This window comes from Rattus norvegicus, chromosome 8 (assembly GCF_021556685.1).
Source record: "Rattus norvegicus strain SHRSP/BbbUtx chromosome 8, alternate assembly SHRSP_T2T, whole genome shotgun sequence".
Lineage (NCBI taxonomy): Eukaryota > Metazoa > Chordata > Mammalia > Rodentia > Muridae > Rattus > Rattus norvegicus.
The window spans coordinates 41,940,573-42,012,661 of NC_141541.1; the positions used below are offsets into that span (position 1 = coordinate 41,940,573).

The following is a 72,089-nucleotide window of genomic DNA, read 5'->3' on the forward strand; positions in this document are numbered from 1 at the left end:
TTTCTAAATTTTTGGTAACATAGTTTGAAAAAGGAAGTTCAAGGGGAGAAAAAGGAGATATTGGGTATGTTCTGAGGACAGCATACAATATCAGGGACTGCCAACAGTAGGCTGGGATGGAGACATCTCATAATCCCATGGCAACTTTTACTAAAGAATGGAGGCATCTAGAACCATGAAAAGCAGGAGACACTCCCTCCAGGGGATATGTCTTTTGGAATAAGAGTCTGCATGCAATAGGTCATGATGGCAACAACTCAGTAGCCCACAGCAGCTCTCTGTAATAAAAGGTTGTTCCCATTTCTCCTAAACTTAGCCCTAGAGAACAGCTGTATAGATTTCATTTGTGAGTGACTGCTTTTCAGTTGGCTTTGGTGTGCATAATTATTCTATTATATTTGACTTTCCCACTTCAGTATCCTTCTGCTCTATTGAATACTTTAAAACTAGATGTTCCTTGATGTAATGATTCTTAAACAATTTGAAATTGAGGCATAGGGGCACAGCGTAGCACAGTCCTAAAGGCCGCAGTGCATTCTGTGTGTTCTCATCTTGGATATAATTTAATAACTGCACAATAGTAGTCCCAGATTAATACTTGACTAGCAAAGAAACTTTAAAGAAATTGTTAAAACATGAATTAGAGCCAAAATTAGGATCTCAAGAAAGTAAAATGTTACTGAATCTAGGAAATAAGTTTTACCGAATATTTAGAAGTGGTTTGTGGATAAGGGAGTATAGAATATATAAAATTATATACTAGTAGAACTAAGTCAAAATGGACTCTTACAAGAGTCATTGTGTGCAAGGAACAGAAAGCTAGCAGGACTACTGAGATAAGTGTTAACTTGATACTTTGTGACCACTGCATGGCAGCTTTGCCCATGTCTTTTATCATTAGAGCTTCACAGGAAATGCAAGTAGCTGATCTCAGAGGTTTGAGCTCTGAAATATAATAAGTCAAAAGTTAATGTTTAAATAATAATAACTTTACAATTATTATTATTATTATGAACATAGGCCTGGGAATATGGGAAGTTTGAAACTTTGGGGAACAATTGTAATACTTAATTTGTTGTGGGATGTCGTTATTCTTTTGAATTTGATTTGGAAATGATTATACAATGCCTTTTCTCTTCCTGCTTTTGGATTATCAATGAAAGCCTGGAGTAAGAGAAAGTCCAGAGAATAAACAAGCAAGCACAGAAGGGAGCAAATGTGAGAGCAATTCTGAGTGAATGTGAGAGGGGAATGTGAGAGTGAATGAGAGAGCATGAGGAGAGCATGTGAAGAGTGAGTGAAGAAAGAATGTGAGGTGTGTACTAAGTTTGTTTGTGTGAGTAAAATGAGAGTGCATGTGGTGTGTCTGTGATATATATGTGAGGTGTGAATGAAGAGTGTGTGTGAGAATGAAAGGGTAATTTAAAGAGGTTTGCATGAGTATGGGAGTTCCAGAAAAGAAAAGCACAATTAAAAGAGCAGAATGTGCAAGAGAATGCAGAGTGTATTTAGCCTCAAGATGCAAGCAAGCGATCAACAGAGAAAGAGAAAAGAAGAGAAAAGAAGAAGAAGAAGAAGAAGAAGAAGAAGAAGAAGAAGAAGAAGAAGAAGAAGAAGAAGAAGAAGAAGAAAGAAGAAGAAAAAAGAAGAAGAAGAAGAAGAAAGAAGAAGAAGAAGAAGAAAGAATAAGAAAAAAGAAGAAGAAGAAGAAGAAGAAGAAGAAGAAGAAGAAGAAGAAGAAGAAGAAGAAGAAGAAGAAGAAGAAGAAGAGGGAGAAGAAGGAGAGAGAGAGAAGAGAGAGAGCAAGAGAGAAGAGAAAGAGACAGAGACAGAGAGACAGAGAGAGAGACAGAGATATACAGAGAGGGAGAGACTTTAAGCCTTGAAATTGCCTGTCAGTTTTTATCCTAATTGTTTTCTGTGTATATTTATTATGTGCTGTGTAGATATCATTGCTTCCAGTTGAGAACTCTGATCCTGTGTTGACTCTGGAACTCAGCAGGTATGGGTTAGATCAAGATATGTTGTTTATATTTATAAAATTATCAAAGAATGAATAAAAGAGGTTTAAAAATAAAATAAAATACTTTGTTGCTATTCTTTAGACATTTCCCTAGTCAAATAACATACTAAGGTTTAGTGCCTCATCTTTCATCAACTATAAACCTTTTATAATTTTGTTTTTTTATATTTGTGTCAGTTGATTATGACTGTTCTTTAAGCTGGTTTTAGTTGTATTGAATGCTCAGAGTACAGAGCTTTAATTATCAGTTTTCTTGAGAGGACTACAATATCACTTACTGCACATAGAGTTATGAACTCCAATTTGAAAGTTGATAAAAATGCATAAAGTCATTGCAAGTACCTGTCTAACAAGGGATAGAAGGAGAGGTGAGCACGGTTCATGAACAGAATGAGCTCTCTCCAGATATATACTAGGTCCATGGAGAAGAATGCCACTGGTCACCCTTCCAACTCAGATTTACATACAAATGGGTCTTGTTGATGGGGGAACCTGTGTGCTCTATCTTGTTCTCTGATTCTAGATCTCACAGCACTGAGAAGCATTACCTCTAACCCCAACTGGACCTCTCTTTGTGGGTGGGTTTCCAAAAAAGTAAGATCCTTACATGTGGTAGGGTCTGGTACCTATGTCAGGCACTCTGGTCAGCACAGATGTGTGGACATTGTGGAGGTTAGGTTTGGTGGAAGGATCAAATTCTTTTAAAGATGCACTTTAAATCACTAATCCCCATGATCTCATAACCATTCGGGACTACATTTACCCTATAGCTTTCTTCTTCCATCTTTCTTTTTCTAATATTTCTAATCTCATCAGTGCTTAGTAAAAAAACATAGGGGGACTTGTCAGAGATTTCTGTGTCCACTGCAGTGTTTCACCCCTCTTCAGACCCTTTTGGTTGCCCTGCATTCTTTTACCCCTGCTGATGCACGTGGAAGCCTTTTGTTCCTAACAAAGAAATGCCTGGTTTTAACACACCTGGTAATATACCTGGGCGATGGTCAATTTGTTCCTGTCTTTTGTTCTCAGTCTTTGTCCCTAGGATTTAGTCTGGTCTTCCTGGATTTCTCCCTAGTAAATTTGGGGCACATATTCAGTCTTTCATTACTGAAGTCTTAAGTCAGGGTTTCCCACTGTGCTTCGTAGATTTTTCTACCTGGTCAACTTGTGGTATATATTCGGTGAATAAAGCTCCAGAATTGACATTGCTTCTTAACACAAATAACCCACAAATGTGTGTTTTTTAATCCCACAAGCTTATGCTCAGTTCTCAGTGCAGTATTGGTGTGGGGATCGACAAATGGAGGTCTCACCGAGATTGAGAAAGAGGTTTTCTGTCGGGGCATCCTGGGAAGCTGGCTGGCAAAGAAGGAGGGATGTATTGGGGTAAGATGTGCTAGAAAAGGCCTCAGTGCTTTGGCTAGCATGAGTAAAACTTTTAATAAAAAAGGTGGTGGTGGGGACAAGGTACAGGTAAAGCATTTTTGCCTATATGTTCTTTTTGACTTATGTTTTAGTCTTTTGACCCTGACTAGAGATAGTTTATGCCATATACATGAGAGAGAATAGGTTTGGAGAAAGCAGACCGCCCAGACTCCCTGCAGAAGCTTTGAAGAAAGAGAAGGAAAATGAGCTTAAGCTTCTTCAGAACTCTTCTAGGGACAGAAGGAAGGCAGCAGACAACCTGCCTCTTTGCTGGCTCCTATTGGAGAAATGCTTATTTCTGGTTCTGGGTTCCATAGGTAGGATAAATGGGTCCCTTTGGCGGGACACCATCTAGTTATGTCTATTATCTCTTCTAGGTGTGCCAAGCTGCCCATGTCTGTCAGTTTATGTCTGCTGTTTCTTGCTGCTTAAATGTTTAATGTTTCATGTTCAAAGAAAAGGTAAAATGATAAAAATGGTTAAAAAACTTTATCTGCTGGTTGTTCATGCCTTGATTTGGATTTAACTTGTTTCAAAAAAGGAACAAATAAATAAAAAGCAGTTTCCATTGTGCTTTGGAGTCCTGCACCTATAGCTGGGAGCCTAAGTCAGCTGGAGAAGCTCCCCAGGGGCTTAGAGTCTGCAGCAACTGATCTTAAAGGCACGAGAGTTTCTCAGCTTCTCAGCTGATGACTATTTCTCTTAGAAAAATCCCTGACTGTGATTATTGGACTTAGCATGTAAAAAGTTCCTTCTCTTAAAATTACAGCTAGAAAAAATAAAAATGGTGTTTACTCTAAATATTAAAGCTATGTGTAGCCACTTCCTTTTTGTTTCTGATTGGTTTTAGAGGTATAAATATGCTCTACATGACTTGGTTATAGACTATTGGATTTCAGTTAGTGGATATGGTTAAAAAACTGTAACATTGGTAAAAGAAAATTGGCTTAAAATTGGTAATTTTGATAGAGTCATTCTAGACAATATGTGTCATAAGACAACCCAGGGAAATAGGTCTAAATTGAGATAATATTTTCATGGAATTCTTATCCTCAAATCAAGGCTTATAAAAGAATTTAGGACTCTTTGTTGAGGTATTGAAGGCTGCACCATCATGCATTCACATACAGGAATTGTCAATCTTTATAGCATGAGGGATAGACTGTGTGTTTTGGAGATACTGGATTTTGGAGACCAGTTTATTCATTGGAGGTTGAGCTTTGCTTTAAGAAGTTGTGGTTGTGCTCTGGTGTGGCAAGGGGAACTTAAAGTTTGTGGTTAAGGATTGCCAGTGTTACATTGGCTAACTCACACTTATTTTTAATTAAGAAAAAATCAAACAGGTAGGGATTGTTATGGAACTTGCGAGAGCATTATAGCCTGTTTGTTTACTCCAACTGCCATTTCAAAATAGATATAGAGGATTATTTTGATGCCATTACTTTACATTCTGGTGATTGTGAAAGGGTTTCATTTCGTGAACTCGCCTATAATTTTGGAGAGCCCATAAAGTAATATCATTGAAGAGTTTTATAAAAGAAGGGCTAACAGGCCCATATATTAGTAATTTTGTCACTGCTTCAATATAAGAAGTTAGGATTTTGAATCTTTCAGTGTATGTGGAAATTTTTACTACAAACCTTTACTCTCACAATGAGCTTTAAATTTTGGGGAGTAGTTGTTGAGAAAAGATTCGATATTCCTATTCAATATTTGAAATTAATCTTAAGCTTCTAAGTTCCTCACCTTACCAGAGGACTTAAGCTTTTGTTTGATATCCTCAGGGGAGATAAAGCTGTTGTATTAATAGAGAATTGTAGGATAGAGTCATGGAAGTATTTTAAAAAGAAACCTTGTGAAACATGCCTTATTTCAAACAGCAACTAAATTGGTTATTACAAAATACTGATATTTGGCCTATTATATATACAAATTTTTCAGACAAAATTGATAATTTTACTCTATGCATGCTTTTGTATTTCCTGTTAATTTGTGCTTACAGCCCATAGAAAATGAGCTTACCTTATTTATAGATGGTTCATCTAATGAAAAGGCAACATGTATAATTGGATCACAAGTTTATTCTCCTGAGTTTCCCTTTGGTTCAGCACAGATTATTGAATTACATGCTTTAGCCACTGTTTTTTCATGTTGAAAAATCAAGCTTTCAATTTATATACTGATAGTCAATGTGTGGCTTATGGTTTACAATTAATTAATTTTTTTCCTTTTTCAGATATTGTGAACCCTCAAACTTTACAATTATTTATGCTATACAACTGATTGGAGGCAAGTTTTCTACACGAAATCAGTGAGTGATGATTTCAGCAAGAATGTCTGACAACTCGCTGTCCTTTCAGAGCTCTGGCTCAGGCAACTGACTGACAAAGCCATAGACTTACACCCATATCTTTGGAAATGGTAATGGAGTTGATAGTACACCCTCACAAAATGAGGAAGACTCCATTTGCTTACTCTCAACTCCCGGTCTCAAGCTGCCAGCTCGGATATTTCTATGTAAGGCTGAATCTGGACAATATTTACAGAATTAGGCATCTCTAATGTTTAATGTTTAGGTTAATAAAGCTTGTGTAGGAGCACTAACCACTCTTTCAGAGAATGTGCTGTATGTTTATAGGCCATTTAAGAACTCTAACTGCATTGCCCGGACCCCTCAGTGAGGGCAATGCCACAATAAATTTATTGCCAGGCAGATTATAGGCCTTCCATAGGAGCAATTAGCCAAGGAAGGGCAACTCTTTGGAACCAATCCTCACCTAAGACATGAAACTCTGAAACTGGCAGTTTTTCCAAGATGAGAAAGCGGTTGCCACCCCAAAATGACCTAAAACAAGCACTGCTTAATAAAAAATAAAATAGGGATGATTTCTAAATAAAAAATAACATAGGGGGACTTGTCAGAGCCTCCTGGATCTCCTTCAGGGTTTTACCTCTGCAGAGCCCTGCTGATGCTTGTGGAAGCCTTTTGTTCCTAACAAAGGAATGCACTGGCCTGGTCGCAACCACCTTGGAGATGGTCAGTTCATTCATGTCTTTTTTTCTCAGTCTTTATCCTGGGATTTAGGCTTGTTTTCCTGGATTTCTCCCCAGTAAATTTGGGGCATGTATTCAGTCTTTTGTTACTGGTCTAGAGCTGGGTTGTCCCACTGTGCTTCCTAGGTTTAGATCAATTTGGGGTATGTATTCAGTGAACAAAGCTACAGAATTCACATCCTTCATAACACAAATAACCTGCATATGTGTCTTTTATATCCCGCAGGCTTACTCCCAGTTCTCAGTGCCATGCAGGTGAGGGCATTGACACATCAGTGTATCATGATGATGGGTTGATGGTACGAAGACACTGAAATTTTGGGGACAGATGTACAGACATGGAGGGCCCAATCCTCTGCATGAGAACTTTGTGGTTCCTCCCACTACCTACTCTATATGTAGGATTTGGGATTGGGAATCATTTAAGCTCTCCTCAATTCTTGATTTTATGATTCCAATGTCTTGGCGCACCTCAGAGGGGTAAGACCTTCAGCAACATTCTTTTTTATTTATTTATCAGAGCCACTGTCCCAGTTCTTGTCTGATGCTTGAGCCTGCCCTCAAAGGAACCTCTCAAATTTGATTTTCCATTTTTATCTCTGATATGCTTCCAGTCCACTACATTCAGCTTCAACTGGACCGTTTCTGTGATACTAAAAATGAAGAAATGTGTTCCTTGTACCTTGAGGGCAGCTTCTTATGGAATGTGAGGCAGGAAGTCTCGAGATGATGGATTATACTTTCCCTCAAGTGCTTTGAACTTCTCTATCCCTGGGGAATAGGAGTGGAAACTTGGGGAATGTGCTTTCCTGTTAAAGGAGGAAAATTCTCTCTGTGTATCTACGGCAATCACTGACTCTTAGAGAAGCAAACCTCAAGGAGAAATTATACATTTGGTAAGTCCCTGAAGGGTTTGCAGAGGATTGCTAGGAAGACATAATCAGGTAGACGAAATTTGTTCCCTAAAACTCTACTTAGGAAATTTGGGATTGGTGTCCTGGCTGTAAGCAGATTATGGTATGAGGGATGATGTCTACAGATGTGATCTTAGTATTCTTTCTGACTATGACCAATCTCACTGGAGACTGACTCCTCATTTTCTGAGTCACTGAATTGACACACACACACACACACACACACACACACACACACACACACACATTTTGACCCTTGTCTTACTTCTTCACCAGGTGGCTTGATCCAGTATGTGTTCCAAGAATGTTCTCACATGTGCCTTAATGAAACATTGATCTTGGGAAATAAGACAAATTAAAGGAAAATTTGAAAGGACAAATTGTTCTGAAACAACTTTTATTAGCCTAGCTTATCTTTACCTATTCCAAGGACAGTCCTTAGCACTTCATCTTCCTCCTGTACCCTTACAACAATTCAGTCTCTATTCCAGCACTGCCCAAGTTTTAACAACACCTTGTACTCTGCATCTGGTGTGGGTAGTTGGACAGCTCAGCTGGGCATAGAGAAAAACTTTGTGTTCTACACCAACCTCTGTGCTCCTACCTTTTTGTAGATACTGATATTCTTCCTTCCTTCTATGCCCCCATGATTGACAGATTACATACACTTCTTACTCTGGGATTCATATTGACCATTTTTTTTCACAAATGCAAGAAGACTTAAATTGATACTGTAGTCAGATGATGGTTCTCCAACATTGACTATGGAAGAGCTGACACCTGTACTTGATGACTACTTCTATGATGCATTTTCCAATGATATTTCCATCAAATTACACCTCTAGCATATTCTTTCAGTCTTATTCCATGCATTTCACGTGATGTTGGTACTATTGTGGTGTGACATGAACAACATAATTGATAACAAGGCATGGTGATTCACAGCTTAAATCCCAGCTCATGAGAAGAAGAAGCTGATGGATTTCTGTGATTTTGAAAATAGATTGTTCTACTTAGTGGGATTAACTCCCAAAACAGTGGAAGAGATTTATTTTATACATTCTTTTTTTTCCAGAGCTGAGGACCGAACCCAGAGCCTTGAGCTTGCTAGGCAAGTGCTCTACCACTGAGCTAAATCCTCAACACTATTTTATACTTTCTTACATCTCCCTTAGCAGTACATTGACTTTACCATTTCCAAAAAACAACCTCTCCAATTTTTCCAGATTTATTCTTTGTATAACCTGGGTCCTACTATTCCCAATCTCTATCTCATTTAAGTTCATTGTTTATGTTGTTAATATTTTCCTTTAGTCATTAATCTTTTAGGTGTTCAATAATTTCTTCCCAAAACAACAGATACTAATTGTAATATCTTTCCTTCTTTCATTTTGTTGGTTGGATAAAACATTGTGATGGAAATTGACTTAGTGTTGAGACTGTTTATGTGACTTATGGACTACTGTTCACTTTCAGCTTCACTTATGAGTCTTATGAACCAGATGTGTGAATCACTGGTGTTGGATTGGAGGTAATAAAACTTGTATGTGAGGTTTTGGGGAGATCATTAGGTCATGAGAATAGAACTATTACAGATACGACTCATGTTTCTATTAAGGAAAAATACAAAGGGACTCCTGGTTTCTTCTCCTCTGTGTGAATACACAAAAGAGGGTCAATTAGGAATCAGAAAATGGCCTACCAGGCCATTGAATCTGCACCAACTTTATGCAATACTTCCTAAATTTCGGGTACATGAGAAAATTTTTCTTTTGTTCAAGTCAGAGGAAATTTCATAAAACAACAACAGACCAAAAGGGGTTATAGAGTCAAGTCACAACAGATATACCTACAAAAGAACCACCGGGCATAAGGATTTGGCATCTTGTAGGTGTAATTGAAAGAGGATAAGTGCCAGAGGATCCTGGAGTTTGCTATGAAATTGTGTGAGCTGTCAATGTCAGAACCTACACCCATGATGTCTTATCAACTTGACTGTTTACACATGTACTGAACAAGGACAACAGTAGCTATCGAATATGGATATGAGGAATGTATCTTCTAATTTTGTCCATTTTAAAATGATTTTGAAGGATTAAGTCTTTTGTTTTGCCATGGACATTTCAAATCATTTTCTTAATTTCTACTAAAAATTATTGAGAAAACTGTTTTTCAGTTTAAAGAAGGTAAGTAGATTAATGAGCACACATTTGAAAAGGCCTTCCTCAGGAATTCTTAGAAGTCGCTGGAAACTTTAATATATTATGAGGTAGAAATTTGCTTAGTTGTTAAGGTCATGTAACATTCTCTTAAAGGACATAATTTAGTTCACAACATCCACTTCAGAGAAATCACAACCACTGATAACTACAGATCGAGTGTATTTATGGTTAAGTACCTCTTTTCGGTTCAGAAGGCATCTAAATTTGCCTATTAAAAAGAGTAACAAGAGGATATGAATATATGTAAATATATAAATTAATAAATAAGTAAATGTAAAAAAAATATTATTAGATGAATTGGAAATTAAATTCATATATAAACACATATATGAATGTTATATACATATATATGAATGTATACATGTATATATACATATATGTATATTATGTACATGTACATATATATGAATGTGATATATATATATATATATATATATATATATGGCAACTTACTAAGATAAAGGAAAATAAATCTTTAATAAGATGTACAACCCACTGAGGGTTTTTGGTGTTTGTATATATAGGATTTGAGAGATGACCACTCTACATTGTACAACTGTATGTGAATTCATCTCTGGAAGATGCTAATTCTCCTGCTCTGAGTAGTAATACATATTTACAATTCTATTTCTAGGGATGAGACTCCATGAATTCACTTTCACTTTCCGAGACAGTTTTAATGTCCTTATGCTAATGTAGAACTCTGCATTTTAAATGTCAATGTCATGGTAAGCCTATTCTCCTCTTTTATTCATGTACATAATTAATTTTAACCTATATATAGACAGTATTAGTTTTAACACGATTTGTTAGTTTCTGCTTTTAAATGGAATATGCTACATTTCGATTTATATATCAATATTGTTTGATTAAAAGTTACCACTTTTCATCTTTTTCTAAGATTTAGACTCAACAGTTTAATTTTGAGCATCTGTCAATTTTTGAAAGCTAGAAACAGTCTATCAGAATGGGAAGGTCAGAGGCCTTATTGGGTGAGAATATTAATAGAATACATGTGCTATGAAGTAGGGGATAGAAGTGTAAGCACAGTAAGGAATGGTGATATATAAGGAAGTGTAGGGTTTGGATAACGAAAACAAAAAGATAAATAAATATCTATCATTTTCAGATCTAACTACTTTGCACACTAATTTAAGAATGTAGTAGTGGCTATTTAGAAGGTGGAGTGATTAAAGTAATGCAGTGCTCTTGTAGCATATGAAAGTTTTGTTTCCAGTACCCATGTGTGTGACCCAAAATTGTCTGTAACTCCAGCATCAAGGAATCTGATGCCTCTATACTCAGAGGGCACTTGAATCCTCATGCACTAAATACATGGACATGGACATTAAAATCAAATCAAATATTTTAAAAGTATAATTTATAAGAAAGAATACTTTAATGTCATGTACCATACATACATAGACAATGTTTCTCCCATAAGACAAGGGTTGTTAACTGAAAATCTCAGTGCCAAATGTGAGATATTTCCCTATGACTAAAGGAGGCTCCAGAGGGTCCTAACACAAAAAGAACATCTCCACTGCTCTTAGTTGTCTCCCTGAACCAAAGAGTATGACACTGTATCTGAAGACAAATATGATTCTGGCTGTAGCAAATGGAGAAATTATGTTGGAATTGACTTAGAAAATTTCCTTCCTGCTGGGTACTTTTCATTGTCTTTGGACCTGATGTGCAGCCTTCTGTGAAAGGAAAGTTATTGGTAGTTTTACCCAGCAAGTTATATTGAATGCTATAATGACTATTTGGCAGGCAAAATATGTCTACTGGTGTAATCATTGCACAAAAGTTCTTGGAGCAACCAATTCCCTTTATAATAGCTTTAAAGCTTGTACCACAAGAGAAAAGAATTCATGGCTGGAAATGTAAACTTGGTAAAAAAAATTGGCTGAGAAGCTGTTAGAGCCAAAGGTTTGGGAGTATCCAACTGCAGTTTGATTTTTTAAGGATATGCTATCAAACTGTTTTTTAAATATATATGTTTGTACATATACATTCGTGTTCTTCACTTTGCACATTAAAAACTTCTATGTGCAGAGGACATCAGAACATGCATGACTCATAACTTGTCCAAGTGCTCAGAATGAATGTTCAATGCTCATCCCTAAGTGAGGTATCTATAAATCCCTTTCAAGTTTCTGGTAAACTAGAGAAAAAGAGATTGAATGAATGAATTGAAATGAGTGCTAGAAGATGCTGTCTTCTGAACATGACATGGACAAGCTGATCATGAAATCAGAGAAGGTACATTGAACTTAGATAATGACTTGTTCAAAGTTCCCAGGTGAAGTGTGTGGGGAACTGGGGTAGGTAAGATCAAGAGAGATGGTACATGGTTAAAGAATAAGTTAATAATATTTATAAAAAAATAAATTCCACCACCTTTCTAAAACTTTGACATTTTCTACCCAATAATATAGGCGCTTTTAGTGTCTTATTTTTTATAAACGTTTATAAATTGTTTATAAATGATTCTTCGCTCTATTTCACTTCCACTACTGTGTCAACTAAATATACCTGTTTAACAAATTATATTTAAGTATACTTGGGGTTTACTGTATAACATTTTAAACTACTACAAATTTCCTTTAAGTATTACATGATTCATAGGGAATAAATGCTTAGGAAGCAAACATTTTGACTCATCCCCTCTATTATTTCTGCAACTAACATGTGTTTTACTTCTTGTGCAACAAATCCCTTATTATGTCCTCACTACTTTTTCTTATTTTAAAGGAATTTATCAGCTCGGCCAATTAAAATGAGGGAAAGAGTGTTCTCTGCATTCATTATCATTATCATCATATCTTGTTCTGTACATTTATATTTTAGGTTCAATTAACATCGGTTGTTACATTACATGTATCCTATATTTTGAATTCCTTTAACATTTTTTATAGTACTCAAAAACACTGAATTTATAATCTTTTTTTCTGATTCTTTAGAAAAATATATAACTTTACTTAACTACCTTTGTGAGCTATCAAATTTAGTCCTTGAAGGGGTGTGGTGGTGTTGGTGGTGGTTATGGTGTGTGTTTGTATTTGTGTGTGCTTGTGTGTTTGTATAATGCTCTTTTTTGTCAGCATTTGTAAGCTAGCATCTCAATATCTTTTGCACAGCATAGTTCCTAATAAACGTTAAATAAACAGTACAGTGCCCTATTTTCTTTATGCTGAGTTATTTTTCAGAAGGTCAAAGATGTTATACTTTTCATTATTTATGTTATTTGGCATTTGAAGATGTAATGGATGTCATATCTTTAAATATATTATATACAGCAGAATAATCATAAATATTTAAAGTGTTTGGCATTGTTCACAACTCTTGGAGGCAAAGTGATTTATTCATAAATTACCTCATGTAGGAAGATGCTGTGGGCCTCAAATTTTGTTCTAACAATTGTGTACTATAATGTCTCTGGCTCAACTTTAGCACAAGGCAACATACCCAGAGTATAAACACAATTCTCAATCTGCTGAGATATCCCCACAGACCTGAGGAATTCAGAAATGAATTTCAAAATTCTGCTATAAGTCATGAATTTTTTTGAAAATAAAAGTGTAGGCTAGTTAATTTCATGACACATTTCAGAAGTGAAATGTTAATGAACCTTTTTGAGAGACCAGGAATCAAGGAATAATACCACATACCTACAGTAAGTGAGTAGAAAGAGCAGGTGGAAACTACAATGTCCTCGATAGCTTCTTAGACATTGATCCTTGGGCAGAGAATATCTGCATTTGAGATTCCCATGGTTGGCAAAATCAGCTAGATAGTCTTTAGAAATAGAAAAGTCCAATTCAGAGGTATAGGTATTGTACTTGGAATGATATGTTGTTCTGGTACAAAGAAAAGACAATTAACTTGACAAGAATTTTCATAAGATTTAATAAAACATCTATATGTGGAAGAGCAGTGTGAGATAGAGAGGAGAGAAAGGGACCAGAGAAAGAGAAGGAGAGGCAGAGAGAAAGTGAGAGGGACAGTGACAGGGTGAGGAAGGAGAAAGGGGGGAGAGAGAGAGAGAGAGAGAGAGAGAGAGAGAGAGAGAGAGAGAGAGAGGGAAGAGAGAGAGAGAAGAGAGAGAGAGAGAGAGAGAATATGAATGAGTCATCCCATGAGAGTAAATGTGATCCTTCATTAACATTAAGGGAAAATTACTGTTCTTATGTAGATTGTCCTTTATGAGGGATGGTGATTTACTAGACATGAGTAGCTCATCACTTTCTTCTGTATTATATTTTATAGCATCATTCATCTTTCCCTGAGGTTGGCCATTTGTGATGAAACATCTGTCACCATGATGAGTTAGACCCTAGGTATTCAGAGAAAGTGTTAGAAGTCACAATGTCAGTCTCCAAGTATTCAGGATCTGTTATTAGAAGTCCAGAAGTCCTCAGTAGTCATTAACTGATGCTGCTGGCAATGCCTGATATCCACAAGAGAACACCATAAAGAGGTTAAGTAACTTATTTGCCTGAGTCCAGCTACAGTGTGGCTCACGGCCAACAGAGGAGGTTTGGAGTCAGTGAAAGAAGAAAACTGACATGATCTGAGGGTGAATCATGATCGTTGGGAGTTTATTTAAAAATCTAAACATTTGTATTCTATATTTGTACAATTAGCCATAGGTATTATGGAAGGAAGACTTAATGGTTTCATGAAGACTACTATCGTTCCACATACTGCTCTTAATCAATTTTAGCCCCAGTTGTCAACATGCAGAATGTAGGAGGCAATCAAATCTGTTTTAGTATTTTTCTTTAAAGGAAAAGCAATAAGTTGAGCCAGCATCTAATTTCAAATTGTTCTCAAAGGTTCAATAAACCTGTAAAGTGCCCCTTTACCCTTCCTCCTACAAGTTCTGCACCACTGTGGTCAGTCTCTGTGCTCAGCGATAGTGAACATTGAGTCCGGAGAAACAAACCCATAAAGAAAATTTTCATCATCTCAAGTGTTTTTGCAGTGTTTTTCTGCCATGTGGCATAATAAGCATTAGGTTGTTTTCTAATTACCTTCCATTGTGCCTTAGTCTTAAAATATGGGCCTTACTCTTACATACCCTTCCCTAAGGTAATGTCCTGATACCTTAATTTTTTTCTAATATGCCATATCTTCTTTTTTTATTGGATATTTTTTTTATTTACCCTTCAATTCTTATTCCCTTTTCTGGTTTCCCAGCCATAAGGCCCCATCCCATCCCACTCTGCTTCTTCTATAAGAGTGTTCCCCCCTCCCACTCCCACCACAACATTGCCCTACACTGGGGGGGTTTAGCTGTGTCAGTATCAAGGGCTTCCCCTTCAATTCATGTCCAACCGTGCCATCATCTGCTACATATGCAGCTGGAACCATGAATCTGTCCATGCATAGTCTTTGGGTAGTGGTTTAGTCCCTGGGAACTCTGGCTTGTTGCTATTGCTCTTCTTATTGGGTTGCATGTACCTTCAGTTCCTCCAATACTTTGTCTAATCCCTCCAATGGGGACCCCATTCTCAGTTCAATGGTTTGCTGCTAGCATTCTCCTCTGTATTTGACATGCTCTGGCTAAGCCTCTGGGGAAAGAGCTGTAATAGGCTCCTGTCAGCATGCACTTCTTAACTCAAAAATATGAAACACATCATGAATTTGTGTGTCATCCTTGTGGAGGGTCCATGATGTATCATTCCAATTTTAGTATATGTACTGCTGAGGCAAGCAAATGCCATACCATCTTATCCTTCAATGTATGTTCTTGTATATGAAAGATTTTTAACAGAATCTGCATCTTGTAGGATATATCAGTTCTTGCCATTCATCCTGAAAGTCACTTACACAGGAAATTAATGACAGGTACTATTGTATACATATTGACTGAACTTTTGTCCTCAACTGTCAAGGCCCCACATTCTGGGTCTGGGCTCATTGTTTCTCTTGATTACATTCTTTCATCCTTGCCAGCAGATGCTTAAAGTTTCCTGAAACCATCTTTCAGTTAATAAATCTTTACCTTCTCTATTCTTGGTGCAAACAGGGGTGTGTTTTGGGGATTCTAGTGTAGGAGTAGACAGAGATATAGTACTATATGGTCCCATGATGGTGAAGTTTTTTCCATTGAATTATTTTGATTATAGAGATAGCTGTTGTATATACTCACATGGTCTTCCAAGGCCCATACAAAATTTGCCAGAGGGATTCGGAAACTCAAAACACATAGTGAATCATCAAAGATGAAAGTAAAATTATGATGTGATCTAGAATCAGTGATGTTGATAGGCTGGAAAATTTCAAGCAGCAGTGGTCAACATGTGGTCCATGTTCATTGTTAAGTAGTTGTACTTGAACATTAAGTAAGCCGAAGGTGAAAAATAGGATTAAGAAAAAGAAGCAATAAGAAGAAAGAGAACCTAAACTAACAGAGAAAAGGTACCCAAAAGCTGTCCTAACAAGAAGATCTGTACTAATTCCCGAGTTATACACTGTCAGGTTGAATCTTTTGTTTGATTTTTCAGAGATTTTCCCCCTATTTCTTTTGAATTATTGATGCAGAAACAAAAAAGTTTCGTTAATAAGGGCATATGCAGGTCTGACTTCTGCAGAAAGGTTATCTAGGGTTTTTCTTGTTTTGGAGGACCATTTCTGTCAAGAGCTGAGGCGTTGTTTGTACATCTTTAGTAGAGACTGTGGTCTTCTAGGTTATGGGATAGGAAAGGTAATTCTTAATATTAATTTTTGCAGCTGTGATCATCCTTGACCAAAATAATTCTCTGAGATTATTCCAAAGTTGCCCACTTCTGACCAGTTTCTGCCTAGAACTACAGACATTTTGTTTTTCTTATATTTTCTGCTAGGGACTAAACATAGAAATTTCTTCTTTAGAGAAGTTCAGATGGAGAAAAGAATCAGGGATGGGAAATCTTCTAAATCTCTTAAGTATGGCACCCTCTTGAGTTTTAGGGCTACATATAGGTCTTAGCCACACAGAAAGTAGTTGCCTTTCTCATTAAGTGTTACTCCACTGCTTGGTTTCTGAATCTAAATGAACTATAATCTGTTGTAATTTACTAGGATAGAAAAGTCCTACGGTCTGAGGAATAGAATCATTCCTCTCTGGTGTTTGCAGAAGTGATTGGAATAAAGGAGGGGCATTTCATAAATATGGCCATGATCAGCTTCCATATCTATCCAAGCACTTTCATTGGTTTTTAACTTTCTCCTCATACCATTCTTTTCACCTCAGGCAAATTCTGTTATTTCCTTTTTGAAATTTTGGACAAGACTTCATACTGTATCCTTTGGTAACCTGCATTTTCTCATATAGACATGGCTCATCGGTCACTCACAGATCTCTGTCTGTCTCTGCCTTACAAGGACTGAAATTATACTGCAAAGCCACTATGCTTATAATTTTTAATCAATTTCTTTCATAACTTTACTTTTTGTTATTTCAAAAAAGTATTTTAAATGCATATGGGTATTTTACCAAAAACCATGTTCTGTGTAACATGTGTAAACCTACTGGATTTAGAGTCCAGAAGTGTTGGGAGTAATGCCCTTCAAATCCTCCATTATTGATATTATTATGATGGTTGATTAAGTATGACTGGGTTAAATGAAAATCCCTGGCCAGCTGCAGAACACTAATACAAATCTTATGGTCAAGATGAATAATGATATGATAAAGTTGTGACCTTGCTGAGAAATACATCTGACATCAAGATACCCAATGTGATGACCTGCAACCTTTCTGAAAAAACAACATCCTGCTGATCAATAGATATGACAAACCTGTGACCTTTCTAACACCATGTCAACACTAGCCAATTCTCTGACCACACGAATACTGTGTCCTTGGCCTGACTAAATGTTTCAAACTTCCCCCCTCCCTCCGTTACCCCCTTATGGTATAAATTCAGCCTTGGGAAAAAATAAAATTGTTGCCTTGATCGAACTCTTGTCTTGGCCTCCTTCTTCATGTCTCTTTTCCCCACATTCTCTTCCAGGTACCCTCAGGACCGTTGTTGATCAATGGCGCCCAGCATGAACTGTTTGGAGGTCTCCTGGAGGAGAACATTGTCCCCCATGAGTAGACAGGCCTGTCTTCCTTGTTTGGTTGAGCCTTTGCTCCCTCTCGGAGCTTTTGCCCCCCTAGGAGGTTTTGCTCCCCCTCAGAGACTTTGCTTCCCACCTTGGAGCCTTTGCTCCCCTGCTTCTGGAAACCATGGACTGCCCGACCTTGGTTAAGAAGCTTAGGGTGTTTCTCCCCAGACGACACAGATCTTAGTGGTGAGAGATGAGACAAGAATTCTACAGTCACCTTTTGTGACAGGACTCAGGGAGTCACTCAGGACATGAAGAATATGGTTAAGAAAAAGATTTAAAGAAATTATTATACTTTGTAGGAAATATTTGTCCATAGTTACCCCAGGAGGGAACAATTGACACAAAAGATAGTGCAGAGTTAGTTACTGTTTTATGGGCCAGCTAATCCTGTTGCTGAAGTCTGCCCTTTGTAATGAATAAAAGTTCCATGCTTTTTGGGTTCAAGGTTGCCTCTCCCTGCATTGGTGAGCAACCCCACATACGTGGATTGAAAACCATATACACTCATGCTACTGCAGCAGTCACTTTGTCAATCTGTGCTCTGTGGGTGGTGCTCCTGGTGTAAGGCCACAATGGGTTTTTACAACACTTTGTTGCATCAGCTTGGAACTGGGCTCCCCCAGACCACAATTGGCCAAGAGATCAGAGGTAAGCTCAAGCAAATCTGTGTTCTGTGTTCTGTGTTAATTTCTTTTTTGTCTCTGTGTCATGTTGTCTCCTCATTGTTTCATGTTGTCTTATGTTGTCTGTGTCTGCTGTCTGGAGTGTTCGAGGCCCTTCAGAGGGGTGCTTGAGTCCTCTACTGTAGAGGGGTTAGTGTCCCCTCAGTGGATGCTGTGGGTCCTGTGACGGGCTTATGGCTGTGACAGGAGGACATGTTAGTTGTCACAGGCCACAGGCCCTAAAGGATGCTCTAGGAGAAAGGAATCTAGAGAAAACTCTAGAATCCCTTTGGGAGGTGGGATCAGACAGTCCACCTCATCCCAGAAGCAGCTAAGGTTAAGCTGATGTTTGGGCCACGTACTGAATGCATCAGGCATCTGTGGAAATTGCATATAGGATGCATTGTCTTCATCTTGTTTGTCTAGTATGATTTCTGTGATATAGTCGAGAATCTTTTGGCTTTTGTTTCACTTTTGGACTTGGACTGACAACTGTGTTTGAAATCATGCACTGACGACTGTGTTTAAAATCATGGACTTAAGACTGTGTTTGAAACCATGGAACTGTTTGTGTTGTTTGCCAATGAGTTTTACTTGGTCCTCTTGGTGCTTAACTTGGGAATGATTTGCTTGAGAGCAATTATTTTCAACCTGGGAGTTTTGTCTTTCTCTCTTGAGCCTCCTCCCCAAGGAGAAATGCTTCTCCCTTTGCTTCCCTAGTACAGTCTAGCTACTTTTAACAGTTCATGACACATGTCTATGGACTCCAGGTTAGCGAGTGATCATGTCTGAAGCAGGAATCCTGATGAAAGGATGTCCCTTTTGCTTAGGCCTTCACAGCTTCTAAGGAAGGGACAGCACAGAGTAGGGAAGTGTGGGGCTAAGGGTGGCAGGTGAGCAGGCCTACTAGCAAGCAAGTTGCAGGCTGCTCATGGGCAGTGGCACAGCTCAGGCCAAGCTGGCAAAAGAGGAGTCTCAAGGCAAAGGGGCTGCTGGCTGGGGCTAGCGCTTTGACAGCAAATAGATAGTAGAGAGTTAGTGGTTGTTTTAAAGATTATTATGAGCCCTGAAAGAAATTCCAACCGCTATCTTCAGTAGCCAGACTTTCAACACTTGCTCACAGAAGGAGATCGTTCATTAAGAGAAGTTTTTGAGGGAGCCTGCCTTATCTGCTAGACCTATTCCAAGAGAGGAGTCAGTCTCCAACATTAAGTACATTCCCTGTTAGTCATCATTGATGTAGAAAGTGCCTCTGTTCCTATCCATGAAGTAATTAGTTCCTGCTCCTTTGGTAAAAATGCCCCAGGTTGAGGGGCAGGAGCCCCTAAAATAGTTTCAGAAACTCTGCAGCACACTGCGAGGAACTTTGATTTGCCAGACAGAACAGGCTTTTTTCTAGGATGATTACAGGAGAAAATCTTGGCACCAGCTCTTCAGCTTACTCCAACTGGAGGCTGTGGCCAAGGTCAGGATCAATGTTTTCTTTTCCATGGCCCTCCAACCCAGTAAGACAGCTTGATGAAGGGCAAATACTGAAGTCCTGGAATTCAGAGGTACAGGGGAGGGCTGTAGTTCTATTAAAGGTCAGTATTACAGTGTTAGCAACTTCTTTATTGGTTGTAAGAGGCAGGAAGCCCAACTCAATTGTGACCCCTGCCTCAGGAATGTCAGCAGAAAGAGTCCTTATAACAAGTTATCTTTAACTATAGCTTGCACTCTGATACCCAAGGCTTCAATCAGATCACACCCCCCTGGGTGAGCCTCCTTCAATACTCAGAAGCTATCTTCTCCTGGTCTTTTGACACAGGTCACCAGGCATGTCAGACAGCCTGGATAACCCCCCCCAAAGTGAACAAGCCATACAATACTTTCATCAGTCTGTTGGCATCTAGCACCCAGGTCCTAACCATCTCTCCATCCTTTTGTAATTCTTACTGGAACCCTAGGGTCATTCTGAGGCTGAGTCTCTTGAAAGGCAGAGCCACTAACCTGACACTGAATGGAGGTACTCCTTAAGGGAAAGTCTAAGTCCAGACAGACAGCCGATAACCTGCCCCTCTGCTTGCCTTTCTGTTTTATAGGCACAAGGCTTGTACTTATGTATGCAATGGCCTTTTTGTCCCAAGAAAGCTTCCTCATTTAGCTGTGTGACTGAATGCTACTTGTCACCTGATCTGTTTGTTCCACCAGCTCTCAGCAGGCCAACCCCTAGCTTTCTTGCCTGGCCCCTTTCCTCTGTTCTTAAGAATTTTGTCACCAGGCTTCTCCATGAGATAGGAATAAAGTATCACTCATAGCAAGAATTTCTATGTCTCGCATGCTTCTTGCCAGCGGAAAGTCGCGCGCGGGACATTTGGTGCCGAGAAACCCGGGACAAAAACATCGCCGGTGCTACGAGAGGCCTCCGTTTCATGGAAGAAATTCAGAAGCTATGGAATACAGGTGTTTTAAAAAATCAAGATAATCCCAGACCCGGTGAGAGAGAGACCCAACCGCCTGGTCAGGTGGGCACTCCTGAGGCTGCAGAGCAGAAGAGACCACCAACACTGCTCACCCCTGCCCACATCCCTGGCCCAAGAGGAAACTGTATAAGGCCTCTGGGCTCCCGTGGGGGAGGGCCCAGGAGCGGCAGGACCCCGCCGGACCCTGAAGGAAACAGACCGGATAAACAGTTCTCTGCACCCAAATCCCGTGGGAGGGAGAGCTAAACCTTCAGAGAGGCGGACAAGCCTGGGAAACCAGAAGAGACTGCTCCCTGCACACACATCTCGGACGCCAGAGGAAAAAGCCAAAGACCATCTGGAACCCTGGTGCACTGAAGCTCCCGGAAGGGGCGGCACAGGTCTTCCTGGTTGCTGCCCCTGCAGAGAGCCCCTGGGCAGCACCCCACGAGCAAACCTGAGCCTCTGGACCACAGGTAAGACCAAATTTTCTGCTGCAAGAAAGCTGCCTGGTGACCTCAAGACACAGGCCCACAGGAACAGCTGAAGACCTGTAGAGAGGAAAAACTACACGCCCGAAAGCAGAACACTCTGTCCCCATAACTGACTGAAAGAAAGGAAAACAGGTCTACAGCACTCCTGACACACAGGCTTATAGGACAGTCTAGCCACTGTCAGAAACAGCAGAACAAAGTAACACTAGAGATAATCTGATGGCGAGAGGCAAGCGCAGGAACCCAAGCAACAGAAACCAAGACTACATGCCATCATCGGAGCCCAATTCTCCCACCAAAACAAACATGGAATATCCAAACACACCAGAAAAGCAAGATCTAGTTTCAAAATCATATTTGATCATGATGCTGGAGGACTTCAAGAAAGACATGAACACACTTAGGGAAGCACAGGAAAACATTAATAAACAAGTAAAAGCCTACAGAGAGGAATCGCAAAAATCCCTGAAAGAATTCCAGGAAAACACAATCAAACAGTTGAAGGAATTAAAAATGGAAATAGAAGCAATCAAGAAAGAACACATGGAAACAACCCTGGATATAGAAAACCAAAAGAAGAGACAAGGAGCTGTAGATACAAGCTTCACCAACAGAATACAAGAGATGGAAGAGAGAATCTCAGGAGCAGAAGATTCCATAGAAATCATTGACTCAACTGTCAAAGATAATGTAAAGCGGAAAAAGCTACTGGTCCAAAACATACAGGAAATCCAGGACTCAATGAGAAGATCAAACCTAAGGATAATAGGTATAGAAGAGAGTGAAGACTCCCAGCTCAAAGGACCAGTAAATATCTTCAACAAAATCATAGAAGAAAACTTCCCTAACCTAAAAAAAGAGATACCCATAGACATACAAGAAGCCTACAGAACTCCAAATAGATTGGACCAGAAAAGAAACACCTCCCGTCACATAATTGTCAAAACACCAAACGCACAAAATAAAGAAAGAATATTAAAAGCAGTAAGGGAAAAAGGTCAAGTAACATATAAAGGGAGACCTATCAGAATCACACCAGACTTCTCGCCAGAAACTATGAAGGCCAGAAGATCCTGGACTGATGTCATACAGACACTAAGAGAACACAAATGCCAGCCCAGGTTACTGTATCCAGCAAAACTCTCAATTAACATTGATGGAGAAACCAAGATATTCCATGACAAAACGAAATTTACACAATATCTTTCTACAAATCCAGCACTACAAAGGATAATAAATGGTAAAGCCCAACATAAGGAGGCAAGCTATACCCTAGAAGAAGCAAGAAACTAATCGTCTTGGCAACAAAACAAAGAGAATGAAAGCACACAAACATAACCTCACATCCAAATATGAATATAACGGGAAGCAATAATCACTATTCCTTAATATCTCTCAATATCAATGGCCTCAACTCCCCAATAAAAAGACATAGATTAACAAACTGGATACGCAACGAGGACCCTGCATTCTGCTGCCTACAGGAAACACACCTCAGAGACAAAGACAGACACTACCTCAGAGTGAAAGGCTGGAAAACAACTTTCCAAGCAAATGGTCAGAAGAAGCAAGCTGGAGTAGCCATTCTAATATCAAATAAAATCAATTTCCAACTAAAAGTCATCAAAAAAGATAAGGAAGGACACTTCATATTCATCAAAGGAAAAATCAACCAAGATGAACTCTCAATCCTAAATATCTATGCCCCAAATACAAGGGCACCTACATATGTAAAAGAAACCTTACTAAAGCTCAAAACACACATTGCACCTCACACAATAATAGTGGGAGATTTCAACACCCCACTCTCATCAATGGACAGATCATGGAAACAGAAATTAAACAGTGATGTAGACAGACTAAGAGAAGTCATGAGCCAAATGGACTTAACGGATATTTATAGAACATTCTATCCTAAAGCAAAAGGATATACCTTCTTCTCAGCTCCTCATGGTACTTTCTCCAAAATTGACCATATAATTGGTCAAAAAACGGGCCTCAACAGGTACAGAAAGATAGAAATAATCCCATGCGTGCTATCGGACCACCACGGCCTAAAACTGGTCTTCAATAATAATAAGGGAAGAATGCCCACATATACGTGGAAATTGAACAATGCTCTACTCAATGATAACCTGGTCAAGGAAGAAATAAAAAAAGAAATTAAAAACTTTTTAGAATTTAATGAAAATGAAGATACAACATACTCAAACTTATGGGACACAATGAAAGCTGTGCTAAGAGGAAAACTCATAGCGCTGAGTGCCTGCAGAAAGAAACAGGAAAGAGCATATGTCAGCAGCTTGACAGCACACCTAAAAGCTCTAGAACAAAAAGAAGCAAATACACCCAGGAGGAGTAGAAGGCAGGAAATAATCAAACTCAGAGCTGAAATCAACCAAGTAGAAACAAAAAGGACCATAGAAAGAATCAACAGAACTAAAAGTTGGTTCTTTGAGAAAATCAACAAGATAGATAAACCCTTAGCCAGACTAACGAGAGGACACAGAGAGTGTGTCCAAATTAACAAAATCAGAAATGAAAAGGGAGACATAACTACAGATTCAGAGGAAATTCAAAAAATCATCAGATCTTACTATAAAAACCTATATTCAACAAAATTTGAAAATCTTCAGGAAATGGACAATTTCCTAGACAGATACCAGGTATCGAAGTTAAATCAGGAACAGATAAACCAGTTAAACAACCCCATAACTCCTAAGGAAATAGAAGCAGTCATTAAAGGTCTCCCAACCAAAAAGAGCCCAGGTCCAGACGGGTTTAGTGCAGAATTCTATCAAACCTTCATAGAAGACCTCATACCAATATTATCCAAACTATTCCACAAAATTGAAACAGATGGAGCCCTACCGAATTCCTTCTACGAAGCCACAATTACTCTTATACCTAAACCACACAAAGACACAACAAAGAAAGAGAACTTCAGACCAATTTCCCTTATGAATATCGACGCAAAAATACTCAATAAAATTCTGGCAAACCGAATTCAAGAGCACATCAAAACAATCATCCATCATGATCAAGTAGGCTTCATCCCAGGCATGCAGGGATGGTTTAATATACGGAAAACCATCAACGTGATCCATTATATAAACAAACTGAAAGAACAGAACCACATGATCATTTCATTAGATGCTGAGAAAGCATTTGACAAAATTCAACACCCCTTCATGATAAAAGTCCTGGAAAGAATAGGAATTCAAGGCCCATACCTAAACATAGTAAATGCCATATACAGCAAACCAGTTGCTAACATTAAACTAAATGGAGAGAAACTTGAAGCAATCCCACTAAAATCAGGGACTAGACAAGGCTGCCCACTCTCTCCCTACTTATTCAATATAGTTCTTGAAGTTCTAGCCAGAGCAATCAGACAACAAAAGGAGATCAAAGGGATACAGATCGGAAAAGAAGAGGTCAAAATATCACTATTTGCAGATGACATGATAGTATATTTAAGTGATCCCAAAAGTTCCACCAGAGAACTACTAAAGCTGATAAACAACTTCAGCAAAGTGGCTGGGTATAAAATTAACTCAAATAAATCAGTTGCCTTCCTCTATACAAAAGAGAAACAAGCCGAGAAAGAAATTAGGGAAACGACACCCTTCATAATAGACCCAAATAATATAAAGTACCTCGGTGTGACTTTAACCAAGCAAGTAAAAGATCTGTACAATAAGAACTTCAAGACACTGAGGAAAGAAATTGAAGAAGACCTCAGAAGATGGAAAGATCTCCCATGCTCATGGATTGGCAGGATTAATATAGTAAAAATGGCCATTTTACCAAAAGCAATCTACAGATTCAATGCAATCCCCATCAAAATACCAATCCAATTCTTCAAAGAGTTAGACAGAACAATTTGCAAATTCATCTGGAATAACAAAAAACCCAGGATAGCTAAAGCTATCCTCAACAATAAAAGGACTTCAGGGGGAATCACTATCCCTGAACTCAAGCAGTATTACAGAGCAATAGTGATAAAAACTGCATGGTATTGGTACAGAGACAGACAGATAGACCAATGGAATAGAATTGAAGACCCAGAAATGAACCCACACACCTATGGTCACTTGATTTTTGACAAAGGAGCCAAAACCATCAAATGGAAAAAAGATAGCATTTTCAGCAAATGGTGCTGGTTCAACTGGAGGGCAACATGTAGAAGAATGCAGATCGATCCATGCTTATCACCCTGTACAAAGCTTAAGTCCAAGTGGATCAAGGACCTCCACATCAAACCAGACACACTCAAACTAATAGAAGAAAAACTAGGGAAGCATCTGGAACACATGGGCACTGGAAAAAATTTCCTGAACAAAACACCAATGGCTTATGCTCTAAGATCAAGAATCGACAAATGGGATCTCATAAAACTGCAAAGCTTCTGTAAGGCAAAGGACACTGTGGTTAGGACAAAACGGCAACCAACAGATTGGGAAAAGATCTTTACCAATCCTACAACAGATAGAGGCCTTATATCCAAAATATACAAAGAACTCAAGAAGTTAGACCGCAGGGAAACAAATAACCCTATTAAAAAATGGGGTTCAGAGCTAAACAAAGAATTCACAGCTGAGGAATGCCGAATGGCGGAGAAACACCTAAAGAAATGTTCAACATCTTTAGTCATAAGGGAAATGCAAATCAAAACAACCCTGAGATTTCACCTCACACCAGAGAGAATGGCTAAGATCAAAAACTCAGGTGACAGCAGATGCTGGCGAGGATGTGGAGAAAGAGGAACACTCCTCCATTGTTGGTGGGATTGCAGACTGGTACAACCATTCTGGAAATCAGTCTGGAGGATCCTCAGAAAATTGGACATTGAACTGCCTCAGGATCCAGCTATACCTCTCTTGGGAATATACCCAAAAGATGCCCCAACATATAAAAAAGACAAGTGCTCCACTATGTTCATTGCAGCCTTATTTATAATAGCCAGAAGCTGGAAAGAACCCAGATGCCCTTCAACAGAGGAATGGATACAGAAAATGTGGTACATCTACACAATGGAATATTACTCAGCTATCAAAAACAACGAGTTTATGAAATTCGTAGGCAAATGGTTGGAACTGGAAAATATCATCCTGAGTGAGCTAACCCAATCACAGAAAGACATACATGGTATGCACTCATTGATAAGTGGCTATTAGCCCAAATGCTTGAATTACCCTAGATCCCTAGAACAAACGAAACTCAAGACGGATGATCAAAATGTGAATGCTTCACTCCTTCTTTAAATGAGGAAAAAGAATACCCTTGGCAGGGAAGGGAGAGGCAAAGATTAAAACAGAGACTGAACGAACACCCATTCAGAGCCTGCCCCACATGTGGCCCATACATATACAGCCACCCAATTAGACAAGATGGATGAAGCAAAGAAGTGCAGACCGACAGGAGCCGGATGTAGATCGCTCCTGAGAGACACAGCCAGAATACAGCAAATATAGAGGCGAATGCCAGCAGCAAACCACTGAACTGAGAATAGGTCCCCTATTGAAGGAATCAGAGAAAGAACTGGAAGAGCTTGAAGGGACTCGAGACCCCAAAAGTACAACAATGCCAAGCAACCAGAGCTTCCAGGGACTAAGCCACTACCTAAAGACTATACATGGACTGACCCTGGACTCTGACCCCATAGGTAGCAATGAATATCCTAGTAAGAGCACCAGTGGAAGGGGAAGCTCTGGGTCCTGCTAAGACTGAACCCCCAGTGAACTAGTCTATGGGGGGAGGGCGGCAATGGGGGGAGGGTTGGGAGGGGAACACCCATAAGGAAGGGGAGGGGGGAGGGGGATGTTTGCCCGGAAACCGGGAAAGGGAATAACACTCGAAATGTATATAAGAAATACTCAAGTTAATAAAAAAAAAAAATCAAGATAAAAAAAAAAAAAAGAATTTTGTCACCAAATACACTGTTGTTTGACTTATAATATCACCTGCCCTGCTAATATACATGTCCCAGATTCCTGTTATGAAAGTTCTAATTCTAAAACAAGGGGATGGTACATCCCCGTAAATATTAAATTTACCTCCACTATTTGAAACCAGGAGTGGACACGTGGATATACTTGGGGCCATAGAATGTTTCAATCAGGTGCCAACACAGGGATTATATTTACCATAAAATTGTTAAAACAGTCTGTACATTCCTACTCCTTGGCTCCTGGCACTCATCCCAAGAAGAAGCCCATGGAGGGGGTGAACACAGCACAGAGCACACAGGCAACTTCATCTACAGCCTGCACTCCACTGAGACGAGGTGCTTTCTCGAAGAACTGCACCACTTCGAGTCCATTGCCATTGCACAAGAAGAATTGAAAGCTCTACCACCCAGTCCAGGACAGATGAGATATGTATTCTTCCATAATGAGATACCTTTCATAGGGTTTGGATTTTTAGATAATGCAATTATGATTGTTGTAGACCCAAATTGAATTGGCTATTAAAATTATTTTGGGAATTTCAACAATGGCACTCAATATGTTATCTTTTCCTTCTATGTATCAACATATTATTAACTTTCAGTCATTGATGCTGTCCTGTACTGACATGGGGTTTGCTTATTTCTTATATGACATGCACGGGATACCTATGCATGTCTTTATTTTTTATTATATGTTTATACTTCAATGCTGAGGTTTATCCAAATTATTTGAGATGTTTAATATCAGTTAAAATTGTAATTCTCTGCCTGGTGGCATCCCTTCTATGATAGTTCATGGTAAACATTTACAATCATATAAATTCACTCAATTTTTAAATTTCCACATCTATCTAAAAGAGAGCAGAGTTTTAAGTATATCTGACTATTTTAATTTTGAACCATACTGTCTTTAAGGGGCAGAGGTTAATCAGAAAGAACAATTGTCTGGTCCCTCTTTTACATAAACCATACATGCTAACAAATGTACTTCTTTCTGATTGGCTTTTGACTTTTAATTTCCCAACTTTGAGCAATCACACTGAATTCTGGTTTGTAAGAGAAAGGCAGTGTATGGATACTTCATGTGTGTTAGAATATGGTTAAAGACAGCATGAAAAAGGTCATAAAATGATTAGAAAAGAGAAAACAACAAAGAGATAAAGCTGAGAACTGGTATCAAAATTGGTTTGCCACCTCCCCTTGGTTTTCCACCCTGCTTCCCTCTCTGTTGGACCCCCTAATAGGCCTTCTTTTGCTTATATCTTTTGACCATTGGACATTTAATCATTTGACCAGCTTTATTAAACAACAGGTAGATAATATGGCAGCAAAACCTATTCAGGTATATTATCATAGGCTAACTATTGAGGATGCCTTAGATGAGGGTCAAGCTCACCTACACATCTCCTCCTAGCCCAGGCAAGGACACTTTTGTCCTTCAGCCAAATGAGGCCAACATTCTTTTCTGCCTGATGTCCTGATGTTTTTGCTCAAAAGTCAATGAATGGTCACCCCTGCGTGCTGAACTGGACAGTCAATGATGGGAAAGAGAGTGATATATACACGAATAAAGGTTCTAAGACAGGAAGGCTGCTATTAGTTGCTGCCTTATCCCATGACAGACCCTGGCCACAAGGTTCTCTTGGCCATGTGACAAATATCACTCCATCCTAAGACAGAAGCAGTTCCTGAGGGGCTCATTACAGGACAGCACACACATTTGGTCACCTTTTCACTTGATTATAAGAAAGGGGGAGATGCTGGAAGCGATATGTTGAAACCCTCCAATATTGATGCTATTATTATGGTTAGTTAAATATGACTGGTTTCATGAAAAATCCACAGCCAACTGCAGTACACTAATAGAAATATGGTGGTCAAGATGAATAATGATATGACCTTGTGAGCTTGCTGAGAAATTCATCTGACGTCAAGATACACAATGTGATGACCTGCAACTTTTCTGAACAAACAACATCCTGCTGACCAATAGATATGACAAACCTGTGACCTTTCTAACATCCTGTCAACATCAGCCAATTCCCTAACCACATGAATACCATGTCCTTGGCCTGCTTAAATGTTTCATACTTCCCCTCTCCCTCTGTTACCCCCATTACGGTATAAATTCAGCCTTAGGAAAAAATAAAATTATTGCCTTGATCAGACTCTTATCTTGGCATCCTTCTTCATGTCTCCTGTTCCCCATTCTCTTCCAGGTAACCTTAGCACCATTATTATTTTATTCCCTGTAACTAGAATTAGTTGTCTAATTAGAATCAGCCACCTCATGGATTCTAAGACTTGAGTCATGGTCTTTGAAAGAAAAGCTGAATAATTTCTGCAGCCCCATTAATTTATTTTTTTCTTTTAAGCTTGATAATGTACATGATGAATTTTAGGCCTTTTAATCTCCTATCACCTTGTCAACTCATTAAAGGCCATCTCCAGCTCAATTTTCTTTCCAAGGAATCCTCATATCTTCAGCATGTTTGATACGTAAAATGCTGCTATCACATCAGGGATATAGGATAGATGTGTGGAGGGTTTGCTTATTTTCTGGTTCTTCCACAGAAATCTAAAGGAGGCACCAGAATGAATCCATGACAGACTCAACTATGTGCTTTCTTGTTGGGGACAGGACTGCTTGACTAGGCAAAGCCTGAGAAGGGCTTGACCTTTTTAAAGAGAGACCATGTCCCCAGAAGACTGTTGTTTTCATCAAGGAGAATATCTTGCAGTTTAGTGATTCACCTTATGTCCTTGTGCACTTCCCAGTACTCCCCCCGCCCTAAGCTTCAGTTCCTGCTTCAATTCCTGCTTCAGAGCTTTAAATGCTGTATATTACTCTCAAGAAACAGACCTTGACAAAGACACTGCTTGGTCTAGCTCCTCTTTCTCACCCATTCTCCCACATGTATGGGTCCCCCTCTACCCCCACAAATAACTGGGTCCCCGCTGGTGGGGGTAATTGCTTCTCTTGAGATTACAGCATGGTAAAGGGTTCCACATCTGTCTTTCTGACCATGTCTAACCACCACCTCTGCAGAAGCTATCTTCCTACATCTCTACCTCATGCCTTCCCTCTCAGATGCAAGTTTTTGCATTAAAGGCTGAGGCTGCTTCGGCAAGTTCCAAATGCTATATGTTTTCCTTTTATTATATATGCTAACTATTAGAGGAAGCAGTTTTTGTTAACCTATAAGAAAGCAATTATAGAAATATGAAGAACTCTGCTGTGAAACAATAGTCTGGATGATTGGAATTTCTCAAACCTGGTTTCAGAGGATCCCTGTGTTGGAATCTGAAGTGGTAAAATTTCAAAACATTTTATTAATTTCTACTAAAAATTATTGAAAAAACTGTTATTGAATTTAAAGAAGGTAAGTAATTAATGACCACACATTTGAAAAGGCCTTCCTCAGTACCTCTTAGAAAAAGTGACAGGTAACTTGAATATATTATGAGTTAGAAAGTTAGTTTAGTTATTAAGGTCATGCAACATTCTGATAAAGGATATAATTTAGATCACAAGATCTACTTCAGGGAAATCACACGACCTATAACTACAGATCAAGTGTATTTGTCATTAAGTACCTCTTTAGGTTTCAGAAGGCATCTAAATGTGCCTTTTACAAAAAGTACCAAGTGGGGATATGCATATGTGTAAATAAATAAATAAATAAATAAATAAATAAATAAATAAATAAATGTAAAGAAAATGTTACTAGATGACCCGGAAATTAAATTCATATGTGTATATATACATATATTAAAGAAATTATTAAGGTAGAGCAAATAAAATAAATCTTAAATAAAGTGCACAATTTGCTGAGGTTATTTTGCTTGTATATATAGGATTTCAGAGCTTACTGCTCTACATAGTACAACTGTATGGGAATTCATTTCTGGAAGATGCTAATTCTCCTCTTCTGAGTACTTATTACTTGTTTACAGTTCTGTTTTTAGGGATGGGACTCCCTGTATTAACTTTCATTTTCTGAGACAGTTTTAATGTTCTTAAGCTAATGTAAAACTCTGAATTTTAAAGGTCAATGTCATGGTAAGCCCGCTCTCTCTCTCTCTCTCTCTCTCTATATATATATATATATATATATATATATATATATATGTACATATATATATATATATATATATAATTTTAACTTATATACACAATCTTAGTTTTAACATAACATGTTACTTTCTGCTTTTGAATGGAATATGCTATATTTCAATTTATATATCAATATTATTTGATTAAAAGTTACCACTTTTCATCTTTTTCTAACTTTTTAGACTCAACAGCTTAATTTGGAGCATCTGTCAAATTTAGAAAGCTAGAAACAGTCTATGAGAATTGGAAGGTCAGAGGTCTTATGGGGTGAGAGTATTAATAGAATACATGTGCTATGAAAGTAGGGGATAAATGTCTAAGCACAGAAAGGAATGGTGATATATAAGGATGTGTCAGGTTTGAATCATCAAAAAAATAAAAATCTATCATTTTCAGATCTTACTACATTGCACACTAATTTAAAAGTGTAGTAGTGGCTATTTAGAAGGCTGAGTGGTTAAAGTCTCATAGTGCTCTCATAGCAGATGAAAGTTTGGTTTCCACCACCCATGTGTGTGACACAAAACTGCCTGTAAGTCCAGGATCAAGGAATCTGACGCCTTAGCCTCAGAGAGCACGTGAATCCATGTGCTTAACTACATACACAGACAAGGACATTAAAATCAAATCAAATATTTAAAAGGTATATTTATGAGAAAGAAGTCTTTAGTGACATGTACCATACATGGAAGACAATGTTTCACCCATAAGATATGGGGTGATAACTGAAAACTCAATGCCAAATGTGAGATATTTTCCTATGACTCAAGGATGCCAGAGGGGATCCTAAAACATAAAGAACATCTCCACTGCTCTTGGTTGTCTCCCTGAACCAAAGAATAAGACACTATATCTGAAGACAAATTTCATTGTGGCTGTAGCATATGGAGAAAGCATGTTGGAAATGACCTAGAAAATTTCCTTCCTGCTGGGCACTTTTCATTGTCTTAGAACATGATGCGCAGTCTACTGTGGGAGAAAAGTTATCAGTAGTTTTACCCAGCAAGGTATATTGAATGCTGTAATGCCTATTTGCCAGGCAGGATTTGTATACGTGTGCAATCATTGCAAAAATGTTCTGGGAGCAAAAATCTCCATTTATAGTAGCTTTGAACCTTGTACCACAAGAGTAAAAGAATTCATGGCTGGAAATGTAAACTTGGTAAAAAAAAATTGGCTGAGAATCTATTAGAGCCGAAGGTTTGGGAGTATCTAACTGGAGTTTGATTTTTTAAGGACATGCTGTCAAACTGTTTTTTAAATATTTATGTTTGTACACGTACATTAGTGTTCTCCACTTTGGATATAAAAACGTCTATGTGCAGTGGGCATCAATCCATGCAATGTCTCATAACTGGTCCAAATGCTCAGATTGAATGTTCAATGCTCATCCATAAGTACGGTATCGATAAATCCCTTGTAAGGTTCAGGAAAACCAGAGAAAGAGAGATAAAATGAAAGAAGTGAAATGGGTGCTGGAGGCTGCTGTCTTCTGAACATGAAAAGGACAAGGAGATCATGACTCAGTGAAGGTACATTGAACTTAGATAATGACTTGTTTGAGGTTCCCAGGTTAAGTGTGTGGGAAACTGGGGTAGGTAAGATCAAGAGAGATGGTACACAGATAAAAGAATAAGTTAATAATATTTATAAAAAAAGTAAAATCCACCACCTTTACAACACTTTGCCATTTTCTGTAGAATAATATAGATACTTTTAGTGTCTTATTTAGTATCAGGTATAAAGGTTTTGTAATTCTATTTCATTTCCAGTACTGTGTAAACTAAATATACCCATTTAACAAATTATATTTCAGTATTCTTGGGGTTTCCTATAAGAAATTTTAAACTATTACAAATTTCCTTTAATTATTACATGATTCATAGGGAATAAATGCTTATGAAGCAAACTTGTTGACTCCTCCCCTCTATTATTTCTGCAACTGACATGTGTTTAACTTTTTGTGCAATAAATTTCTTATTAAATCCTCACTACCTTAGTAAAAGAATATATCATCTGGGGCAAATAAATATGAGGGAAAGAGTGTTTTATACATTCATTATCATTTTATCATCATACTTTGTTCTCTCCATTTATGTTTTAGGTTCAATTAAGATCTGGTGTTACATTAAATGTATCCTATATTTTGAATTTCTTTAACATTTTTATAGTACTCAAAAACACTGAATTTATAATCTCATTTTCTGATTGTTTAGTAAAATTTTAATTTGCCTAAACTCTATTTACTAGCTTTCAATTTTAGTCCTTGAAGGTGTGTGGTGTGGTGTTGTATGTGTGTGCGTGCATGCGAACATATGTGCAAGGCGTGTGTGTGTGTGTGTGTGATGCTTTTTTTTATATCAGCACTTGAAACCTGTCATTTCAATATCTTTTGCACAGCATAGTTCCTAATGAATGTTAAATAAACAATACAGTGCCCTAATTTTTATTCTCAGTTATTTTTCAGAAGGTCAAAAATTTTATACTTTTCATTATTTATGTTATTTGGGATTTGAAGATGTAATGGAAGTCATATCTTTAAATATATATATATATATATACATATATATATACACATATATATGCACATTAATCTACATCAACATAATCATACATATTTAAAGTGTTCGGCATTGTTCAAAGCTCTTAAAAGCAAAGTGATTTATTCTTAAGCTATAACAGGTAAGAAGATACTGTGTGACTCAAATTTTGTTCTAACAGTTGTGTACTATGATGTCTCTGGCTCAAATTTAGCACAAGGCAGCACACCCAGATTATAAACGCAATTGTCAATCTGGCGAGATCTCCCCTTATACCTGAAGACTTCAGAAACAAGATTCAAAATTCTGTTGTGATTTTTTTTTAATTCAAAGTATCCGCAAGTTGATTTCGTGACAAATTCAGAAGGGAAAGGCTAATGAATATTTTTTAGAGACCAGGAATCAAGGAATAATACCACACACCTACAATAAGTGAGCAGAAAAAGGAGGTGGAAACTACAGTCTACTTGATAGTTTATTAGACAGTGATCCTTGGGTGGAGAATATCTGGATTTGAGATTACCATGAGTGGCAAAATCAACAAGATATTCTTTAAAAATAGAAAAGTCCAATTCAGAGGTATAGGTATTGTACTAGGAATGATGTGTTGTTCTGGTAAAAGGAAAAGACAATTAACTTGACAAGAATAATCATAAGATTTAATAAAGCATCTAGATGTGGAAGAAAAGTTTGAGAGGGAGAGGAGAGAGAGGGAACCAGAGACATGTACAGAAGGAGAGGCAGAGAGAAAGGGAGTGGGACAGGGTGAGGAGGGAGGAAGGAATGGGGGAGGGAGAGAATATGAATGAGTCATCCCCTGAGAGTAAATGCTCATTCCCTGAGTGAATTTGATCCTTCTTTAGCATTAAAGGAAAAGTCACTGTTCATATCTAGATTGTCCTTCATGTGATATGGGTGGTTTACTATACATTAGTAGCTCAGCACTTTCTTCTGTATTATATTTTATAACATCATTCATCTTTCCCTGAGGTTGACCATTTTTGGTAAAACAGCTGTGGCCATGATGAGGAGTTAGACAATAGGTGTTCATAGAATATGTTAGAAATCACAATATCAGTCCCCAAGTATTCAGGATCTGTTATTAGAAGTCCAGAAGTCCTCTGTAGTCATTAACTGATGCTGGTAGCAATGATTGATATCCACAGGACAACACAATAAAGAGGTTAAATAACTTGTTTGACGGAGTCCAGCTCAGGGCTCAGTGTGGATCAGGGCCAAATGAGGAAGTGTTCAGTCAGTGAGAGAAGGAAACTGCCATGATATGGGGGCGAATCATCATTTTTGGGAGTTTACTTAAAAAATCTAAACATTTGTATTCTATATTTGCACAATTAGCCATAGGTAATATTGAATGCAACTTAATGGTTTCATGATGAACATTATCTTTCCACATACTGCTTTTAACCTATGTTAGCCCTAGTTTGCAACATGCAAAATGTAGGAGGCAATCAACTTTATTATAGTGTTTTTCTTTAAAGGAAAACCAATAAGTTGAGAAGGATCCAAATTCCCATTGTTCTCTAAGGTTCAACAAACCTGAAAAGTGCCCCTTTGCCCTTCCTCCTACATGTTCTGAGTCTCTGTGGTCAAATATACTGATCACTGAGTCCTGAGAAACAAAACCACGAGAAAAATTTTCAATGCTTACGTATCATTTTGCAGTGTTTGTACCATATAGCTGAATAAGCATTAGGCTGCTATCTAATTACCTTCCCATGCGCTTTACTCTTACCATATGGGCCTTGCTCTTACATACACTCCCCTTAGGGAATGTACTGATACTTTATTTTTTTTTCAATATGCCATACCATCTTATTTTATTGGATTTTTTTATTTACATTTCAAAACTTATTCCCTTTTCTGGTTTCCCAGTCATAAGATCCCTATCTCATCCTCCTCTGTTTCTTCTATAAGGGTTTTCCTCCTTCCCACTCCCACCCTGACATTCCCCTACATTGTGGGGTCCAGTTGTGGCAGAACCAAGGGCTTCCCCTTCCACTGGTGCCCAACAATGCCATCATCTGCTAAATGTGCAACTGGAACCATGAGTCTGTCCATGCATAGTCTTTGGGTAGTGGTTTAGTCCCTGGAAGCTCTGGTTTATTGGTATTGTTATTTTTATTGTTGTATGCCCCTTCAGTTCCTTCAATACTTTCTCTAAGCCCTTCAATGGGGACCCCATACTCAGTTCAACGGTTTGCTGCTATCATTCGCCTCTGTATTTGACATGCTCTGGCTAAGCCTCTCAGAAAAGAGCTGTAACAAACTACTGTCAGCATGCACTTTCTAACTTCAAAAATATGAAACGTCACAAATTTGTGTTTCATCTTTGTTCCGGGGCCATAATGTATCGTTCCAATTTTAGAATATGTGCGGCTGAGGCAAGCATATACCACACCATCTTATCCTTCAATGTATGCTCCTGTATATGGCAGATTCTGAACAGAATCTGCACCTTGTGGGGTATATCAGTCCTTGCCATTCATCCTGAAAGTCACTTACACAGGGAATTAATCAGGGTCACTATTGTATTAATATTAACTGATCTTTGCCCTCAACTGTCAAGTCCCCACATTCTGGGTCTAGTCTCATTGCCTCTCTCGATTATGTGCTTTCGTTCTTGCCAGCAGATGCTTAAAGATTCCTGAAACCACCTTTCAGTTCATAAATCTGTAACTTCTCTATTCTTGGTGAAAACGGGGTTGTGTTATGGGGATCCCAGTGTTGGAGTAGACAGAGATATAGTACTGTATGATTCCACTATGGTGAAGTTTTTCCTAAAGAATTATATTGCTTTCAAAGATAGCAGTTGTATATACTCACACCCTCTACCAAGGCAATACAAAACTTTCTGGAAGGATAAGGAAACTCTCACAAGACATAGTAAATAATCAAACTTGAAAGTAAAATTATGATGTAATCTACAATCTGTGATGTAGATAGGCTGGAACATTTCAAGCAGCAGTGGTCACCATGTGGTCCATGCTCATTGTTAAATACTTGTACTTGAACATTAAGTAAGCCAACGTTGCAAAATAGGATTGAGGCCAAAGAAACTATAGGAACAAAGAGAGCCTAGACGAACTGAGAAATGGTACCAAAGATCTTTCGAAACCAGATGATCTGTACTAATTCTTGAGTTATCCCCTGTCAGGTTTGAACTTTTGTCTTATTTGACAGAGATTTCCCCCCTATTTCTTTTGAATTATTGATGCAGAAAGAACAAGTTTCCTTAATCAGGGCATATACAGATCTGACTTCTGCAGAAAGTGTGTCTAGGGTTTTCTTGTTTTGGAGGACCATTTCTGTCTGGAGCTGAGGCATTGTTTGTACATCTGTAGTAGAGACTGTGGTCTTCTAGGTTACGTGATGGGAAATGTAATTCTTAATATTAACTTTTGCACCTATTATCATCTGTGACCAAAATAATTCTCAGAGATTATTCCAAATCTGCAAACTTCTGACCAGTTTCTGTCTAGAGCTACAGACATTTTATTTTTCTTATATTTTCTGCTAGGGACTAAGCATAGAAATTCCTTCTTTAGAGAAGCTGAGATGGAGAAAAACATTAGGGGATGGGAAATCTTCTAAATCTCTTAAGTATAGCACCCTCTCAAGTTTTAGGGCTACATATAGGTCTTAGCCACAAAGAAAGTAGTTGCCTTTCTCATTAAGTTTTATTCAACTGCTTGGTTTCTGAATCTAAATAAACTATAATCTGTTGTAATTTAATAGGAACAAAAATGTCCTACGATATGAGGAATAGAATCATTCCTCTCTAGTGTTTGCAGAAATGATTAGAATAAAGGAGGGACATTTCAGAAATATGCCCATGATCAGCTTCCAGATCTATCCAGGCACTTTCATTGGTTTGAACTTTCTCCTCCTACCATTCTTTCCACCTCAGGCAAATTCTGTTATTTCCTTTTTGAAATTTTGGACAAGAATTCATACTGTATCCTTTTGTAACCTGGACTTTCTTATATAGGCAAGATTTATCAGTCACTCACAGATCTCTGTCTATCTCTGCTTTACGAGAGCTGAAATTACATTGCAGGCCACTATGCTTAGAAAGGATCAATATTTTTAATTAATTTCTTTCATAATAACATTTTGTTATTTCAAAAAATATTATTAAATGCATATGGGTATTTTACCTATAAGCATGTTTTGCACAACATATGCATACATACTGGATTTAGAGTCCAAAAGAGAGCATTTTATTCCCTGTAACTAGAATTACAGATGATTATCAGCCACCACATGGATGCTGGGACTTGAGTGATGGTCTTTAAAAGAAAATCTGAATAATTTCTGCAGCCCTGTTAATTTATATTTTTTTCTTTTAAGCTTGATAATGGATTTGATGAATTTTCGGCCCTTTAATCTCATATTACATTGTCTGCTCCTCAAAGCCCTATCTAGCTAAACCTTCTTTCCAAGGAATACCCATATCTTCAGCATGTTTGAAATATGAAATGCTGGTATCACATCAGGGATATAGGATAGAATGGAGGGTTTGCTTATTTTCTGATTCTTCCACAGAAATCTAAAGGAAGAACCAGAATGAATTCATGGCAGATTCAACTGTGTGCTTTCTCTTGAGATGACAGCATGGTAAAGGGTGCCACATCTGTCTTTCTGACCAAGTCTAACCACCACCTCTGCAGAAGCTATCTTGCTACAACTCTACCTCATGCCTTCCCTCTCAGATGCAACTTTTCTCACTAAAGGCTGAGGTTGTTTGGGCAAGCTGGGGCTAAATACTATACATTTTCTTTTTCATTATATGGTAGCTATTAAAGGAAGAAGTTTTTGTTAACCTATAAGAAAGCAATTGCAGGTATATGAAGAACTCTGCTGCGATCCAGTAGTCTGGTTGATGGGAATTTCTTAAACCTGGCTTCAGAGGCTGATGGATTTCAACACATGCAGGTGACAGTGCAAAATGATAAAGAAATGATATCGAGGATGGACTAGACATATCATTTGTTGGATCTGGAAAAGAGTAAATGTTGGGCCTTGTTTACTAAAAAATTAAATATATAGAAATATTTTAAATGTAAGAATTTCAAGGTGTTTACATCATTTTAATGCTATGAACCTATGTACCTGTTCCGGAGTCTTCCATGGTCTTTGTGTGTTGTATACATGCCTAACTAGTAAGTTACATACAGATCATGCCTCAAAACATAAGAATAAGAAATGGAAGACTTCTCCATTAACACTGAAACAATTTAGATGAAGGCATTGATCATCTAGGTTTAATCAACAGAGATTTTCACCTTTTCTTCCAGAGTATCTATGTGTAAAGTTCTGTATGTATATAAGTAGGAGAAACTCTCATGTGCACATCACAGACCTTAAGCAATTACACATGGAAGACTAATTATCTCTATCACTTCTCAATCAACCAGCTTCCTTGGTAGCTATTTATATACCAAAGTATATATATGTATATATATATATATATATATATATATATATATATATATTTGGTATATATACATATATACCAAGTTTATATATAAAGTATATACAAAAATTGTCAGTGTCCATAAATTATCATTATCATTCAAGAAATTTCCTAGTCATATTAGAGTTGAATGATCAAACACACACACACACACACACACACACACACACACACACAGTTACCTAAAAATTTAAACATATTAGCAAATAATATTCATTCAGATAAAACTAATGACAACGGATGAATTAAATTTACAAAATAATGTTCTCCCAAAATTATACTTTGTAGCATAAAAAATATTGCCTTATGATATGTGGTAAATCTACACAAAGGAATACTACTTGGTTATCAAAAACAATGACTTTATGTAATTCATAGGCAAATGGAGGGAACTGGAAAATATCATCCTGAGAGAGGTAACACAAACACAGGAAAACACACATGGTATGCTATCATTGATAAGTGCCTATTAGCCCAAATGTTTGAATTACCTTGCAGTTTTTGGATGTTTTTTTCTCATTAATTTGTGTATTGATTCACTTTCCATCCTGATCACATTTGCTCCTCTCAATCCCTTCTCCTACCTCCTTTGTCCTCCTCAGCACTGAGAAGTAGGTACATCTGCCTTGGGTACTAACCCACACTTTCACCTCAAGACACATCAAGACTAAGCACATTTGCTCTCACTGAGGCCCAAAAACCAGCTCACAATGGGGAATAGGATACTCAGACAAGCAACAGAATCAGGAGTCCTGCTCCAGTTGTTGGGGAACCTGCAAGAGGACTAAGCAGTTTATCTTCTATATACGTGACACCTCATATATGCCAGTTCTCATCTTCTCTCCAACACATATTCCTTGCACCATCCACCTGTGATGACTATTTTGTATCACTTTCTGAGTGAGATTCAAGCATCCTACCATCAGCCCTGCTTGTTATTTATCTTTGGGCATATGGATTATAGTGTGAATATTCTGTAGTTTATGACTTATTCATACTTATGAGTACATAAAATTCATGTACCTTTGATTTGGGTTATTCTAATCAAGATGGGCTTTTTTTTACTTCCATCCATTTGCCTGCAAATGTCATGATGACCTCATTTTTAATAGCCGAGTAGTCCATTGTGTAAATAAACATTTTTGCTATCTATTCTTCTGCTGAGAGACATTTTTATCTATTATGATTAAAGCTATGTCCGTGGCAGACTTATTTATAATAACAGAAGCTAAAAAGTGCCCAGATAACCTTCAACAGAAGAGTAGATTCAGAAAATGTGGTATATCTACACAATGAGTACTACTCAACCATCAAAAACAATGACTTCATGAAATTCATAGGCAAATGGAATGAAGTTAGAAAACATCATCCTGAGTCAAGTAACCTAATCACGGAAAAACCCACATTGCATGTACACATAGATAAGTGGATATTAGCCCAAAAGCTTGAATTATCCAAGTTGTAATCGACAGGCCAAAGCTCCTGATGAAGGAAAACCAATGTGGACACATCTACTCCTTCTGAAAAGGGGGAACAAAAATATCCATAGTTGGAAATATGGAGGCAAAGATAGAGCAGAGACTTTAGAAAAGGGCATTCAGAGCCTGCCCAACAAGTGGCTCATATGTATGCAGCTACCAAAACTAGATATATTTGATGAAGCTAAGAAGTGCATGCTGACAGGAACTGGATATAGATTTCTCCTGAGAAACACAACCAGAGCATATCAAATAGAGAGATGAACACTAGCAGCAAACCCCACTGGAGAAATTAGAGAAATGATTGAAAGAGCTGAAGGGACTTGCAAACTCATAAGAAAAACAATGCCAACCAACCAGAACTTCCAGGAACAAAACCACTAGGGAAAGACTATACATGTACTGACCATCGGCTCCAACTGCATATATAACAGAGAATAGCCTTGTTGGAGCATCAGTGGAAGGGGAAGACCTTGGTCCTGCCAAGGTTGGACCTCTAGTGCAGGGGAATGTTGGGTGGAGTTATAAGGTGTAGTTAATGAGTGGGAATACCCTTTTTGGGAAGGGTGAAGTTATAGGGGGCTTATGGACAAGAAACCAGGCAAAGGAATAACATTTGAAATGTAAGAAAAGAAATATATCCAATAAAAATTAATTAATTAATTAATGAAAAGAAGTATTGTACAATTGACTGTAACCTAGTTCACTACATCTACTCATGTCAAAATGTACCAAATAGTATTCATTGCTAGTCAAGGAAAAGGACATATTTTTTGCAACTTTTCATTCGACATATTTCATTACTTACATTTCAAAGGTTATTCCACTTCCCGGTTTCCTGTCCATAAACCACCATACCCTTTCCTGCCCCTCCCCCATATGGGTATTCCCCCTATACAACCCCCCTTATAGCCACCTCCATACTCCTCTGCACTGGGGATCCAACCTTTGAAGGGATAAGTGCTTCCCTTTCCCCTGCTGACCCAACAAGTCTATTCTCTGCTACATATGAGGTTGGAGCCCTGGATCAGTTCATGTATATTTTTCCCCTAGTGATTTAATTCCTGAAAGCACTGGTTTGTTGACATTGTTGTTTTTATGGGGTTGCAAGCTCCTTCAACTCTTTCAATACTCCCTCTAATTCCCTCTCATTGGGGTCCTATTCTCAGTTCGGTGGTTTGGTGCTAGCTTTGACCTCTGCACTGGGCATGCTCTGGATGTGTCTCTCAGGAGAGATCTCTATCTGGTCCCTCTCAGCATGCATTTCCTAGATTCATCAATCTTATTTAGTTTTGATGACTGTATATATATGGGCCACATGAAGGTCAGGCTCTGAATAGCCATTCCTTGAGTTGATGCTCTAAACTATGCTTCCATATCCCCTTCTATGGATTTTCCCCCCTTTAAGAAGGAGTGGGAGCATCCGCATTTTGGTCATCCTACTTCTACTGCTTTCTGTGCCTGTGGATTGCAACTTGTGTAATTCAAGATTTATAGCTAATATCCACTTGTCAATGAGTGCATACCAAGTGTATTTTTCTTTGATTCAGTAACCTCACTTAGGATGTTTTGTAGTTCCAACCATTTGCCTATGAATTTCATGAAGTCATTGTTTTTGATAGCCGAGTAGTACTCCATTGTGGAGATGCACCACATTTTTTTTGTATCGATTCCTCACTTGAAGGGCATCTGGGTTGTTTCTAGCTTCTGGATATTATAAATAAGACTGCTATGAACATAGTGGTGAGCATGTTTCTTTGCTGTATGTTGGAGCATCTTTCGGGTATATGCCCAAGAGAGGTATAGTTGTGCCATCAGGTAGTGGAATGTCCAATTTTACCAGTTTGCAATCCCACCAATAATGGAAGAATGTTCCTCTTTCTCCACATCCTCACCAGCATCTGCTGTAACCTGAGTTTTTAATTTTAGCCATTCTGACAGCCATTTCCCTGATGAATAATAATGTTGAACATTTCTTGAGGTCCTTTTTGGCCATTCGAAAAGTACATAATTTATATACTGTTTTATGATGGTTAATCCTCATTTTAAACTTGACAAGATTTAGAAATACTTTATAAATACACTTATAGCACCCTCATACAGTGTAGGAGGGAATTTCCATACATATTTAATGAAGGAAGTACACTTGAAATATACCCAACTCTAGGCCATGTGATGGATTTTTGGTATGAACAGAAAATGAATAATAAAGCAAACAAGAAATCTGAGCACTGGCATCCATTTTTGTGCTTCCTGACTATGAACAGAATATGAATATTACTACACATTCCAGCAACCTTGCATATCCTGCCAGGAGGGGCAATACACCCTTTAGTAGTAAACCAAAGGAAACCTTTACTTCCTAAAGGTGTTTTTGTCTGCTGTGTGGTAACATGGCAGGATATAAAATATAGAAAGGTACCCAATACACGTTTTTACCTAATGTGAATCACATTGAACAAGAAGTCAAAAGTTCAAATTGTACCCCTTTACTTGGGGGACTATCTGGTTCTCAGAAATATTTACAGAATTTTTTTCTTGTAATTATACCAAGTTTATAATAATCAAAATATCCTTAATGTAGGATCTGTATAAATTGTGTAGAAATCACAAAATAAAATAATGTTCAAAAATATGAAGAATGCACATGCATGTAGTAAGATATGACAATCTCAAGCTGACCTATGAGAATATTTAAAAATACAGCAGTGACACTTATTGGGCTTGGAATGCAGCTCAGGGAGCAAAGTGTTTGCCTACATGTAGTTTGATTCCCAAGAAACACACATAAACCAGTAAATCAAACCCTGTCTGTTGGGGTTAGAATTCAAGTCAATAGTAGAAAGCTTCTCTATCAAGATTGAGGTCATGTGTTAAAGTCCAATGTCAGAAGGATGAAAGGAGACAGTATAAGAGGTGTACATGTACTGTAAGAATTGAAAAATATATCTAAGTGCTTTGGTAAGATTCTTTTGAAACTTCAGACAGAAATCTTTTACTGTAGGAGCAGATATGGAAGCTTTCAAATTGGAACATCATTTGCCCCTTCACACAAACTCTCTCTCTCTCTCTCTCTCTCTCTCTCTCTCTCTCTCTCTCTCTCTCTCTCTCTCTCTCTGTCAGATGGTGTATCATATATTTCAGGCTGGCATTGAACTCTTTGTAGCTGAGACTGAAGAATTCCTCTTTCAGCAACCTTCCTCTCCCAAGTGTTAGACTTACCATTGTAAATGTGTAACACCTCAACAACATCTGCTTCACTATGTTGGTGTCACTTCTAATAAACTGTATAAAAAAAACCCGGGTGGGACATTTAAAAAGCAACAACAAAAATAAAAAAATAGAACTCTATAACATAGAGACAAGGAAATTAAAAAGTTTGGGAAAGCATGACAATGAGGGCATGCTTTTTTGACACCAAAGTCACATTACAGTCCGTGTGTGTGTGTGTGCTATGTCTGTGTGTGTGTGTGTGTGTGTGTGTGTGTGTGTGTGTGTGTGTGTGTGCAACACACTGGAATGGACATTTTGGGAAGACCAGATGTAAATCTGTAGTAATCTGTCCTCATCTTCTATAATTTGGGTGCCTGGAATATAGGTCCTGTCATTAGGCATGACAGAAAAAAACCAGGAATACTAGGCAACCCAACAACTACCTAATTATCTGATTTTAACATTTGAAAGCAGAGACGACTCAGGATATAAGGGACTGAGTGCCAAGCCAGACAACCAACTTCAATTTTCAGACCGAATGTGGTACAAAGAGGTCATGGAGCTCATAAGTTGTTAAGAACATACATCTGTCATTGAATGTGAATAATATGAACACAAACACAGAGGCTGACACCCATCCATATATTAATAAATGTGAAAATGTTTAAATTGAATTTTTAAATGGCTGAGAAGCACTTAAATAATGTTCAACATCATACTTGGTCATCAGGGAACCGCAAATCAAAGCAACCCTGAAATCCCATTTTACACCAATTAAACTGGGAAAGACCAAAATCTCAGGTGACAGCATATGCTGGTGAGAATATGAAGAAAGAGGAGTACTCCTCCCCTGCTGGTGGAATTGTGAGTTGGTACAACTGAAAATTAAGCTGGCCTTTCCTGAGAAAATTGTAAATAGTTCTATCTCAAAACCCAGCTATACCACTCCTGGGCATATACTGAAACAATGCACCACCCTACCACAAAAACATGTGTTTCACTATGTCAACACAGCCTTATTCATAATAGCCACTAGCTCTAAACAACCCAGTTGTACCCCAACCAAAGAATGGATACAGAAAATGTGGTTGGTTCATTTACAGTATGGATTACCATTCAGCTATTAAAAATGAGAATATTATGAATTTTCAGGCAAAGCGATGGATCTAGAAAATATCATCCTGAATGAGCTATACAAAAGGACATGCATGGTATGTACACACTGATAAGTAGATATTAGCCAAAAAGTGTAGGAGACCTATCATACAACCCAGAGATTGAAAGAAGATTTTCAAGAAGAAAGGCCCAAGTGAGGGTGCTTCAATGCCACTTGGAAAGGGGAACACAATACTCATGGGAGGCAGATGGAGAAAAATACCTGAGTGGAAAGCAGGGCACAGGATCATGTATTGGAGAGAGCGCAGAGAAGCCCAGAGGGTCAGGAGAATGAACGGAAATATATAGCTGCCATGGGTAGGGATGGTGAGTGGGAAGAACCTCTAGAATGTTCCAGAGACTTGGGATGTAAAAGGCATCCAGGAATCAATGTGGGTTACCTTAGCCAAAATACCCAACATAGGGAGATGGAGAGTCCATAATGAAGAGTCCACCTCCTGTAATTTAAAGGGGCCCCCAGTAGAGGGATGGGAACACCAACCCACTTTCAAATTTTTGGGCCCAGAATTGTTCCTATCAATGGGAAATGCAGGGACAGAAATGGACCCAAGAGTGAAGGAATGGCTTGTCTATGACTGGTCCAACATGCGATTTTGGAGCCTAGCATGGCTGTCCTTTGATAGGTTGTACATCTGCCTGACTAAGACATATGGAGAAACTTATAGCCAACCAATGGTCTGAGGTCAGCAACCCCTATGGAAGAACTAGGAAAAAGATTTAAGGGGACATAGGGAATGGCAACCCCAATAGGAAGTGAAACAGTGTCAACTAACCTGGATCCCGGATACTGCTACAGACTATACCCCCACTAAAGACCATACATGGGCTATTCTGAGGCTCCTGGGAAATATGTAGCAGAAGACTTACCCTCTTGCCTGGCCTCAGTGTAAGAGGATGTACCTAGTCATGTAGAGACTTGATGTCCCAGAGTAAGGGTTGCCATGAATTGGGGAACATTTTCTCTGTAGTACAGAAGAGGGTGGATAAGGTGAAGAACCCTGAAGGGGGTACAAGGAGGAATGGCAACAGTTTGGATGTAAATAAATAAATTAAGTTCAAAAAATAATTTAAACAGCATATAGTTCAAATTAAAATATGTAAGGCTTTCAATTTATTACAGATCACCCAAGAACATAATGATATACATGTAGTCAGAAAACACGATGTAGAAATCATAGTGAGTTGTCCAGACATGGTCAGTAGATTATTCTTTCTGGCATGCTCCAGTGTCAACACTCAATAAAGAGCACTGAAAAAAGAGCGTTAAAATGATGTCACTGTTTGTAAATATATGACTTTAAAATTTATAATAAATAAAAAATTATTATGACCTACTCAAAAAATTTAGAAGGTATCAAATATATATATTGTATACGAAATAGAGTAAGCAAGCTAAGTTGCTATAAAATTATAAAAACTGATACTGTCTTTTACCCCGAACTAGATCCTACACCCCAGTGCCCCAAGATATTTGGTAGATATCCTCATCTCAGTCAGCAAAGCCTCTAACCTGATTTGCTCTATCACATATGACAGTGCTGATGACTTCTCTCTGAGACTCGTAACAATCGCTCTACTCATTTAGTTCCCAAGGCAGGTTGCCTCCATGCCCAAAATATATATCCCAATTCCATGGCAGCCTAGTGTCACCAGCCACCACATATGCTCTTGAACTTAAATCACCATATGAAAGAACACACAACACCATAACCTCTAACAAAATTGATAAGATTGAAAACATTGCCCACCTAGACATAAAAAGCCCTGTATACATCCATCCCTTAAGTATATTCCTAACACCCTGTAAATATGCAGAGAGGAATCTCAACATCAGCCTCCATGTTCTCTCTGCTGCTTCTTCTCATGCCTCACACCAGTCTCCTCCTCTCTATGAAACTTTTCTGCCATTCATCTTTCCTTCTAGTCCAATGATATACTTTGTTCTATCTTGTACGTGCCTTCACCTGTATGACATATTACAAAGCAATGTCTTGGCAGAGTGGAATGGGATTCCTAGAAATTGTTTACAGTATTGTCTGCACTGTTTAGGTTGTCCAAAAAAGTAAACATACAGGTAATAAAAAAGTAAAAAATTTGAAATAGGACTTCAAAATCTATGGAATTAGTAGGAGTAAAGCTAAAAATTAGAAATTTCTTGAAGAATAAAGAAGCACATGTCCATGTGACCACACTGGGGAAATGAACACTGGAAAAGAAGCACTCTCAGCCTGTTGTATCTGACTCTAGTCAGTACATGAAACTGAGAATGTCTGATCTATCACATTAAAATCTGTCTGTGTCTGTGAGATCGTTTCCAGAGATGCGGTAGGTATCTCTGACCTAATAATGCATTTGAAATTTGAATAGATTATTGATAGATATATATCTTACTTCGTGGAAATAAGCCACTTAGGGTCAACCCATAGTGGTTGAAACTTGTCCTGTTCCCTTCCTATTTTACCCTGCTTCCGGAAAGCCAAGAGTTGAACATCTCTGTTCCAATATAGCCTAACATAATAAGGTAAAACTATCTCAAATAATGACCTTAATAAATTCTTTCTCTCAAACAGCAGTTTGTTAGAGCCACAGGAATCAAAAACTTCCTAATATATCCTCCTCAGTGTATGGATTAGATTGATGAAAGGGAAGTTATAGTTATCTGGCCACCCTGTCAGATACAGAATCTTCATAGAAGACTGGTCTCAGGACTGGACTCTCTGTTTCAATACTTTTCAAAAATCAGTGCTCAGTGCCCAGTGCTGCGTTCAACAGACAGAAAGTGTTTGTTAAATCAGTGCAGAGAGTGTAGAAGAAGCAACTTGTGCCATTTATCTATTTTGTTGGAGGGACAGAGGGGGAAATGGAAGGAAACCATGATGTGAGAATGAGGGAGTGCCAGGGCTGGTGGGAAGCAGAGAACATCACTCCAGTCTGTTGAACTTTTGAAACATCAGCAATTCATGCTGACCAGGGCTATGAGGTTACAGGAGCACAGGGAAGGAGTAGGGACTCACCTAAAATCCTTCCATACAATTAAGTATCAGCGATGTACCATATTGCAGAAAGGGGTGGCTGAGCAACAGTTTGTTGATACTATAAGACTTCCATGCTCAACAGTCGTAGCGTTGCACTCAGCACAGCTCTGGTTTCCATATACAAATTTTCCATCTGTAGAAGAATGTCAAGAGGCAGAATGTGAATATCAGTGGAAAGAGTTGATGAGTCATTGAAGAGTCAGATGGAAAGTACAATAGAAATACAACCATAACTGAAGTGGGCTCACTGGGACACGATGCCTCAACCATTAATCTAACTCACTGGTGGGACTTCATTTCCAAGAGTGCTGAATGGAATTTTAAAATCCAATTCCTACCACACTAGACTATATTAACCCTGAATTTGCCTAAGTATATCCAGACATCTTTCATAAAATTTTTTTCATCATTTATTTGTTGGTCTGACTATCAGTCAGTGGGAGCCTTTAAGAGAAGGAAAAGAACTTTTCCCTCATACTTTTACCGGCAAAGACATCTTCCTTCAGTTTTTGCATTTGCCATCAGCATCGTGGAGATGGGTTCAATGCTCTAGGGCAAGCAAGATTACGTTCAGAGCTCCCAGAGCTTACATACCTCGAGTGGTTACTACAACCCAGGCACAAATCTCATCAGGATAAGTCTGACATTTCTGTCTTCCAACATGACAAAATCCTGTAGAATCGAAGCTAGTACATCTGAAGCACTGCAAAGCTGAAAAGGCAAAAGCCAATGTAAGGGTCTCATTCAGGCTGCAAACTCAAGCACCAATTGTAGCTGAGTTTGTGACTCTGGTAAATAAATAAGCAGTAGCCAGTAAAAGAGCTGGCTGTATGCTGAGATAACACATTCATGGAGGTTCATGACCACAGGAATCTACAAAAAAAGAAAGTTGGAAAATCGATGCAACCTCATACCATGAGAATAGACCAAGTTATCAGAATGAAAAATAGGAGTTCTGGTGTGGGGTCCCTAAAGTACCACACAGCATTATGATTCTAGTGCATCTAAGAGAGAGAGAGAGATGGCAGAAAGGGACCAGAGTCTGACATTATCAAACAGTATTGTATTCAATGCACAAACAACAAAGGGAAGCATCTCTGATACAGGAAATCCTCACAGGAATCCATTTTTAAAGTTAGTATTCTATCATACTGGATTGGATGAATCAATATTTTTACTGTTTTCATCCTGGTAATGAATTTCCTTTCCCACTTACAATCCAAATACAAGCCAATGTGCATGTAAACTTGAGGAACTGAACATGCTTAAGCACTCCAGAGAACAGACATGAAGAGAGGTGGAAAGGAGACAGAGAGAGAGATGGTGACATGGAGCAGGAGAAAGTATGAAGAGAAGCAACGGAAAGTATCTTTGAGTGTGAACAGATGAAGCAAGGGGAAGAAGTGGATATAGATATCAGAAGGAAGCAGGGTCAGTTCTAATGTTATCCTATTTCATGCTAATCACATCCCCTAAAATGTAGAATCAGTGTGTCTGCCTAACAGTGGCAACTACTACCATCTGCCAGTACCTTACCTAGCAGGGAGCTCATGAGCAAAGACAGGCCCAGTGGGAGCAGCAAGATATGTTTTCCCATTGCAGTGAGATTGATCTTCAAACCAGAAATCAGCAGAGAAGAAGACAGAGTACACAGGACCAATATCAGGAAGGCAGGTTAATATTGTAACCTAGGTTAGCATGAGCAGCCAATGGGATACCAGGAAATGGACTGAGCATACAGCCAGAGGGGAGCACAGATTTTTATTAACTTTGTGATGCTAAAATTATCATCTGTAAATCTTCCATTTAGGGAAAACTTAAATTCAAGGAAAACTGTGTCAGAGTTAATATTCCCCTTCGTGCTTCCAGGTCTTTTTCAGGAAGGAAAATTTACTGGCTAAGCCTGCAGGTATTTAGGTGCCTCATTATAATATAGATCTGTCTTGAGCTTTTGTGACCTGTGGCCACATCCTCTACCTGTGGAGAGCCTTGAAGGATTGCCCTTACATGACTGATGGCCACTAATTTATGGAAGGTTGTGGCTAGTGATGGGGGCCTGGTTTCATAGGAGTCAGGCAAAATGCCTACTGACCTTTCAGGGTCACTGGGGAATTTCTAGCTGAGCTCCTCCAGAAACCAGGCCACCTTAAACAGTTCCACAGCTCCTTGTCTCCTTTGGATATGTATGCATAAGAAATTAACATTCTTTGTAGTAGGACACAATGTCAAAGTTTCTTGACCATATTCAGCATGCACCTCTACCTTAAAAATTAACATTCACCACGCAGCTGATCATTAGAAATATTGATAATTCTGACTTTATATAGTTGCATTATCTCATTCACACCTTATCTCCACCTTTAGAACCATTATAAAGGTAGACCAGGTTCTAATATGGCTTTTGCCATGACCTTCCAGTCTTGGGACATTATTCTATTTTGAATACCCCAAAAAGTCAGGACTTGCTTTACAAACAGCAAAAGCATTCCAAAATTAGTGACACTTTCCTTAAATGTTGACAGTTCTAACACATCCACTGGCTACCATTCAAATTCTTGATAATTTTGTGAATGATCATCATCTGCTGGACTTTGTTTAATACTAACTAAATAAAAAAAGTTTGTTTTTGGACAACCTTTCGTTGGTTTCCTTCAATTTTGTCTTCTGTCTCTAACTAAGCATTTTCCTTAAATAATATTTTCAGTTCCTCTCAAGGTATTTGCAAATATTTCATACTTGTTTCCTCACCCTGTTCCATAAGTTTCCTGTATTGTGTGTTCAAGGGTCTGTTTCCACATTTTAATCTTTATATGTTTTAATTTTGATAATTTGATGTCTATTTTATTTTCATTGATTAATTTTAAAAGATTCTCCTCCAAGCCTTTCTTCCAATTCTCATTTTCTTTCTCTCTGGTTCTCAGTCTGATTTGTCAGCTGTTCTAGCTTTTGCTCTAGGACATTCTGTAGCTTCTGTCTCCAATCCTTATTTTCTTCTTTCTGTACTTTTTGTTCTAGGGTCTTTTCCACTTCCCTTCTCTAACCTCCATTTTCCTCTTTCTCTGTCTTGGTATTTTTCTCACTCTGTTTTACTAAATCTTCTAATTTCCTTTGTACAGATACTAAAATTTTCTCTACGGCCCAGTTTTTTAAGAAGACATAGTAAAACAAGGCACTTAACATTATAATAATGATAACTGGCAAGGTATCAATTTCATTTAAATCCATCCATTTCGAACCGTTTAAAATAGCATCGCATAAAACTCAAAAGGTATCTATTGTTTCTCATCTAAAGTGTCTAAAAAATATTATCATCATAAATTTAAAATTCATATTCCCTGATCTGAAGATTCTTGTTCCTTTGTCTCCCTCTGGTATTTGATTCAGAACACTTCAGTCCTCTCTGATACTTTAATTCACAGAAAAAGGCTAACTGTAGAAAGATCTGCCTTTTCTGTGATTCTGAGCAATTTCTGTTTTGTGTTTGGGTTGCAGCCCACAGCATTGGCACCCACCTCATGCCGCCTGTAGTACCAGTAGTTGTCCTGTATCTGGACATTCATGAAAGCAAGTACAGGAAATCTGGCTCCAGGTAGAGATGTTCATATCAGCCTGTGAGAAGGCTATAGCTAACTGCCATTTTTTCGGCTGTTTATCCACAGCTGTGAAGCAGTCATGCCCCCAGGTCCTTGGTCCTTCTTTAGGCTCTGGAAACCCCAACTGTGTTCCAGCACTGGTGCTACCTGTGTCCCAACTCTGGCTGGGGTGCCAATTCTGGTTACAGAGAATTGTTTAGGGATTTGGGAGGGAACTTTTCAGTTAGCTCTCTGTAGACCTCCTAATCACACTGGATTTTTAATTTCCACCCTGATGCTATAGAGGATAACTCTAGTTGTTTATGTGAGGAGAGGATGTAAACAATTAGTTCAAGTTAGTTTGATTCTAAGCCTGGCTTAAGCTTCCCCAATTTGTTGCTGGAATTCCCAACCCTGTCAATGCCACATAAAAAAAAAAAAAAAAAGAAAAAAGAAAAAAAAAACACCATCCAGTTAATAAGCAACATGGTTAGATTGGTCAAATATATCACTATAGTAACTTATTCCCCAGCTATAAGACCCCTTGGTACTTGCAGTATCCCCTGACCATACCTGCCACATCTCCTTCACTTCCTACATCCTCCGATCTCCTCTCATTTTCCTCCTTTCATTCTACCTGTCCCCTACACTTAAGCCTCCAGTTCAATCTTCCCATCCACTGCCAAATAATTAGCTTTCACTTTTGATTTACCAGTTAATATGGGGAGGAAATTCATATGGCATAACCTGCTCTTCAGGGGCAACCTCTCTTCACGAAACATTCTTAACATGAGAATACAAACAGCATCAGTCCAACCTAGTACAATTTAATATTTTGGTTATTATATATTGGGAGGATCTACTTATCTGCTCCAATCTAATTGGTGTTCTGTATGCTTCTTGTATATTTAGAGGAATTTTTGAAGGTTGGGTGTGAGTATTTTCTTCTATGACATTGTTGAAAATATTTTCTGGTCCTTGAAGCTGGGACTCTTCACCTTCTTCTTTTCCTATTGTTTTTAGGTTCCAACTTTTTACAATATCCCAGATTTGCTGAACATTCTGTGTCATGAATATTTTAAATGTCACATTTTTTGACTAAAGTCTCATTTCTTCTATCCCATCATCTATTCCTGACATTCACTATTCATCTCTAAGATTCTGTTGCTCTATTTTTCCTGGTCTCTTTCCTGATATTTCTAGTTCCAGAATTCCTTTGTTTTGTGTTTTCTTTCTTCAAATTCGTTTTCAGCTCTTGAAGAGTTTTATTCACTTATTTCCCATATTTGATGGTATTTAGGCCTCTATCATCTTTAAAAGATTGGATTTTAGGTCATTTTTTGTACATTGGTTGTATTAGGCTATCTAGGTCTTGTTGTAGTAGAACTAGAGGCTCTGGATGTTTCAAATTGCGCTGGTTATTTTTTATTGTGTTCTTTTACTGTATTCTTTTGCCATCTGGTTGTTTGTGTAGGAGAATTCTTTTTAGGATGGGGGAATCTTCTTCTATAATTTTGGTATAACAGGTTTCCGTGAAGGCTGGCCCATCTTTCATGTTTCTGAAGCAGTAAGGCCTCGTGTGGGAAATCTTGTGCTGCATGTTTCTGTTACAGCAGACTTGGTGAAGTAGGTCAGAAAATTGACAAACCAATGGAGCTTGTAGGGACAGCCTGATGCTCAGGGGATCTGTGTCAGGCCCCTGGGTGCTCTGTGGGCAGGGGTTTTGTGGTGGAAAAGTTGTAACCTGGAGGCTCCTAATGCAGCAGTCCTAATGAGCTCAGATGGAGTGATGGACAGACTATGGAGCTCGGAAGGGACAACAGGTAGTTTAGGGCAGCAGGCTGTGCCATAGAGGACATTTTGGTCAGGAGATTAGGGGAGAAAATGGATATAAACTGATTTTTCCTGGTGTAGTAGGCCTGGTAAAGGCAGGCAGAGCAGTGGCCAGACCTCTGAGCAGCATTTTTTTTAAACATGCATTATCAGGATAGGTATTAGTAGAGAGGTGCTCATGAAAATAAGACATTTTTGTTAAAAGACAAAGGATTAGAAGTTCTGAAAACTAGCAGACATGAATGAGCCTTCAGTAAAGCCCTTTAGTGAGAAGAAGACCTGGTGACTGAGAGGTGTCATGACAAAACATCACATTCAAAGCAGCATGGCATCTCTCTGCTGGAGACCATTACCAATACAACCAAGACATTAAAAAGTTAACTTAGTAGTGAAATAATAATAGAAATAGGAACTGTGGATAGCATGAGAAGAGGTGGGGTGAGAAAGCATGGGTAGTATTGTGCTTGAATCCATCTGTCTCTTCTTTTTTTTTGTTTTTCTCTTAAGTGTTGCTTGGTTTTATTTGAGTAGCAGACTTTAGTTACAGCTTCTGTATTGGTAAGTGTTATGCATTTGTTTATGTTATTAAATTATTTGTTTAAATTATCTCTGGTACATTTATCTAGTTCAGTGAAACATAAAATTTTAAAGTATTTTCTCATTATTTTCTGAATTATCTTATTGTTGAATGGTTTCCCTTTTCATGTCTACTATTGGTAATTTGTATCTTCTTGTTCAGCTAATTTTGCTAATAGTTTGTCGATATTTTTAATATTTTTGAAGATAAAACTTTTGGGTTAAATCTTTGTATTTTTATATATTCTTAATTTCATCTATGATTTTATTTCTATGTACCTGTGCCTACTGCTGTAGAAGATAGTCCTATTTCCAAGACCTTCACATTTATCATTAGTGCTATCATAGCACATTTATCATAGCTGTGCTATTAGTTGTAGGTTTTTAATATTTTATATATTTACAACTTACACATATAATATATCATTTTAGCACAGCCTCCATTGCATCATGTAGATTTTGGGATGTTGTGTTTTCATATTTGTTACATTCTAGGAACTTTATTAAAATTCCCTGCTTGACTTCTTGTTTGTCACAATTATCATTCAGTACTGTGCTTTTTAGTTTTCATGAGTTTGTGTACTTGTATTGTTTCTATTGAAGTTGGCAGCCAGGCTTATTCCAGGCTTATTCCAATATAGTCTGATAGAATACAGCATGTTATTTCATTTTTTCTATGTTGGGGTGGATTTGAATACTACTGTGTGGGTGATTTTGGAGAAAGTTTATATGCTAATGAGAAGAATTCACTATTATTCTTTTTGAATGTTCAGTGGAATATTCTGTTAGGTCTAATTACTTTATGAACCATTGAACTCTAATGTTTCCCAGTTTAGATTCCTTCATATGACTTGTATATTAGTCACAGTGGAATATTAAGCTCATCTACAACAATTGTATTGGGGTTAATCTGGATTTTAGATCAATTGTTATGTCTTTTACGAGTTGGTTAGTTTATAATCAAAATTGCAATATTCTGTCAATGGATATTCCTTTAATACATATGTAGGGATATTTAATAACCACTTTTGATTACTTTTTGTCCAAATTTTATTTTGTCACTTATTACAACAGCTGTGCTGGCTTGTTTCTTTTTTCTATTTGTTTAGATGTGGGGAATGGTTACAGTTCTGAGTGAGTGTGTATCATTGACATGGCCACAGCTCTATAATACTGTTTGAGGTCAGGTATTGTGACTCCCCCAGAATTTCCTTTATTGTTGAGTATAGTTTTCACTATCCTGGAATTTTTGTTATTTAAAATGAATTTGCAAATTCCCTTTCTAACTCTATGAACAATTGAGTTGGAATTTTGATTGGAGTTGCATTGAATCTGTAGATTGCTTTGGGCAAAATGACCATTTTTACTATATTAATCCTGCCAATCCATGAGCATGGGAGGACTTCCCATCTTCTGAGATCTTCTTCAATTTCTTTCTTCAGAGATTCGAAGTTCTTGTCATACATATCTTTCACTTGCTTGGATAGGTTACAAGGAGGTATTTTATGTTATTTGGAATAATTATGAAGGGTGTCATTTCCCTCATTTCTTTCTCAACTTGTTTATTCTTTCAGTAGAGGAAGACTACTGATTTGTTTGAGTTAATTTTATGCCAAGCCACTTTGCTGAAGTTGTTTATCAGGCTTAGGAATTCTCTGGTGGAACTTTTCGGGTCACTTAAATGTACTACTATATCATCTGCAAATAGTAATATTTTGACTTCTTTCTTCCACAATTTCTATCCCTTTGACATCCTTTCCTTGTCTAATTGTTCTGGCTAGTACTTTGAGTACTACACTGAATAAGTAGGGAGAGAGTGGCAGCCCTCTTTAGTCCCTAGTTTTAGTGGGATTGTTCAAGTTTCTCTTGATTTAGTTTTGTGTTAGCTACTGGTTGTTTATATATTGCTTTTACTATGTTTAGCCACGGGCCTTGAATTCCGCGACGTTCCAGGACTTTTATCATGAAGTTGTGTTGTATTTGGTACAGTGCTTTCTATGCATCTAATGAAATGATCATGTGCTTTTTAACTTTGAGTTTGTTTATATAGAAGATTTCATTGATGGATTTCCATATATAAGAAGGATTTGTTCATCCATGAGATGAAGCATACTTGTTCATGATGTATGATTGTTTTGATGTGTTCTAGGATTCCATTTGTGAGAATTTTATTGAGTATTTTTGCTTGATAATATGTACATAATAATAAGAAAAATTGGTCTGAAGTTCTCTTTCTTTGTTGGGGCTTTGTGTGGTTTGAGTGTAAGCATAATTGTGCCTTCACAATAGGAATTTGGTAGTACTCTGTTTCTATTTTGTGAAATAGTTTGGACAGCATTGTTTTAAGGTCTTCTATGAAGTTCTGATGGAATTCTGCACTAAACCCATTTGGAACTGGGCTCTTTTTGGTTGGGAGAATTTTAATAATTGCTCCTATGTCTTTAGGATATATGGGGTTGTTTAGATGGTTTATCTGTTCTTGATTAAACTTTGATATCTCATATTTGTCTAGAAAATTGTCCATTTCCTCCAGATTTTCAAGTTTTGTTGAATATACACTTTTGTATTATGATCTGACGATTTTTTGAATTTCCTCAGATACCGTTGTTATGTCTCCCTTTTCTGATTTTTGTCTATTTGGATACATTCTCTGTGCCCGCCGGTTCTCCTGGCTAAGGATGTTTTTATTTTCTGATTTTTCTCAAAGAACCAACTCCTAGTTTTGTTGATTGTTGAATAGTCCTTTTTGATTCCATGTGATTGATTTCAGCCCTGAATTTGATTATTTCCCGATGTCTACTCCCCTTGGGTGTATTTGTTTCTTTTTGTTCTAGAGCTCTTAGTTGGGCTGCAAGCTGCTGATGTGTGCTCTCTTCTGTTTCTATTTGCAGGCACTCAGAGCTATGATTTTGCCTCTTCGCCATGCTTTCATTGTGTCGCATAAGTTTGGATACACTGTGCTTTACTTTTCAATAAATTCTAAGAGGTCTTTAATTTCTTTCTCTATTTCTTCCTTGACCAAGTTATCACTGAGTAGTGCCTTGTTCAACTTCCATGCATATGTGGGCTTGTTGTCATTTTTATTACTCTTGAAGACCAGAGTTAGTCCATGATGATGTGATAGGTTGCATGGGATTATTTTATCTTCTTGCAGTAGTTGATGCCTTTTTTGTGGCCTATTATACAGTCAATTTTGGAGAAGGTACAGTGAGGTTCAGAGAAGAAGGTGTATCCTTTTGTTTTAGGAAGAATATTCTGTAACTATCTGTTAAGTCCATTTGGTTCATAACTTCTGTTACTTTCTCTATGTCTCTTTTTGATTTCTGTTTCCATATTCTGTCCATTGATGAGAGTGGGGAATTGAAATCTACTATTATTGTGTGCAGTAGAATGTGTGCCTTCAGCTTTAGTAGGTTTGTTTTATGAATGTAGGTGCCCTTGCATTTGGAGCATAGATATTTAGGATTGAGAGTTTATCTTGGTGTGTTTTACTTTAGTTGAATATGAAGTATCCTTCCTTATCTTTTTTAATAACTTTTGATGTAAAGTTGATTTCATTGGATATTAGAATGGCTACTCCAGGTTTTTTCTTTGATCAATTGCTTGGAAAGTTGTTTTCCAGCCTTTTTCATTGAGTTACTGTCTATCTTTGTCTCTGAGTTATGTTTTCTGTATGCAGTCAAATGCTGGGTCCTCTTTACATATGAAGTCGTTCAGTCTATGTCTTTTTATTGTGGAATTATGTCTATTGTGTCTATTGAATTCAAGAGGTATAAAGGAATAGTTATTGTTGTTTCCTGTTATTTTTGTTGTTTGAGGTGGAATTATGTTTGTGTGTCTCTCTTCTTTTGGTTTCAATGCAAGGATATAACTTTTTCGCTTTTTCTACAATGTAATTTCCCTACTTGTGTTGGAGTTTTTGATCTATTATAATTTATCGAGCTGGATTTGTAGAAAGATACTGTATAAATTTGGTTTTGTCATGGACTATATTGGTATATTCATCTATCTTTTTTTTTATTAACTTGAGTATTTCTTATTTACATTTCAAGTGTTATTCCCTTTCCCGGTTTCCGGGACAACATCCCTCTAACCCCTCCTCTTCATTATGGGTGTTCCCCTCCCCATCCTCCCCCCATTGCCAACCTCCCCCCAACAATCACGTTCCCTAGGGGTTCAGGTTTAGCAGGACCAAGGGCTTCCCCTTCCACTGATGATCTTACTAGGATATTCACTGCTACCTATGAGGTCTGAGTCCAGGGTCAGTCCATTTATAGTCTTTAGGTAGTGGTTTAGTCTCTGGAAGCTGTGGTTGCTTGGCACTGTTGTTCATATGGGGGTCTCAAGCCCCTTCAAGCTCTTGCAGTTCTTTCTCTGATTCCTTCAACGGGGGTCCTGCTCTCACTTCAGTGGTTTGCTGCTTGCATTCGGCTCTGTATTTGCCGTATTCTGGCTGTGTCTCTCAGGAGAGATCTACATCTGGCTCCTGTCTGCATGCACTTCTTTGCTTCATCCATCTTGTCTAATTGGGTGGCTGTATATGTATGGGCCACATGTTGGGGAGGCTCTGAATGGGTGGTCCTTCTGTCTCTGTTTTAAACATTGCCTCTCTATTCCACAGCAAGGGTATTCTGGTTCCCCTTTTAAAGAAGATATGAAGCATTCACATTTGATCATCCGTCTTGAGTTTCATGTGTTCTATGCATCTAGGGTAATTCAAGCATTTGGGCTAATAGCCAATAATCAATGAGTGCATATCATGTGTGTTTTCCTGTGATAGGGTTACCTCACTCAGGATGATATTTTCGAGTTTCCTAAATTTGCCTATGAATTTCATAAAGGCATTGTTTTTGATAGCTGAGTAATATTCGATTCTGTAGGTGTACCACATTTTTTGTATCCATTCCTCTGTTGACGGGCATCTGGGTTCTTTCCAGCTTCTGGCTATTATAAATAAGGCTGCTATGAACATAGTGGAGCATGTGTCTTTTCTATATGTTGGGGCATCTTTTGGGTATATGTCCAAGAGATGTATATACCTGGGTCTCCAGATATTGCAATGTCCAGTTTTCTGAGGAACCTAGAGATTGATTTTCAGAATGGTTGTACCAGTCTGCAATCCCACCAAGAGTGGAGGAGTGTTCCTCTTTCTCCACATACTCACCAGTATCTGCTGTTGCTGGAGGTTTTTATTTTAGCCATTGTCACTAAGGTGAGATGGAATCTCAGGGTTCTTTTGATTTTCATTTCCCTTATGACTAAAGATTGGGAGACTTTTGCCTGCTTCTATTTCTTAAGGTGTTATGGGGTTGTTTAAATGGTTTATCAGTTCCTGATTTATCTTTGGTACCTGGTATCTTGGAAATTGTCCATTTCCTACAGATTTTCAAATTTTGTTGAATATAGGCTTTTGTAGTAGGATCTGATGATTTTTTTGAATTTCCTCTGATTCTGTAGTTATAACTCCCTTTTCTTTTCGGATTTTGCTAATTTGGACACACTCTCTGTGTTCTCTGGTTAGTCTGGCTAAAGTTTACCTATCTTGTTGATTTTCTTAAAGAACCAGACTTTGGTTCTTTTGTTTCTTTGCACAGACTTTTTGTTTCTACTAGTTTTATTTCAGCTCTGAGTTTGAATATTTCCTGCCTTCTACTCATCCTGGTTTTATTTGCTTCTTTTTGTTCTAGAAGCTTTTAGGTGTGCTGTCAAACTGCTCAATATGCTCTCTCCTGTTTCTTTCTGCAGGCACTCAGAGCTATGAGTTTTCCTCTTAGCGCACCTTTCATTGTGTCCCATAAGTTTGGGTATGTTGTACCTTCATTTTCTAAGAAGTCTTTAATTTCTTTCTTTATTTCTTCTTTGCCCAGGTTATCATTGAGTAGAGCATTGTTCAACTTACATGTATATGTGGGCTTTGTTTCCTTATTGTTTTTGAAGACCAGCTTTAGCCCGTAGTGTTCTGATATGATGCGTGGGATTATTTATATCCTTCTGTATCTGTTGACGTCGTTTTATTACCGATTACATGGGCAATTTTGGAGAAAGTACCATGAGGTGGTGATAAGAAGGTATACCATTCTATTTTAGGATATAATGTTCTACAAATATCTGTTAAGTCCATTTGGTTCATGACTTCTCTTAATCTGCCTATGTCTCTGTTTAATTTCTGTTTCCATGATCTGTCCATTGATGAGAGTGGGGTGTTGAAATTTCCTACTATTATTGTGTGAGATGCAATGTGTGCTTTGAGCTTTAGTAAGGTTTATTTTATGTACGTAGTTGTCCTTGTATTTGGAGCATTGATATGTAGTATGGAGAGTTCATCTTGGTGGATTTTTCCTTTGATGAATATAAAGTGTCCTTCCTTATCTTTTTTGATGACTTTTGGTTGAAAATAGATTTTATTCAATATTATAATGACTACTCCAGCTTGATTCTTCAGACCATTTGCTTGGAAAGTTGTTTTCTAGCCTTTCACTCTGAGATTGTGTCTATCTTTTTTTCTGATGTGTGTTTCCTGTAGGCAGCAGAATTCTGGGTCCTCATTGCATATCCAGTTTGTTAATCTGTGTCTTTTTATTGGAGAATTGAGTCCATGTCTTCTGCAATTTGACCTTTGACTTTCATACATGTATTAAATAAATAATGTAAATAAAAGAAATATTTATTTAAAAGCATAAAAATAAATGAAATACATAAAAAATCAAATAATTATAGTACCATTTCCATGCTGTTACACTTGTCCTTTCTTAAATGTCCCCTGTTTTGTTAAATAGCTCAGATATACTAACTCCCGATCACCAATTTAAAGATTCAAAATATTTGTATCATTTCCATAAATCCATTTGGTGCTTTATTGATTATTTCCTCATATCAGAGTCTGATGTATTACTTTTCCATTATTCTATGTTCTTGTATTGATATAAAAATGTTGTCTCTTCTCTTTTTCATTTTTTTTCTTTTCGAGGCTAATGCTAAACACAATTTCCTGTGCTTGCTTTGGGTATGCGATATTACAGAGGTAACTTGAAAGCTATCTGAATGAACTTTGGTTATTATGAATTATATTGTGGTAGCTTGAACAGTTTGTTAATAGCAGACAATCCCCATGTTATTTGAGCTAATTTTCCAGCATCTATGCTATTTCAATTAGGCCAGACCTATTTACATTTATGTGTGTTGCTGCATATAAGTGGATTCCTACTTATAGCTCAATAATACATTATGATTAGAACAAAATTTAAGCATTTGTTACTTGATGGGTATTTGAGTGATGTCTTAGGCTTTCTATTGCTGTGAATCTTACAGTTCCAGGTAATGGTTCATTTCTGAGGAAATCAGTTCAGAGTCTGAAGCAGGCCAGGTATCTGGAGGCATGAACTAAAGTAGGAGCCAGAACAATGTTTTCTGGACTTTGATTTCCATGGCTTGCTTCATTTGAACTTTTTTACCACTATGACCACCAGCCTAGGTCTGTCAATGGCCATGCTTGGCTAGGTAGTCTCACATTAAACATTAATCAACAAAATTTACCACAGACCAATATAGGGGAGATTTTATCCCAATTAAGTGTCCCTCTTCTCAAATGACTCAGATTGTGTGTAATTGAAAAAAAACATTAAACATAGCACACGTTTTAAAATGTTCTGCAACATTCAAATGGTCCTGGGTACAAGTTATTTCAGAATGTAACAGTGGTTTAATTTAATTTTTGACTTCCTGTTCTGCAAATGTGATTCTCATTCAATAAAAGCATATGCTAATTACTTTTCTCATTTCCATAATCAAACTCTAGTCTAACACAATTTTGGGAAAGAATGTTTTATTTGGAAATATACTTTGTGGGATACAGTAAACCATAGTAGAAAGGTATTATGACAGGTGTGTGAAGAAATCGGTCATGTTATACTTATAGCCAGAAAGCAGACAAAGATGAATGCAAGTTTTCTCTCTGCATCACTCATCCCTTTTCTATGTAGACCAATACTCCCACTCATGAATTTTCTCACGAACGTTTTGAGTGGATCTCCTCAGTTACGTCTCCCTGGTAAATCCTAGGATAAGAAGTTCGATGATATTCGTTTGGGATGCTGAACAGCAGGGTCCCTCTGGTGTACCTTGCTCCTAGTTAGCTGTACTATCTCATGAACTTTACTGTTCAGCAAATAATCTCTGTATTCCATAATTTTATCAATGATTGATGGATGTGATTCACGCCCTTTTATTTAGTGTTCAACCAATGTACTTGTCAGTCTACATGGCATAAATGTGGTATATTCTCCATCCAAAATTAAGGCATATCTGCAATACTTCCTGGAACATGTTTCCAGCTCCCTAGGAGGATTACTGATGCATGTCTAATAACATGTTAATGTGGGATTATATTCTTAGGAAACTTTCAGAGATTTCTCCAGAGGATGGAATAAGGCAATGATTTTGTGTGTAATGTGAGAATTACTTATTGACATGATTTATAAGCATATTTATATTCTTTAACTACTCAAAATTATTCACTTTTCAATCATATAGGTGTGTTTGACACATTTGAATGAATTTTGAATGAATTTGTGTGTGTGGTTTGAAGGGTGAGTCAGCCATCTTTACTTTATTAAATATACACCTATGAATATCCACTTTCTTTTCTACTGAATATGATTGAGACACCATCATTAATTTAGAATTATGTTAGTGTCATTAGAATTATATAGTGAAAACACTCTTGTAGAAATACTTCAGAGATGTCCCTTTTTTATTGATTACATGAACAAATGATTACAGGTATTTAGAAACCTTGAAATCAAACAATGTATGTCACGTGACTTTTAATTTTTTCTTAAAGTTAAGTTTGGATATTAAACTTTCTTTATGTTGCTATATATTTTCAAATCACCTTACTGATGACTAAGAAAACTGCTGATAAGTCAATGATTTTTACTAATATTTATTTCCTATGACCTATGATTTGCTGTGTCTTACATATATTTAGATGCACAGTTTTTGTTTTACCTCACATTTTTGTGAATTTGTGGTTACTTAGTATGAAAAAGGAAGTTCAAGGGGAAAAAAGGAGATGCTGGCTATAGTTTATATCACGATAGGTTGTTTATGTATACACAATTACCAAAGAATGAGTTAAAAGATTTTAAAAATAAAATAAAATACTTTCTTGGTATTCTTTTAACATTACCCCACTAGAATAAACATATTAACGTTTGCTGCCTCAACTTTCATCTTGCATAAACGTTTTATAATTTTGTTTTTTACCTACTGAGTCATTTGATTATATCTGTTATTTAACCTGGTTCTAGTTGTATTGAAGGCTCAGGGACAGAGCTTTAATTATCAGTTTATATGACCGGGATATATCCCTTACTGTGCATAGATTCATGAGCTACAGTTTGAAAGTTAGTAATAATGCATAAAGTTGTTGAAAGTACATGTCTAACTAAGGAAAGGAGGAGAGAAGAAGGGTACACTTAGAGAATGGGCTCTCTTGGGATATATGCTAGGTTCAAGGTAAAGTATCCCACTGGTCACCCCTTCCAACACTGATTTACATAAAAAAGTGTCTTGTTCGGGGCATAGACTGTGTGTTCTACCTGTTCTCTGATTCTATACGAGAATGAAATGAGAAAACAGCTCATCTACCCCTGCTGTAACTCTCATTGTGGGTGGAATTTCAGCAAAGTAAGAGCCTTACAGAGATAAGGATTGCTACCTATGTCAGACATTCTGATAAGCCCACATTCTTGCACTTTGTGGAGGTCATGGGTTGTACAAGGATCAAATTCTCTCAAAGTTGAAATTTAAATCACTAATCCCCTTGTTGCTTGACTCATCCAGAAATACAACTGTCCAGTAGCTCTTTTCCTCCATCCTTTTTTTTCAGACATCCCTAAACTCCTCAGAGGATTATGTTGGTATTAAAAAGAAAATGAAAGTTTGGGGAGAGATGTATAGACAAGGTGGGCTCATGCTTCTGCAAAAGAACAGTATGCTTCCTTCTCAATACCTCTTGAATGCCCAAATTCTGGGGTAGGAGTCCTTTGAGCTCTCCTCAGTTCTTCTTTTTTTTAGTGAAATGAAATGACTCACCATACTGTAGGTCAGATGATCAGCAGTATTCATTTCAATTCATTCATCAGAGCCACCCCTCAGATCTCATATGATGCTTGATTCTGGACCCCAAAGGAACCTGTTACATTTACTTTTCCAGTTTTATCTCTGGCATGCTTCCAGTCCACTATGTTCAGCTCTAAAGTGATAGTTCTTGTAATACCAAAAATGAACAAAGACCTTCTGTTTAACTTGATGGCAGCTTCTTCTGGAATAAGGGCACAAAGTCTCAAGATGATGGATTTTGCTTTCTTTCAAGTGCTATGCAGTTCCTTGTCCCGGGGAAGAGGGGTAGAAATAAGGAGAATATGCTTTCTGGTTAAAGCAGGAAGGTACTCTCAGTGACTCTACTGTTTATCACTGTCTCTAATTCAGACAAAGTAACCTCAGAAGAGAAAGTATAGGTTTGATGGTTCCATGCATGGTTTTCTAAAAATTCCCTGCAAGGAATTTCTAGGTGTACGTAGTCCCATAGACATAATTTGGGCCTTAAACGTCCAATTCACAAAATTGGGATTGGAGTACTGGCTGTGAGCAGACTAGTGTATGAGGGAGGAGGGCTAGAGGAATGATGTTATGCTTCTCAGTAAAGATGACAAATCTCACTGGAGTCTGAATCCTCATTTACTGAGCCACTGATGTGACCAGAACTCACATTTTGATCTTGGTTACTTTCTCTCTAGGTGCCTGCATACTGTACAGGTTCCCGGAATGTTCTCACATGTGCTTTAATCAAACACTGACTTGGGAAATAAGGCCAATGAAAGTAAATGTTTCAAGTTAAATCTTTCTGCAACAAATGTTAGAAACCTAGCCAATCTTGGCCTGTTCCGAGAACAGCCCTTAGACCTTGAACCTCCTCCTGTGCTCTTACAACACTTAATGCTCTTTCCTAAAACTGCCCAAGCCCTGAAACCAGGTTGGACTCTGCAGAAGGTGTACATAGTTGGATGGCTCACTTGGTCATAGAGAAATGCTCTCTGCTCGTCACTACCCTCTGTATATCCTACCGTTTTGGAGATTCTGATTGCCTTCCTTCTCTCCTCCTATGGAAAATCCCCTGGACTGGGGAGACACTCATGCAAGTCTCAGAATGAGACCCCACAAGAATTCACATAAGACTGTCCGTGCTGTAATCACACAAGATTTATTGATAGGAACCAGTCAATTGGGGAATCTTACAGGCATCCCTTGGGTCCCTCCACACATCCTGGAATGTCTCCCAGGGCAGCACACTCAGTGAGCCCCTAGGTCATCTACCAATATTCACACTCCTCCATCTCCTCCTGAGACACAAGCTTCCATCTCTACCCGAGATATGAGCTACTGCAAACAGCAGTACTCACAAGCAACTACGGACCCAGTGTTCAACCAGCACAATACACAAAGATACAACACAAAGAACCAGACACTATCTCACCTCCAAGTGGGTCTTTGGAAAGGAGGGAGGTTGCTAATCCTGAAGGAGCTTCCAGATATAAGACCCCCAGAACAGGGAGACCATCACTCAAGCCTCCAGATGACACAATCCCCAAGAATTCAAAAAAGACCTTCCTTGTTGTAATCACATAAGGTATATTGATAGGAACCAGTGCACCAGAGTCAAGACTCATATCCCAAGCAGGGGTAGAGGAGTTCGAACCCAGTAGCTGAGAAAGGGGGTATTTAAAGGAAGAAGCCACAACCCAAGGGGTATGGATGGCGTCATTGGAAAATGTCAAGAATGCCAGTGAAAAATGATGCGGAGCAGCTTCCTGTCTCTCAAGATTGATTTTAAGATAGTAATGTAACTTTATGGTCAGCTAGTTCCTGGGTGAAGCTTCCTGTTATCTTTACTAGGTCTGGATCATGCACTTAAGGTCTTATCTTAAGCCCTTTTATCTAGCTCCTGGGAGAGCAGGCTCAGGAAATGTGACCTTTTACCTACTTACAGGCAGAGAAAGGGGTGTGGAATTTGAGGTATTTAGGACTTCTTAGGTATGAGATACCATTTTAGCATTTTTAAACTTCTGATTTCTTTGTGGCATTTTTTTATTCTTTTATTATCCCTGTGGGAATGACAGATTACATACTCTTCTTCCTCAACGTCATACTGACCTTTTATCCACAACTGCAAGAAGACTGAAACTAGCACTGTTATTAGATGGTGGATCTTCAACAGTGACTATGACAGAGCTGACACCCTGCTCCTGATGATCAGTTCTGTGATACATTTTCCATTGGTTTATTGATCCATCTAACCATAGCTCGACCATCTTCCTGCAGTCTTATTCAAAGAATTTCATGTGTGTTTTGTACTGCTCTGGTGTGAGTAGAGCAACATAAGTGATACCAAGGCATGGTGATGCATACCTTAAATCTCAGCACTTGAGAGGCATGAGCAAGAAAATTTTTATGAATTTGAATCTAGATTGTTCTATTTATTGAAATTTCCTCCCTAGGCAATGAAAGAGATGATTTATTTTATATTTTCTAGCATCTCCCTCAGTAGTACATACCCTTTTCAACACCCACCCCCCAAATTAAACATGCTCTCCAACTTTTCCAGTTTTCTCTTTTTATCACCTGGGTCCTACTATTCCCCTCTCAATCTATTCTCTTTTCTTAAGTTGGGAATATATTCTTCCAGTCAATATCCTTTTAGGTATTCCTTAACGTCTTTCCAAGAGCAACAGATACTGATTTTAATATCTTCATTTGCTTTCATTATTTTGCTTAGATATTGCATTGTGATGGAAAATGACTTACTCGTGAGGCTGTTTATGTCACCATATGTGATCCAGTGCTGTCAGCTTCACTCACGAGCCTTATGAACCAGTTGTGTTAATTACCAAGGATCCCTGGGTTAGAATCAGAGGTGGTGGAGTTTGGAGGTAAGGCCTTTGGGAGATAATTAGGTCATTAGGGGAAAACACTTACAAATGATGTCTTTATTAAAGAAAAAGACAAAAGGACATCTAGGAACCAGGAAATGGCCTCACCAGGCCACTGAATCTGGGCAAACTTTATGCTGTACTCCCTTGCCTTCAGATACATGAGAAATTTTTTCTTCAGCTTAAGACAGAGACCACTTCAGAAAACCACAACAGATCAAAATTAGTAATTGATCCCAGTCACAATAGATATACCTCAAAAACAACAACTAGGCATAAGGATTGGGCACCTTGAGGGTTTGTGTGAAAAGCCTTAAAGGCCAGAGGATCCTGGGGTCTGCTGTGATATTTTGTCATGTGGAACTATCAGAAGCTACAGCCATATTGTCTTATCAACATGACCGTTGAAACATGTGCTGAATAAGGACAACAAGAGCTATGCTAATATGGATGTAAAGGATGTGTCTTCTAATTTTGTCCCTTAAAACTTATTTTGGAAGATTGTAGGTTCTTTTTATTGTCATGGTCATTTCAACTGTTTTATTAATTTCTACTAAAAATTTTTAGAAGACTATTATTGAAGACGAAGAAGGTAAGGAGATTAATGAGCACACAGTTGAAAAGGGTTTCCTCGGTAGTTGCTAGAATAGGTCACTGTAACATTATTATATTATGAGTTACAAAAATTGCTTAGTTCTTAAGATAATTTAATATTCTGGTAAAGGACTTAATTTGCTTCACAACAACCAACTCAGCGGAATCACTATAACTACAGATCAAAGGTATTTGTAGTTAAGGTCCTGTTTAGAAATCAGAAGGCCCAAACATGTACCTATTACAAATAGAAACAAGTGCAGATATGCATATAAATCAATACTTAAATACATAAATACATAAGTAAATAAATAAATAAATGTAAAGGAGTTCTTACTAGATGAATTGGAAAATAAATCCATATTTGTATATATGCTAATATATGTATATATTAGCATTGTGATGCAAAATCACTTAGTGGTAAGACTCTTTATGCCTCCTTATGTGGTACAGTGCACTGTCAGGATCGTGTATGAGGCTTATGAACCTGATGCATTAATCACCAAGGATCCTTGTGTTAGAATCTGAGGTGGTGGAGTGTGGAGATGAGGCTTTTAGGAGATTATTAGGTCATGAAAATAAAACCCTTACAAATGAGACTAATGACTTATTAAAGAAAAAGACAAAAGGACATCTAGTTTCTTCTCCTGTGTGTGAATACACAGAAGAGATTCATTTAGGAACCAGGAAAGAGCCTCACCAGGCCACTGAATCCGGGCAACCAATATGCTGTACTCCCTTGCCTTCAGATACATGAGAAATTTTTTCCCTCAAGACAGAGAACAATTCAGAAAACCACAACCGATCAAAATTAGTTATTGATCCCAGTCACAATAGATGTACCTAAAAAAAAACAAGCACTAGGTTATGTGTAAATATATTAAGAAAGATCAATCTTATTAACAAAAAGCAAAGAGCAAAGTAATCTAAATTGTAAAGTAACATGCACAATGTCCTGAGGCTGTATTTGCTGTTTCGGTATATATGATTTGAGAGATGAGGGTCTGTGTTGGACAACCTTATGTGAATTCATTTCTGGAAGAGGCTAATTCTCCTCTTCTGAGTTGCTTTTAATTCTTTCTCTAGGGGTGTGACTCCATGTATTAACTATCATTTTCTGAGACAGTTTAAATATCAATACACTAATGTAGAACTCAGCTTTTTTAAGGTCAATGGTGTGTTATGCCAATTCCCCTTTTTATCCATATATATATATATATATATATATATATATATATATATATATGATTTTAATATCTGAACACAGTTTAGTTTTAATACAATTCATTAGATTCTGGTTTTAAATGGAATATGCCTTATATCCATCTGTATATCAATATTATTTACTTAAAATTACCACATTTCATCTTACTCTCACTTTTTAGACTTGAATGGATAATTTTTGAGTATCTGTCAAATTTAGAAAGCTAGAAAGGGTCTATGAGAATGTAAAAGCCAGAGGACTTATAAGGTGAGAGTATTGGCAGAATACATGTGCAATGAAAGTAGAGGGCCAAAGTGTAAGGACAGAAAGGCATAGTGAAATATAAGGAAGTGTGAGGTTTAGATGTCAAAAACAAAAAGATTAATAAAAATCTATCATTTTTGGATTTAACTATGTTGCATACTAATCTAAAAGTGTAGTAGTGTTTGTTTAGAAGGCTGAGTGTTTAAAGTCATGGAGTGCTCTCATAGAACATGAAAGATTTATTTCCAGCATCCACATGGCTGATACAGTACTCCCTGTAACTCCGACATCAAGAAATCAGATACCTGTAGACTCAGATGGCACTAGAAACTACATGTTATAACTTCAGGCACAGACATGGACATTAAAATTAAATGAAATATTTCAAAAGTATAATTTATAGGAAGAATTTTAAGAGGAGTATCATACATGCATAGACAATCTTCCTAACATAAGACAAGGGTTGATAACTGAAAACTCAGTGTCAAATGTGAGATATTTTTCTAAGATTAAAGGAGGCACCAGAGTTTCCTAAAACAAAAGGAACATCGACTCTTTTCTTAGGTGTCTCCCCAAAAAAGAGTAAGACACTGTATCTGAGGAAAAATTTTATTCTGGCTATAGTATATGCAGAAATCATGTTGGAAATGACGCAGACATTCCTTTCCTGCTGGGTACTTTTCATTTTCTTAGAACCTGATGTGAAACCTATTCTGGGAGATAAGTTATCAGTAGTTCTACCCAGCAAGGTACATTGAATCCTTTGAAGCCTATTTGCCAGGCAACATGTGTATGCTGGTGAAATCCTTTCACAAAAGTTCTGGGAGCAACCACCTCTTTTTACAGTAGCTTTGGATCTTATACCACAGGAGAAAAAGAATTCAAGGATGGAATTGTAAACTTTGAAGGGTGAATCAGTAATCTTTTATTTAGGAAATTTTTGCCAATGAATATCCATTTTTTCAACTGAATATGTTTGAGACACCATGCTTAATTTAGAATTACCTTGGTGCCATTAAAATAGTAATCACAGTCAAGTAGGTCTATATCACAGATGTCCATGTTGTAATTGACTACATAATCTAATGACTATAGGTATTTAGAATCCTTCAAATATAACAATGTGTGGCACCTAACTTTATACTTTCTTAAATTTAAGTTTCATATTATTGCATATCTATAACTATATATTTATATCTTTGTACATATATATAAAATATATGTATACATATTTATAAATATATATACTGTTTATTTTAATTTAAAATTTTGTGCATTTTTGATAATGTAGTTTGAAAAATGAAGTTAATGAGATGTTGGATATGGATAATATAAAAATATGTTGTTTTTATTTATAGAATTAGCAAAGAATGAGTTAAAGTGGTTCAAAAATGATATAAAGTACTTTGTTGGTGTTATTTTGACATTTCCACAGTAGAATAGCATAATAATGGAATGTTTAGTGGCTCATTTTTCTTTATCTGCTAACATTTTATAATTTTGTTTTTTTACCTGCTGTGTCATGTGATTATACCTGTTTTTAAGCTGTTTCTACTTTTATGAAGATTGAGAGTACAGAGTTTTAATTATGATTTTTCTTGACAGCACTATAATATCACTTACTGGGCATGCAGTCATGAATTTAATTGGAAAATTGGTAAAAATGTATGAAAATGTTGTAAGTGCCTGCCTAACTAGGGAAAGCAGGAGATCTCTTGAGATGTATGCTAGGTTGCTGGTTAAGTATTCTGCAGGTCAACACCCAGACCAGATTTACATACGAATGGGTCTCTTTAAGTGGGGGCTGTATGTTCTGTCTTGTTTTTACATTCTAAATCTCATTAAAATGAGGAAGATACCCTCTACCTCTTGCCGGAACTATCTGTGTATGTTGGTTTCCAACAAAATAACAGCCTTACATGTGGTAAGGCCTGGTACCTAAGTCATACATTCTGAACACCATAGATTCTTGTACTTTGTGGAGGTTAGGGGTGGTGAAAGGATCAATTTCTCTTAAAGTTGAACCATAAATCACTAATCTACATATTCCCAGACCCATCCAGAAATACACTTGCCCAGTAGCTGTTTTCTTCCTTCCTTCCTTCTTTTTCAGATATTTCTAATCTCATCAGTGAATGAGTCTGTTATTACAAAGACAACGAGGGGTATGGGAGAGATGTATAGACATTGTTGGCTCATGCTTCTGTATGAGAACTGTGTGCTTCCTTCTCAATGCCAATTCTTTACCTAAATTTGGGGCTGGGAGATCTTTTAGCTCTCCTCAGTTCTTCCTTTTATGAGTGTAATGTCATGGCTCAACTCACAGAGGTTACAAGTTTAGCAGAATTCTCTTTTATTCATTCATCAGAGCTACTGCTTCAGCTCTCATAAGATGCTTGAGTCTGGACCACACAGGAACTTCTTACATTTGTTTTTCCAGTTTTATCTCTGGCATGCATCCAGTTCACTATGTTCAGCTCTGAAGTGACAGTTCCTGTGATACCAAAAATGAACAAATGTGTTCCATTTAACTTGAGGGCAGCTTCTTCTGGAATATAAGGCACAAAGTCACTAGGTGATGGTTTTTGCTTTCAATCAGGTGGTATGCACATCCCTGTTCCTGGGCAATATGGGTTGCTACTAGGAGAATAATTCTGTTAAAGTAGGGACGTTCTCTCAGTTTCTCTACTGGTTATTTCAGTCACTT

The 72,089-nt window shown here is 37.7% G+C and overlaps 1 protein-coding gene and 2 pseudogenes across 1 annotated transcript; all 3 read right to left on the reverse strand.

Annotated features, from left to right (window-relative positions):
• Nucleotides 1-15,266: 15,266 nt before the first annotated feature.
• Nucleotides 15,267-15,363, reverse strand: LOC134480256 (U6 spliceosomal RNA; annotated as a pseudogene).
• Nucleotides 15,364-36,266: 20,903 nt separating this feature from the next.
• LOC148004039 (U6 spliceosomal RNA) lies at nt 36,267-36,361 on the reverse strand (annotated as a pseudogene).
• Nucleotides 36,362-46,394: 10,033 nt separating this feature from the next.
• On the reverse strand, nt 46,395-49,996 carry Rup2l2 (urinary protein 2 like 2). The gene is made up of 4 exons (NM_001409062.2): nt 49,887-49,996; nt 48,945-49,061; nt 48,330-48,483; nt 46,395-46,564 (listed from the first exon to the last, which is right to left on the reverse strand). Exons 1-3 carry the CDS (start codon nt 49,945-49,947, stop codon nt 48,356-48,358), a joined length of 306 nt encoding a protein of 101 aa, NP_001395991.2. The 5' UTR covers nt 49,948-49,996; the 3' UTR covers nt 46,395-46,564; nt 48,330-48,355.
• Nucleotides 49,997-72,089: the final 22,093 nt, after the last annotated feature.

What these genes read in the sequence shown, in the direction of transcription:
- Rup2l2 (NM_001409062.2), bottom strand. Translation starts at nt 49,947, where the DNA reads ATGGGAAAACATATCTTGCTGCTCCCACTGGGCCTGTCTTTGCTCATG. An exon ending in GCTCATGAGCTCCCTGCTAG is followed by an intron (nt 49,062 to 49,886) that starts GTAAGGTACTGG and finishes TTGCCTTTTCAG; the next exon opens with CTTTGCAGTGCTTCAGATGT. An exon ending in GGTTGTAGTAACCACTCGAG is followed by an intron (nt 48,484 to 48,944) that starts GTATGTAAGCTC and finishes ATTCTTCTACAG; the next exon opens with ATGGAAAATTTGTATATGGA.